Source organism: Trachymyrmex cornetzi, unplaced genomic scaffold (genome assembly GCF_001594075.2).
Source record: "Trachymyrmex cornetzi isolate Tcor2-1 unplaced genomic scaffold, Tcor1.1 scaffold156, whole genome shotgun sequence".
Taxonomy (NCBI): domain Eukaryota; kingdom Metazoa; phylum Arthropoda; class Insecta; order Hymenoptera; family Formicidae; genus Trachymyrmex; species Trachymyrmex cornetzi.
In genome coordinates this window covers 4,213,593-4,285,681 of record NW_017296157.1, presented here as the reverse complement: position 1 = coordinate 4,285,681, position 72,089 = coordinate 4,213,593, and the positions used below count along the sequence as shown (strand labels likewise).

At 35.6% G+C, this 72,089-nt stretch overlaps 3 protein-coding genes across 3 annotated transcripts; 1 reads left to right on the top strand and 2 right to left on the bottom strand.

Annotated features, from left to right (window-relative positions):
• The first annotated feature begins 43,336 nt into the window (after nucleotides 1–43,336).
• Nucleotides 43,337–68,216, top strand: LOC108758301 (Krueppel-like factor 7). The gene is made up of 4 exons (XM_018503179.1): nucleotides 43,337–43,418; nucleotides 46,889–47,213; nucleotides 52,533–52,744; nucleotides 67,313–68,216. The coding sequence occupies exons 1-4, from the start codon at nucleotides 43,337–43,339 to the stop codon at nucleotides 67,483–67,485; spliced, it is 792 nt and encodes a 263-aa protein (XP_018358681.1). The 3' UTR covers nucleotides 67,486–68,216.
• On the bottom strand, nucleotides 64,165–64,687 carry LOC108758316 (uncharacterized). Its single transcript, XM_018503195.1, has 2 exons — nucleotides 64,504–64,687; nucleotides 64,165–64,369 (listed from the first exon to the last, which is right to left on the bottom strand). The coding sequence occupies exons 1-2, from the start codon at nucleotides 64,574–64,576 to the stop codon at nucleotides 64,194–64,196; spliced, it is 249 nt and encodes an 82-aa protein (XP_018358697.1). The 5' UTR covers nucleotides 64,577–64,687; the 3' UTR covers nucleotides 64,165–64,193.
• LOC108758317 (uncharacterized) lies at nucleotides 65,983–66,471 on the bottom strand. Its single transcript, XM_018503196.1, has 2 exons — nucleotides 66,396–66,471; nucleotides 65,983–66,290 (listed from the first exon to the last, which is right to left on the bottom strand). Exons 1-2 carry the CDS (start codon nucleotides 66,469–66,471, stop codon nucleotides 66,142–66,144), a joined length of 225 nt encoding a protein of 74 aa, XP_018358698.1. The 3' UTR covers nucleotides 65,983–66,141.
• Nucleotides 68,217–72,089: the final 3,873 nt, after the last annotated feature.

Sequence of the window (72,089 nt, the reverse complement as noted above, 5' to 3'; positions counted from 1 at the left end):
CCACGTTTCTTCGGTTTTTTTTTTCCTTTGCGTAGACCTAAACGAGAGAATCTACAATATATTTTATGGACTATACCCCCGAAGCCCGACTGAGCATCGGGTATTAATTCTTAATTCGCGATCGCGTTAGATAAATAACTTCTATAGCTCTATAATTTCTATAGCTCTGTAATTTCTACAGGCCAAGTGAGGACAAATGAAAATTTACTGTGCAAAAACCGCTACAGACGTAATTCTTAACCGATCGAAATGGTTTCTTTTAATTAATCATTAATAAATTTCAAAGAACATTATAGAGTTAGATTTTTTAAAAAGATCCCGTGAAATATACAATATTAATAACATATTAATAATTGGACATTATTATTATTAACCAAAAGTTAAATTATTCGAATTAAAGTTGCTTTTGCACTCTTTTAGCTATCTTACGTAAAGGTTCTTGAGGTTGCTAAATATGAACCTAATGTAAAATTAAGATTTAACTATTGCCAGCTGTATCAATCTTGTTGTCAACTTTAAAAGAAATGTATGTTTTGATTGATTTCAAAGGATCTTTTACAAAAATCTGACTTCACAGTTTTCTTTGAAATTTATTAACGATTAATTTTAAAAAATTCGTCTTGATCGATTAAGGAGGTTTTCACTAGTAGTGGTGTTATATGTAAAGAGAATTGAGTAATTCATGAACATTTCGTATTCTTACACGAAAATGATACGATGAAATTTTATTTTTTTTAATTCAAATATGTTCTTTAAACTTTATTCTTTTATACTCATATAACTTTTCAAAATTCTTTTATTTTGTTTATAATCAAAATATACTTAAAACCATTCTTCTTAAAAAATTTAGCTATGTCAAAAAATTATTTAAAGAAAGCTATACGCTCAAAAAATCTAGAAAATTTATTCTCAATATTTTATCAAATTCTTGTATTATATATGAGAAGACTGGAGAGTCTTCTTAAGAATTACGGTCTCTATCGATTTTTTAACAGTAAATTTTCATTTCTCCCCACTGAGCAATGGCACAGTAAAAGTGCGATGAAATTTCCTGCGTTACGTCGGACTGGCGCTTTCATCATTTTCTGTTTTTGCACGGTTTCCTCGTTACTAATCATCCAGCAGATTTCTCGCAAAATCGGTCACGATTTTAAGCTTAAGCGACGTAATCCGTCGGGTGTTCGCGGCTCAGCGGAGATTTGCCGGAGAAAATATTCTCACGGGATCGCCGTTTCCGCGAATATCTCCGAGTTTCGTATCTTGACAGGCTCATAAAACACGGTATGATAAATAGTAGCGAGTTATCAAGCTGTGTACGACGGGAAAATTTGTTATACGTCAACAAGACGGTTTTTTTCTCCGTCGAACTAAATGGTGATAAGCTGCACGAGTTGGGTATATTTAAATCATCTTAAATGCGCGCCGCGATGAATCCTTATGCGGTGATTTCAAGCGTTACCCCTCTCGTTACTCGAAACGAAACAAAAATTGCCATTATTGACGCTGTCGTCGCTTTTATGGCACGTAAATCGCTTCCAGGAGTGCGACGGCGTTCACCTAATGTGCGAAGCGCGGGTTAAATAATACGCAAAATCAATATAAATCACTTACACCTGGGACGAATGCGTGACATTTATGCTGTCGTGTCCGACTTTAATTTACCGCTCGTCGGCCAGCGCGTCGTGTTTCGTCGTGATATATTGCAAGACATTTCTTTGTGGTCAGCTATGCACGGATGTGAATTCAATTGCATCCCATGCAACGTAACAAAGCTGCGTGAAAATCATGCAAACGCAACAAAATCGGCCTCACCTTCGTCGCCTTCATCCGCGGATGATGAAGTTATCAAAAAACTCCGTAACTCAACCGAGAGAGCTGCGTCCCGTCATAAATATCTCCAGTAAAAGGAAACAATGTCACGATGAAACCCCTGTCGATTTACTCACCCTGTCTACGTTCGTCTGTCTCGCGCGCTATCGAATCTCGCCGATATTTCGTCGAGTCCGCGATTTATGCGCGAAGCGCGCGAATCAATTATCATAATTAATTGCCGGATTATAAAGCTGGCGCGCATTCGCGGGGCTCTTATAAGACCCAGGCCGTTCACCATCCTCTGGCTGGCGAGTAACAAATCCCTATTGATCATTCGGACGGCGACTATTGGCCGGCTTAATTAATCGATCCGGTATTAATCGGTACGAGTACATTGCCGTGGCCGCGCCGTAAAGTGCAATTATGCCGGCGCTGCCCTGGCATCGATATAATGAAGAATTCCATAGACGATTTTCGAGGGAGTAATCTTTCTTGCCGGTGGATTGGATTAAATCGTCGCAGATTGTAGAGTAGTCTTCTTAATGAGGCTTAAGTGGTCGTACCGTCACGTTTAAGCCAGTTTTACCGATGAAAAAGAAGATTGAATTATGAATTTACATTATATCCTCTGAGAACGTTTAAAGACGTCGTTTAATTTGAGGATATCGCTTCTTTTAATCCGCGCCAAAAGTCTTTCGGCAGCGTAATATTAAAAGCAAATTGATACTTATAGATAGCCAATACGAGAGACTTTTTTTTGTAAAATACCATATTAAAATAATTGACAAATGACATGTATTAAAGATACACGTTGAAATAAAAATTTTACCTAAATTACAAGGGACATAAGTACCATAAAAAATAAGAGGAAATATGATGGTACCTCAAAGCGGGAATTATCCATGGTGAGGAAATATATTATGCAGTATAAATGTACAAGATGATTGGAGGTATATTTATACGAAAGACCTTATCCGATTTGCGGACATATTTAGTACATACATTCATATTGCAACTTCTGGCATACTTCCCGAATATCTATTGATAATTTATTATATATTGGTATTCAGTGAAGGTTTCTAATATTCTCAGAAAACATGGTATCATTTATGTGACTTTTTTATAGAGCAGAAACGTGAAAAATGAAAATTTTTATGTATGTATGTACGTTACACATACATACCTACATACAAAAAATATTCACTTTTCACGTTTCCGTTCTAGGAAAAAAGTTATATCATTGATCCCCAGGCACGTATTATGGACCTATGTGGAATGAATTCCGATCAGAATTATTCCGTTTTCCTGGAATCTAAAAAACAATAGGAATAAAGGGAATAATTAAATATTTCTAATTGGAATTTATTCCGAATAATTCCATAATACGTATTGTATACGCAATAATATACGTCGTTTGGTATGACTCGTAACTGTAGACTATTCTCGATCGTCATTTGTTTGTAAAAAAACTTTTTAGCTGCATTATGCAATAAAAAGTTGGAAATGTATATGTGTGTTTTTATTTCTCATCGTTTTAAAATATCGGAGATTCATTGTACATCCTGTGCAATTGAGTGGCGCAGAGGGATGAAATATCTAAAACTGTTGCTTGGCTTCTTTTTAAGCAGAACCTGTTCATACGAACATCGATAACGCGACGTCATAATAGCCATTGTAATTCACCAAGCATTAATACAGTGGCATTTGCAAGTCAGGTGGTGGTGTATTAACTTCGATTACCTTGTGCTCTTTTCTTTCGTGAACCAGGTGAATAATTGCCTGTACTTTACTGCACTGTCCGACGCATAATCGCATAACGCACTGTTGTAACGCACACGTGTATGTTCGAAGGGAAAAAAAGGGACACGTTCGTGCGCATACACGTACCAACAATAAATTTACATAGCGATGTAATCGCCAAAGAACAAGTGACCGGACAAGAAGATTCTCTATCTGTGTGGTAGGCAGTAAGGAAACACCTTGCTGGTTAAAACGATATGCTCGGCCTAACGAGCGAGGGAAGCGTGATGCAGAATATGATTGCAATCGTCGATATAGATATAACTACCGGGCAATAATCGCGCGATGAATCCGACAATGCATTTTATAGGGTTTAACAGTCAATTAAGGCTCCGCAATATGAATGAGCCAAAAGCGATTACGATCTCGAAAGTGATTATGATTCACATCGTTAGTCCTCTTAATGAAAGCGGGTATTAATTGTTGAAATCATTATAGTTTATGGAACCTCGGTGAAGCATTGTAATTTCCTTTACCTGGTTTTACTTACTGATGATAATTATAAAGCGATTATGAATTATGTAGATGTTTAAGATTTGTGTATTTAACTGAATTATGAAGAGAATTACAGATTGAGATATGTGTATGTTTTATGTTGCAGGTAAGTACTCGCACAGGCGGAATATATTGCTCACGCAAGGATGCGATACATATCGGTGAGTCACTCTATGATTTAATAAAACATCGATGATCGGAGAATGCATTTTATAGTATCAATATTTGATCATACGTTTATCTCAAGCAATTATCTTATTTAAATTAGTTCTGTGAACGTAATTAATCGAAGTTATAATCGCTAATTGAAAATGATACACATGTTTAAAGCAATTATGACAGATAATGTAGAAATAATAGGATAAAATAACACGTAAATAATAAATGAAAAATGAATAATAACGAAAGATTGTTTTAATCAATTTCTATTTTCAAGACTAAACTCTATAAAATATATCTTAATGGAATATAAAACAGCAGAGAGAGTTTAAATTATGGTTCTTTACATTTAACTCCATTTCCGATGAAATTCATTGCAACGAAACGATTCACCTTCGTGAACTAGCCATTTTACTTAGCGAGCTTTCGTGTGGAGGCGTTATTAGCTGGCACGAGAGTTCCTGTTTTCGCATTGCTGAACCCACTGACACAATTGATCGCAATTACCAGACGTTCGCCATTATACCTGCAGAAGTTCGGTGTTCAAATGTGCGTGACAACTACGGGAAGATACGAGGATATAGATACTGCTTCGTGATATTTTAACACTATTATTTTCAACATAGGAAACGGCGACCGAAACTCGTCGTTATAAATTATAATTCTCGAATGACGCAATCGAATTTCGAAAGTAAATTATACGAAAATGTCCAAAAGTATTTAACAAGATAAACGATCTCGACCATTTATCTAGCCATCGTGTCCTGCATCGTGTCGCGTATTTTTTTCGTGTAGCTCGTACATTTTGTATAAAGTATAGAACAGTACAAAATATCCTCAAAAATTGATGATTCATATCTAACGAAAAATAAATTGAAAAACAGTTTTATTGTGAATAATATCTATTTTTATAACAATTTAAATATTTTGTTGGTTTTCTTTTAACTTTTATTATCTCTAGTACTTTTTTGAGAGAACAAATTGAGAATACTTAAAATAGGCTATAATAATATATAGACATGCATCCTTAACCTATTCCTCCTCAAAAAGTGCTGGAGGTAATAAAAACTGAAAGAGGATTAACAAAATTTTAAATTTTTGTTATAAAATTAAATACTATTTAAAAAAAAAATACTTCTTAATTTATTTTTAACAAAAAATGAATTAAGAAGTAGTTTTAATAAAACTTTTAAATCAATTTTTGACCCAGTAGGAATTAAGTCGTTTTCATTAATCTCTGAAGTATCAGCTTGATAAATTTGATTTCGAAAAACACTTTTACATACTCGAAACGTTTTAATAAGGCTGCAAATATAAATGTATTTATGATGTAAGGTCCTGTGAAACTGGCACGCTTGTCAAAGCGAGCACGTGGAACTCGCGAGGGGAACTTTGCGTTTCGAACTCAGTCGTAGATTCGACCACTCATTAGTGCTAACGCTCGACGAATGACCGTTCCACCTGTCCACTTCACGTGCAATTAGCCTTCCATTTAGGTAGACATGGTCCTCGAAACAACGACCACGTCGCCGCTATTTCAGTCGGCGGCGTATGTCAAGACAGATGAAAAGGCTCTCGATCAAGCGGCACTCAATTTGGAGCTCCAAGCGCTCTCCGGCGAACCTTTCCGCGGTTCTCTATAAATGATCATTGCGACCGCATTTGAATGCGGTCTGCGATCGTTATGCATAGAAAGCGCACGCGATTATCGGCCGTTTAATTGCCGAAGGAGTGGATGACGTTGAATCGCGATCAGAGAATGACGTAACTCAAAGAGAAAAAGGGAATAGACTAATATAGCAATCTCATTTATTTCACATTGACTATAAATATGCTTAACATTTTTATTTATGTATTTTTATTACATATTTCAATTTATTTATAATATTTATGTTATTGTATATTTATTTATTTTTTATGCTGAAAATTATTTCGGGAATTACGATTAATAGTTCGAGTTACATGCACTGCTTCTTTGCACGAATATTTGCTACAAGCTTCGAATATATTATTTAAATTTTTATTTATCATTATTAACGATGAAATTGCCTGCTACAAAGAACAGAATTTGTTGAAGATTCTAGTAAGATCGTATAAACGTAGAATTTTATTTGCCAGAGTTACAGCGTTCTTATAAACAACGTAGTCTTCCTCTCGCATACTTACTTCCAGTCCAATTTTTTTATCAAGAATATCGAATTAAGCATTACTCTTTATTGCATCTAAAGTCACATCGCACACACTTTTATGTAACTTGTGCGATTTTGCGAGACGTATAACATGTGGAAATCGAATTGGTTTCATTAATTGTAAAATAATATTAGCTCAATACATCTCGATTTGATCTCGAGAGATACTTGTAAATACATTTTTATTTCTATGCCAAGTCATAACGAAGGAGAATCGATGTGTTCATTTTCCGAAGGGTAGGCAAAGTTCAACGTTTAAATAGATGTAGCATAAACTTATTAGTCGGTGGTGAACTCGCCTTTCACGTTATTTACGATCTCAATGATGTAGCAATTAAAATTACACGATTCAAAGTATCTCTGATGATCAAGCCTACCATCGTTATCGAGCAGGTGTAACTAAGATCGGCGGCGGTGAGTAGCGCGGCTCTCTAGGTCTTATGAAGCCGTTGTAAGCTCGCCGCGGGGGTCCCATCGGCGAGGCGTGTTACTTGCCAGCGTGAATTACGCGCGGTTTTGCATTTACACTGAAAACCGAAGGAGATCGGGGCCGGGAAACTGATATTTATCGCGTCGCGAGCGCACGCGCAACCGCAACAGATTCGTCGGCGATGCATGCTGCAGCAACGTCGTGCATCCCGAACGACGTCTCAATCGACACACCCAGCGTTGCACGCCTAACGTTTTTTGCTTGCGCCTTACGACGGGATTGTACAATAAATATAACCGCGATGGCGCCATCGCCCCGGCTTATGAAATTCACCGAGCGGGGGACTGTCTTGCTGAGTCTTGAGAAAATCCCACCCGGCAAGATTGCTTCTTTCTTTTTTTTCGCGCTCGGTCGACAAATAAAATTTAAATGGCGAAAGTCGCGAGAGGAGTAATTACATAGAGTTAATGTAAATGACAGATTTACAAGCATCGCGATATCGTGTTGGCGTACACCGGGAAATTGCGTGTCTGTCTCGGCTAAATTGATGGCGAATACGTCCGTAATCCATTTAACCGAATAACAAACATGCGCTTAATTCTCAGTAATTCTATCACTAATTATCGTTCTTATGTGTTTTGTATTAAATTGGAACATGTTGTTGTAATAGGTTTAAAGCGATGCCGTGTTATTGCACAATCTTATATAGCGTGCAATTTTTAATATCTCTCTCTCTCTCTCTCTCTTTATAAAGACTTCATCAAATTAATAATTCTCTCAAGAGAAGAGAATAAATTTAATAATTTAGACTCTTGTACATAAAGAGTAAAATTCAAAACGTTAAAAAATGGGCTATACGAGTATAACGCAATTAGTGATGCGCAAAATCCTAAATGTAAAGTTGTCTTTAATTAAATGTTATAATATTAGGAGATATAATATTATGAAATAAAAAAGACAATTTTATACTGAAGATTTTGCGCACAACTAACTTCATTAGACTCGTATAATTTTTTTTAACCCTGTTTTGAATTTTAATTTCTTTAAGGTTTAGTTACACTGTTAGATATTAACCCAAGAAAAATATCTGAGAAAAATTAACCAAAAACTATGTTGAATTTACTAAACAGCAACCAGCCAAAAATCTTGATTAGGTAAAACCGATTAGTAACAAGCCATTTTCTGAATAATAAATTTTGGAATATTCTAGTCATTATTTTCTGGCCAATAACAAGCCAGAAACTATCGGATCAGGCAGATCAGTAAATAATAATTAATTTTTGGTCAATAAAACTTGGAAAACTTGTCATTATTTTCTATTTAACAATCAAGGAACGATAGTAACTCAATCTCTTGCGTAAGCCCTACATTTTATTATTTTTAACTTTGATGTATGTTAAAATGTAAATCAATCCATTTCTGTGCGGTTGCTCAATTTCAAGCAACCGCATAATTTCAACATTCACATAAACGTATGCACTTAGTAAATGATGAATTAAATTTCAGTTAAATTTAATACATTTCTTGAATTAAATTGTTTAATTCCGTTGTTTTAGTTAAATTAACGTTTCAGTTAAATTAATGTTGAATAGGAGTATAGTAGACCTGTAGAAATGATTAAAAATAAACTTTACATCCCGAGGAAATCATTTTTGCTCCTTCTAATAACTATAGTACTCTGCGCCATATATGTGCTACATATTTCATGTAGTCTGTCCGTACCTTCGAATAGCGCATTTCCTGGTCCGCGTATCGACGCTCGTCCATCAGGCCGCGAGCGCGATTTGATCAACAAATTGGTACAAATCTCCGTCAGGGCCGCGCTACAGCTGACCCCGACTCGATCATCGATCGATGCCAGTTGAGATGCCGAGCCGTAGCCTGTATCGCAGCGTAATTAATGCCCGCACATCAATTCATGCTAAGAGGGTCCATGAATCCATGCGATCCTGGAGGCTCATCAGGCAGCAATCGCTGTGGATTCTGCCGTGCTGCACACGGAAAAAGCTGTCTAAATCATGTAGGGGGGGAGTCTTTTCCAACCCGCGCGGGCTGTTTGCTTGACCGACTCAACGTTTGTCTGAGGTGGTATATGGTTCTCGCACGTGCGTTCACGTGCGCACTAGCGAGCGGCGGTGTTTGTGCGAGGGTGTATATCTGCGTGTATGGGTGAACCACTGCGGCGGGATCGGGATCTCCTGCCGTAAGCGGGGAGAAATTAATAGCCCGATATTAATTCTCACTGATTCTACCACGAAATGACTGGTTGCTTGATTCCATCAATCTGCGCGAGTAATAACAGGCGTGCCTCCACCTCTTTGTGTATCCGTGATGGTAACGCGCGCGCGAGCAGTACCGGTAACGTCCGTCTTATGAGCTACGATAATGCCTAACTCGGTATCCTTGGTAAATATGGACTGGAAATGCACGAGTCGAAGGCTCTAGGTTGCGAAGTCTTGCAAGGTTGTAACTCTGGTGAGGAAAATTTCGCGTCTAGGCGATTTTGCTGGAATTAATCTCCAACAAATTCTATTCTTTGGAGTGCGAAGACTATTACTGCAGGTAATTTCATCGTTTCCCTTAATAATAAAAAGATAAAATATTAAAATAAAAGTAGAAAAGACTTTCGCGTGAAAAATTAAGATTAGTGAAAGGATTGATAAAGTGCGGTACAGTGGTGCGTAAATAATTGATTTGAGATTTTTACATTATATCGATAATTCTTATTTTTCGGCTCAATTTTGAGCCATTTTTGGCGACGTAATTACACCAAGAAAAAACTGAGATGGAGCCATTCTTAGATTGCCAGTACAAAAACCTGTAGTTGTATCATGGTTGAAATGAGGAAACGTTAAAATGGAGACCTATGTAGAAATTGTTTCCAAATAACGAGATAAAAAAATGAAAAATAAATATAAATGTACAATCGTTTGTGATAATTAAACAATCGAGAAAAAAGGAAGTGATTCATCCAATCAAAATATTAAGATACAGTAGATGTAAATATGACAATGCCTGATACAAAAAGGATGAGATGTGGATCCTACATTGAGAAAACTGGTTGAACCTGAAGGTAGAAAGAATTGAAAGATTCTGATTATATTAATCAAAATTCCGGTGTTATCTCAATTAGAATTCTGGAGATTTAACTATTTCAATTTAATTATTAGAGATTTTAGAAAGTTCTGATTCATTCATTTTCAACCAGAATTCCAATCAATCCAACTAGACATTTTTCTCACTGTAACTTTTTACAATGAGAAACAAGTCCCGTCGTTAAAAAATCCAAGCTTTAACGCGATTCTTTTGATCTGAAATCCACGACGCGTGATCGTAGAAGGGACAGTTTTGAACTTTGCATGTCGATCGATCTTAAAGATTTGACTTCTCCACGCTCCCTCTTGTTCTCGGAACGGGGAGAGAATGTCGGGAGTAATGTTCGAGGAAGCGAGCCGCGAAGATCTATGCCTAGGATCCTCGGTAGGGTTTCAGCGAAATCCTTGGCTCGCGATTGTCGTTAGTCGCGACCGCCTCTGTGGCGTCTGTCGGCGGCAACGGGCAACCGGTACGATGCGCCCGTACAGGTAGGCGCGCCGCCAGGCGCACAAAGCAACGTCGTCGCGAGCGGCCGTGTTACTCCTGGAGCATGCTGCTTTTATAATGGAATAGTTCGTGGTGAGAGCGATTTATCGCGACTATTTCCATGTCGTCCGCCTCGGTCCCCGCTCGGTTCACCCGCCGCGGTCAGCGTCACCGGTATTCTTCTTCGCGAGGCCGCCGCCGCCGCGCGTTTCCCTTTACCGCAAAGAGCAACGTGCAACCCTAGACTACTTAAAGTTCACCGCTGACAGACTTGCGGTTGAATTGTTATCGAATGAACTCCTTATTTTCAGATTAAATAGTATCACTGAGAAAAAAAGTCTGGTTATGATAATCAAACCTGGATTACTAAAGCTTTGGTGAAATAATTTCAGTCAAATGTTCGGTTAAACGCCAATTTTATTATTCTAAATATTATTGTTACAAATTGTTATTAATTTTCTCTTATTTAATTATTATACATTATACCGAGAAATAAAAGATATCGATGATTAAAAATGACGTTTTCTTTTTATCAGTGCTTGTTTAATTTCGAATCAAGTGTTTTCAATCGATAGCATTTCAATGTTAAGACGCGACCGTCGCGTGGTGGTGTTTAATTAACGATTCCGACATTCGACGGGCCATCATTCACGAATCCTCGTCGATTCTTCGTATAGCAAAGGTCGAGCTGCATCCTCTCCCTGTCGAGGAGATCGAGAACGCGGCGAGTATATCGGTGAAGGTGTACTTGAGGAGAGTGGGTCGAGGCACGGATGAGGAGTCGTCGAAGGAAAGGTGAGCCTAGGCGAGCTCACCGAGGTCGCGGCCGTGCATATTCCAATCCTAACGACGACGCCTCTTCGCTCCCCGTCCGCGGAGATCTCTCGGGGAGGCTTGCTTATTGCTCGTAAATTGCGCGTGGCTTCCGACCCGCTTTCTCGTTACTCCCGATGTGACCCCGTGCGATGTGTATGTAGATTGCTCGCGGATTTTTCCGACCAGGACCGCGCGCGCGGGCCCGTCGATAGCGCGCGATGTAGATCACCCGTGCCGTTAAATCGATAAGCGAATCGACCGCGCGTGTCGCTCGACCGCGGAAAACGTGTCTCGAGATCCAGACGGACAGGCAGCTCGTCGAGACTCCGTGGCGCCGTGGTATTCCGATAATTATTTGCTCGTTCCACTTTTACGAACTTAACTCGCGATCGTTAACGATGAAAATTCGAATACTTTTGGTATGAGATCGAACGTTGCCGCTAATGAACGTTTTCCCATTTCACTTCTCTCCTTGCGCAATTTTTAAAGGAAAAATAAAACAGATCGATATTGTTTCAGTAAAGCGATCTACACCATTGGAAAATTTGTGTTAAATTTAACAATTTTTCATGTCCAAACGGTCAACAAAATATTTATATGTTAATTTAATATAAGATAAATATGTTGGAAGATTATAATATATAATTTAGTGAAATAAATACAAAAACGTAATATTGCACAGTTCGTAAACAAATCGTGGGGACATATTTTTTCAGTAAAATTAACATTTTGATGTGTTAACACACATTTTATTCATTCAATATTGAATATCAATTTAATACACACAAATTTAATACACACATTGTCAAATTGATTTGAATATGACAAAAATTTAACACAACATTTTGATACGAACTTGAGTGGACCGTTTCCAACACATATGAAATGTTTTTTACTATATAGTTTTTTATTTTTTAATATATTACTAATTATTTCTACAATCATATATAATTTTTGGTATCAAATTACCTTTTAACTTATTACATTGTAACTTATTACTACAATTGCGTAAAAACAAGTAAAGTCCAATAGACACTGACATTTGTCCACACACGTGTAAATACAAAACTTGTATAAATAAGTGTAAAATTTAATAATTTTAGCCTTTTTATATTTTTTGCAGATATAAACAGGTTAATATTATTAAATTTTAGACCCTTATTTATGCGATAAGTTTTGTATTTATATGTGTGTGAAGGTATTAATAATACACGGTTTATTCCGCGGCTGATATAACAAATGCAACTGCGATAATGCGATGACACGAGCATCGGTATTAACGCGCGGTATAAACGGCCCTTAATTAGTCGAAATCGACTGAAGCGATTACCGGCACGCGTTTTAATGTCCGATAAAATCGTTTCGTTTGCGGTCTTTATCCCTAATCGGGCAGTCGAGACGGTTTGCAGATAAACGTTTCTCCGATAAATTGCCATTTACATGCGCCACTGATAAGGTAAATTGACCGGCGGCTACTAACTTCAATAATATACTCCTTGTCGAGACTGCTCGCGTTTTCTCCTTAAAAACAGTTTGATACCATCACCGGTACGATCGTGTTATTTTCAGTTTCGGATAATAATTTGTGAAGAAGTCAGTTGAATTATAATTTTATTTAATATGTATACTTATATATACAGTTTTATTATATAACTAATTTATTATAACAATATATTATTTGAAGATATAAAAATATCATTTTATTATTCAAAATTAAAGGCTATTTAATTATATGAAATAAGTGAAAGGGAAAACAGTAAAAAATCTGATTTTATACTTAAACAGTAAAAAATATTTGTGTTAAAATCAGTCCACTCAGAACTTTGTTACATTAAATTTTCAACATATTTGAATGTTAATTTAACATAATGTAATTATATTATTTGAATATTTTCTGTTAAATTGATATTCAACATTTCTTACTCCGAATAAGAGAATTTATGAGTACATACACAAATAACATAAAAATAATGTATTCTAAAATACGTAAATTCTAAGATGAATAAAGCACATGTTAATTTAACATATCACAAATGTTAATTTTACTGAAAAAATGTTTCCATAGTTTAGTTACAAATTTTGTCAGTGTTACATTTTTGTATTAATTTTTTTACGTAATATTTACGTTACTTTCTAATATGTTTATCTTATTAAATTAATAAAAAAGTATGAGTGGACACGTATAATAAAATGTATTAAATTTATCACAAATTTTCAAACTATGTAATACCACATATTAAAGTATATCGTATACGTTTTTTAATTCTTATAAAAGTATATTATAATATACATTTTTAATATTATTTGAAAAATTTATACTATATGCTCCAAATAAGTACGATTAGCTATGGTTAAAAAATAAGATTTCTTTACTACTTCTCTCTCACTCGTTTCGCACAATTTGTGTCTTGTAGTTTGCAGAGTCGAAAAATCTGGTGATCCTAACTGCCGTGCCGTAATCGTAGTACGTACACACGTACGCGTGTGTGTTTCTCTACGGCGAGCAAGCGGGGGATGTCTGTTTGATTTTAATTAACATTAATTTGCATAATAGCTGAGGTTAGAACTCCGCAGCAAGACCCAGCGAGCGGGCCTTCTCCTTGGCGCGGCATTGCGTCACCGGCTCTCCTCTCTCGCGAGTCCTTTTGCCGCTAATACGACCAGACTGCTGCTCGCAGATCCGTGATCCCAATCGCGACCACGCACTGCCTTGCCTTGCATCGAGACCTACTGACTCGTATTGCTTATAATACTTCTTGCGTGTATCATCTTTGATGATATAAGAATCATCTCCCAAATATCGCGCGAAAACAACTGTTTTAAATCAACTGTCGCGCCAATTTATTAATAGATAACGATATATTATTTGAAGAAAAAAATATCCTGAAATTTTATTTAGAGAAATAACAAAGCATACACAAATAGTGAGGCACTAGCAGAACTGCTGTTACTAAGCCTCCCAGAAAACGAAACGAATTACAAATTACAAATTACAGAGAAATTAGTACAATTTCAGAAAGAGAAGCTTCTTGCTTAGTAAATACCTCGATAGTTTTAAGAAAGTAGAGGACAAGAATGATTTGAGTATAATTGCAAAAAAAAATATAAGTATATATTTGAAATTCGACGAAAGCGAGAAGAATGTAGCGCAATCGAGTAGAAAAATAAAACAAAAACAAGAAATTCAAGTAGTGACGTCGATGCTACAAACAATAAGTTATCGATGTATCGGAATACCTGCCGTTTATTTTCTAATTCTTAACGGGTTACACGCAACGGCCGCACGTGCTTCATCGTGCACCTTGTGTCTGCATCCACCGCTGTTCCTCGATAATCACGCGGGTAATTTGATTTCGTAAGCGCGAAGACTACTTTTACCATCGATCGTTTCGTTACTTTACTTTCAAATCGACCGGCCCTTTCATGAGAATTCGCATAATACATCGTGCGGACACCTCGGGATCGTCGTTCACGTCGATTCGATCGACGTCCATTCGACCAAGCAGACACCCTTCTCCCTGAATATGCATGAGTCGGACGCACGCGGGTCGTGCGCGAGTTCGTGTCGTCGTTTTGCAATTTCTAATTGGTCCGCCGGGAGATACGCATTAACCGCTTGTCTTAAAAGTCGGCACGGAATAACCTCCGCGAGGTGAAGCTTATCGCCTGCCAACAACACGTGCACGTTTCGCATATTCTGCAACAGGGTGAAAACGCTTAACTTTAAAAGATAAACTTTTATATTCTGGAATAAGAGACGTGTAATAGGCAACTATAATTCCAATTTTTACGTCTATTCACTCATAAAAGATGTGGAAAATGATTTATACTGTCACGAATTAAGTTAAACTATTTTTATGATATGTGAATTACGCAATTGCAATCAAAGCTTCCCTATTCTTTATTCCGAAAAAATTTTGAAAAATAATTATTTTAATAATGAGAAAAATGGACCAATAAATAAATAATTCAAATAACAAAAAATCCCTTATTCGATCGAAGTGGAAATTGGTATTTAATAATATTTAATATGTGAATATTGAAATATATTTTTAATTTTATAAACTGTGCGTTGATTCAAATTTTGTTGGACTTGAAACGCAATTGTAAATTAAAAAGGAAATAATATCACAAATTAAATTAGTGATATTTTTCGCAATAAGTTCTTTGCGGTGTTTTAAGGTGCTTATTAGCATCATTATTAAATTAACGCTCAATATAACTTATGATATTATTTTAGCTTCAATTCATGATTTCGTTTTAAATTCAACAAATCAAATCGGCGCGTTTATAAACCTGTAAAATGAAAAATATATTTGAATATTTACAGATAAATATTATTAAACATCAATAGATCCACTTTGGCCACATATAGGATTCTTTCTTTTATCAATTTCACTCATATTTAAATCACATGACATGTACATAGGTATTTATTAAGTCGGAACAAAAACTCGTAGTTCTACTTTATTTGTATATCATGTTTATAAAAAAATGGCAATTATACCATTCGATAAAGCAAAGTTTCAGCTTTAAGAACCTGCTTTTCTGAATTGAGATGATTTTTAAGGGACTTATGAGCAATAAAGTCAAAATAATTCTTTTCTTTAAACAGCGATAACTCAGTAACACAAAATCTTCGAAACATTAAAAAAGAAGTTTTGTAAAGAAAACTTTAAGCTTTCATGTTAGAAAGTCGAAAATGTTTGCAAGTTTTTTTTACACGTGACAGACCTATAAAGTGAGAAGAAAGTTTTCCCATTTTACCCAGTTCACACTTTTCTATACGTAAAAATTACCCAACACGCAAAAACTCAAAAGGCATGGTGATTTTTCGAAAGTAGAGAATTTAAGCTTAAAAATTTTTTCTTTAAATGTAAATTTCGTTTATTTTTAATGAAGTTACAGCTGCTTGAATTTTAAAGTTTGTAGCACTGCGAACTTTTTCTCGACCTACTTATGTGCAGTTCAAACTGATTAAACTCAAAGTCGAACAGTTGAGCTCTCGTATCAAACTCTTCCGTTGCACGATCAATAGATTCCGCTCTGACTTTCGTATGACTTCTAATTGGTGTGTCACGTTGGCGGTCGTGTTGCACTGGAGACATCACGTGCGTCCGACCCTAATCGTCCATATTCACTGGACAACACTCGCCCGTGCACGCGGGCTCGCGCGACTGATTAAAATGCAATTAGTAGCGGCTCTGTGTAAGTCGGCTTCACTTCGCGTTACGCGATGGAGATTTTTCCGCGGCCGTTGCAGTTCGCGCGGCTAATTGCACTTCGCGATTCTCGCTATATGGCGTGACGGGACCTATTATCCGTTTCTCTTATCTGCGATCGTCTAACTCTCTTTATGTATTAGGCCCCCCCCCCCTTATCTGCGCGACTTTATCGCACGCATCATCATCGTGTAGTAATGAGGATAAGTAATCGCTCTCCACGTAGCCAGCAGGATGTAACGTTGTAACGTATTAATAACAGTAATTGCCTGCCCTTAATAACCGTAATTGCATCTCTTATGCTGATGACACCCAGTTGTATGATCCTATCTTAATCCGAGCGATACTGAAAACTTAGTCTTCAAGCATAACATCGTGATACGTTCGTCACTCGTCCTCGTTTATTAAACTAGGCGCGCATTAAACAGAAAGATTGCTTAATTGAAACCAGATTATATCGTAAAAGGGAGATCATGCATTTAAGTGCTTAGATTGTACAAAGGAAACTGAATTGCAATCTGTGTATTTGTCAAAAATAAATGAGAATTGATTAGAATTGTCCCCTAAATATAATTGTAAGTGAGTATTAAAGATCACTGTATTTTTTTCTCAATGTTCATCATAATAAAATTCAACCAGCACACAGAAAGAAGGATTTTACTGAAGTATCTAAAAATTTATTTACATTGAAAAAAGATTCTGTTTTCATTAAGTGGAATTCCGATTTTTAAAAAAATCAAAATTTTCTGGTTGAATCTATTATAATTCTAGTTGAGATAAGAATTCTGATTGATATGATTTTCGAATTCGTTTATTTAAAAAAAAAAATTTTTAATGTAGATACAGACCTGAAAATAATTTTGTTGAACATCAAAATAGCTACGTAGAAATCTCAAGTACGATTAACAATGCTATAAAAAATGTTAATATTCTAGCAACCAGTTCGAGCGTTCCATACATACTTATTTTGATTGTCTAACAAAATTATTTTCAGACTTTTTTATCTAGCTAAATTTTTAAATTCTTTGAAACGACACCGTCTTTTTTTTTCATCGAGAAGTTCTCAATGATTTCGTACTTTATAACGTTTTTTACTTTATCACATTGTTAAAAATAAAATGTTAATTTTAACTTAAAGACGTATAATGGACTGTCTGAGACATGCAAAAATGTTAAAATTAACACAAAAATGTTAATTTTAACGTTTAATTTTAACGAAACATATCTTTCCGAAATGCATTGTAAATTCGGTAAAGATGATTAAGTAAAGATTACTTCCATATATCATTCTACGACAACGGGCGATGCACATTCGCCGTTTTGAAACGGTGCTCAGGGCCGCTCTCGACGGCGACGGCATACGATGGGCTTTCTGCATATCAACGAGCTATTGGCAAATCGCAGCCGAAGGAGCGGGAGAGTGGGAGAGGGAAGTGGACCGATCCGATCCGATCCAGAGCATTTGCCGATCGCTGCTGTTGTTTCGGATAAAAATGTAGCCGGCGGCAGCGAAGCCTCTCGCGTTCCCTTTCTTGCGCGATTACCTTTCACGAGGTGTCTGGTCGGAACTTGCAAATATTGAAAAGAGACGTATCGTGAGGAACTGCACCGCTGCTCGTCGTTATATATCTGCGTTTTACGTAACGCATTAGATATTACGTAAAAATACTGGACGATATTGCATAAGGCATAACGAGATATATGTTATAATCTAGTACATTAAAAGGACTGTGAGTATATCAAGTTTTCCTAAAACATTTCGGATTATCCATTGAGATATATTTTAATCTTTCTGCAATCATATTTTTACTCCCTTCGTCTCCAATCTGCTCTTTTATAGCTGTTCTAGGCTTTCAAGAAATGTGGAAAAATTCGGGATTATTTGTTAACATCTTTGTTACACCCGAATTCACAAGTTGATTTGAAGTCGATTGATTTTTAGGACCGCTTGACTTGATACCTACTAGATTTTCTATTGATCTTTGAAAAAAGATCGACATTTTATCGATGCAGCGTTGATAAAATGTCAATCTTCTTCGAAGATCAATAGAAAATGTAATCGATATCAAATCAAACGGTCCGAAAAATCAATCCCTATCGATTTGATTTCGACTTATGAACCAAGGCATCTCCAAATAATTTTTTAATAAGATATTTTAGGAAAGGGAGTCTACTTTATTTCGCAGAAATTTAAGAATGAAATTTTGCTAATGCCAAAAAAAACCTAAATTGCAGATGAAAAGCGGTGAATCTTTAACCTTTTAGGTATATTATTTGCTTGAGGGCTCCAAATTATCCTCTAGTCTTACAAATTCGCTAAATGTGTTATTTACATATATTATTATATTTACTACAAATTGTTTTATAATTAAGAAAAGTTTTCATTTTTTTTTCTTTGCTAAATGATGTATAGAATATTATCCATCTTTATTTAATTGTAAATCATGAAAGAAAATAATGAAAATTGAGATATAATGTTGAGGTGTTCGAAACAACTTTTACATTAAAATTAATCAATTGGTTTTAGAATCGCGCATGAAAGTGTTTCGATTGAGAATCACTGAGAATGCTCCACTTTCCGTCTCTTTTTAGCTGTTTTCAGATAGACGGGGCTTGCACCAATTCGCCGGTGCAATGTAAAGCTACGCATATGAGTGTAAGGATGAGTGATACAGCTTTTGCATTACGCGATATATATAGCGCCTCAATTTAGTTGCGTAGCACTCGAAATTCTTTTTGCCTTCTACATAGATTTCTCTCAATCCTGTCATACTTCTTCAATATAATCGGATTTATCATGATTGTAAACTGTTTTCCTCAGTTGATGGATTGAAAGCGTACTGAGCTAGAAAATGGAAGCTATTTTATCTACACTCTAAAAGAAAAATGTTTTCCTCTATGAACCAAAATTTTGTTATAACAACAAAAATTTGAGTGAAATGGACCGAATAAAAATTTATTGTTAAAATATACCAAACAAAAATTGTAATGCGAATTGAATTGTTTAGTTAAATAAATAAATATTTTTATCATCTACAAAGCAGAAAAATATGTATTTCCTAGAAGTAACTAAATTTTTTGTTATACAATCTTTGATAACATTAATTTTTTGTTATACAATCTTCTAAATAAAATCTTTAATTGCTATTAAAGAATGCATCAACGAAACGGTTTCGCTGAAAGCATTAAATTTTTTCCTAGTATTAGTACCGTCATATAATATACTGCGAATGAATTATATCTATTAAGTTTTTATAGCGGGTTGCATAAATTCCATGTGCAACGTAGATTAACGATAATTTTTTGTAATATTATTAATGAACGTTAGATTGAACATTAGATTGAACATTAGATTCAATGTTAGTTGTGTAATAAAAAATAAGAATACTATATTTATACTTCGAGACTGCTATATTAAATCTCTACCGTTACGAATTCTCTTATCACGTCGTTCTTATACGATTTCGTTCATCACGATCGCAAATTGTCTTATGCGAAAGATCTAACTGATGTGGGATTGACAAATCCTATCTAAAGAGCCGCTCGTTCTACATGGCGCGCACTCAGCTTGGTCGAGCAGTAATAAAACGCGAATGCGAGAGCAGCTGAGTGAACGCCCATTTCGGCAAAGCGAATTGTAAATTGCATTACCATCAAATCGAGCGATTCTGCTCGTAACGAGAAAAGGAGGCAACGCTGCGGTTTGACGACCACTCTTTCGAGAGATATCTTTATAACTTTTCATTATACTGATAGGACGTCGTGCGCAGTTAAATGCGTGAGCGACTTAATTGCGTGTTACACACTGTAAATAATATCAGCTGCGATTTTCTTCGATCAGTCTTCCTGCTTGGAATGGCTCATCGCTCAAGCGGCGGTGCGCAAATTTATTGCTGTGAAAAAGAAGTCGGTCACGCCGCACCGATTAAATTGCGAGCATAGATTAATTCGCCACTTTGCGGCGCGCAAGCATAAAGTGACGATCGCGATAACGGGGGTAATAAACGGCGCGGTATTATATCCGCGCGGGAGCATCGCGCAGCATCGCGCGTTTGACGCCTGAAACGTGAAATTTAACGAACGGTTCGCGCCTTTTACGCCTGAAGAAATACGCGCGACGTGATTTATGATATTTCGTGGCGGGCCCCTATATATCGTGCCCTGCTCGCGCTCTCCTTAGATACGAGAGTTTTGCTTACAATGAAATATCTGCCAGTAATGACGCCGCGCGATTTTTCCACCGTGATTATTCCCCCTGCGCGACGCGGTGATTTAATAAATTCCCATACGTGGTAGCGCAGGAGCTTTGAAATTACCATTAATTATGATAATTTTATAGCTTCTCACTTTATAGGAAGTACATTATTCTTTCGCTTGTCGAGCAAAATGGAGAAAGTCTTCCTCAAAATTTAAAATGATAGAAATTTCTCATTATAATCATAAAACAGTAGCCAAATATTCATCCACGTTCTCAAATAACTCTATTATTGATAATTTTATTATTTTTTAAATTTTGTATTACATAAATAACCGTGAAGAATTCTTAAAGTTTCTTTTTTTTACAAGCTTTAATATCCTTAGTTTTTTAATGATAGGGGAATATCAATATAAATTTTTTAATAAAAAATCATGTAGTTTATTATCAAAGTAGATAATACATATAATATACACATATAATATACAAGAAAAAGAAGGTTGCATTAATTGGAATTCTGCAGAATTGAATCTATATATTGTAATTCTAATTCAGATAACCAGAATTCTCATTGATATGATCAGAATTTTCTTCGTTCATTTTCAACCAGATTTATTTTTCAGTGTATTGTTATCCAAAATGACAGTAGCCGATTATTGTAAAACATATTTAATATTGCAACATAACAGACTATTAGATAAGTTCCTTCGCAGTAATGTCTTATCATAATTATTAATAAACGAGCACAGTTTTAATAGAATCCTCCGGAGCATAGATCTCAGTGTGCCGTCTAATCTGCAATAATTAATTAATTTAATGAGATCGCAGTCGCAATAGGCAGAAGGATTCAGCTGTTATGAAACATTTAGACGTTTACATATACATACATGTCTCGTGGGAGCTGCGCAATAATGATCGAACGGCACTATATCTATAGAGATAAGATAGATTATAGGATTTAGAGAATAAAAGCTATATGTGCTTCTTCTCTCCCAATACGTTCAGGATTAAGTTTGTTAATGAAGCACGATTTCTCATTTTAATCGGATCTCAAACTTAATCTTAATCCTTGTATGCCTTTTCGATATTGCTTGCCTGATTTTTTCCAATGCTTTTTTATAACTTTTTTATTAATAATGATGCATACATTTTCTTGCAAGTTACATTCCTTAATATCTGGTGTTTCAATTAAAAAAAAGTATATAATATATTCATTTTTATGAAAATTATAATCAATCAAATTGTCTGCTATAAACAGTGAAATCGTCATCCCGTATCGGGCATTTAAGGATTCAATTTGTTCGGTAAAAATCAATTTTTGTTACGTGGAAAGCTCGTTACTTTTCATTCTCGTAATTTCTGCGTACCGAACGCACGATCTCTCAGGCTTTCGGCCGGCGAATGTAAATCAGTGCGAATTACGCAACGCGTGCGTGTATACGTGTATATGTATACCTTAGTATGCACCGCTCTTTCTCGTTCGCCGGATGGAATAAAAGAAACGGGGCTGATTTGTAGATCGTTCGCGTGCGGTGCGTTGTAAAGCGCGCGCAGATTGAAATCAGAGATGCGACCGAGATTACGTGGCATATACATAAGCACTACGTGTAACGTGGAGGATGTAATGAAAGGGATACTGTTGTGGGGCAATGCCGAGAGCCTGGAAAGAATCGCTAGTTTTTCTTTTTTATCTTCTCTCCCTCCCTCCGCCATCGAGTTGGTCGCGGATTTATGCGCGGGCTCCGTGTGCCTCCTCGATTTAAAGCCCTGCTTCATTCGCCATCGCACTCCAGACAGATCGGTTAATTTACGGTATTGTTTTGCGGCATATCGCGCGGACGTCTTACGAGAGATAATTAATGATTGGTGATTATAATTCATGGGAACGAGGAAATGAACAGAGAAACGGTACGCAGCATCAAATGATGTAATAACGCGGGACTTTATCAGAACGAACAAATCTTCTTGTTACATTCTATGAGTTGCTTTCTTTGGAACAAGGAAGAAAAAATAATTTCTTTTTAAATCATAGAGTTAGAAGAAATATTTATCGTTTTTTTTGCATGTTGTATTATATGCATCAAATGTATATTTTCCTAAATGATTATATATTCTTTTAAAATAATTTATATTGTATTTTTTATTTTATTTGAAAAGCAACAATTTTTTAATACTTGTATTTATCTAATTAATTTTCTGTTGTAAATTATATTTTCATTCTTTTTTTATGCAGCCATAATACTAATTACTTCAGTCACAAATTAAAATTGGAAGTTTATTAACAGATATTATTAAGATTTAAATTCGTTTTAGATTATATCTAAATAATTATACCTAAATATTTATTTATATTTACTTAATGATATAAACGCTTTTAATTGTAATTACATAATCAATCACAAAAGCCTTGAAATTTCTTTTTCTATATGGCGTATAATGACTCACGTTTTCGCTCATAAAATGCAAACTCAATTAGTATGCGCGTTTCGTCCATAAAGCGATAAACTCGTTCAGTTTGTTTATATTTTCAATATAACTTTAAATGATCATTGAAATTTCTGTGCATTAACAAGTTTGTTAGAGCAATGCATACCGTGCAAAACAAAGGGACGTATTGAAAACTAGGAGTAAAAGTTTTACTGAAGGCCATTTCTCAAACCATGAGTTTTACATAATTATTAAATTCTATCGGAGATGCGGAAAAAAAGCGTCCCTCGAGCGAAAACTTCGACAATTTATTAATGGAATATTGCGTAACTCACTTCGTGAATTGCACGACGTGAATGACGCCAAGTATCGTGCCTTATGAAACACACGCTCGAGCACAATTGTAATTTAGGGGTTCGCTGAAAGCGATACCCTGCGCGACGCCGTTGACTGGTACATTTTCTCAAAGGCAATGCGAAACGATCGTAATTTGCATTATGAAAGCCAGAGCAACCGCGAAAGTTGCGCGCCAATGCCGTTCGATTTCGCAATTGAGCTGGTCCGTGACAAATTAACACAACATAACGTCATTCGTTTGACCGTTTCTTTCCACCCATGCAAGATAATAAAATGAAAGGAAAAAAAGAAATAGATAAATATATAAGGTAAACGTCCCAGTGACCAGACATGTTCGGATATTTACAAAACTTTATTTGTTCATATTTTTATATCATTATTCATCTCAAATGCTTTTTTAAATATAACATTGTAATTGAATTGTAATCTTTAAATGCAGTTAAATTATAATATTGCGATAAAAAAGCATTTGAGACTAATAATAAATTTTGTGGCCGATCGTATAATTTCTTTTTGAGAGAGAAATAGAGAGGAAGAGGAAGAATAAGGGAAAATTTTCGTCACGATCGTAGGCAAGAAACACCTGTGAATATCTCGCAAGCGGTAACACAAAGTTGCGCGATTGCTATGTTTACGGCCCGGCCGAATAATAATTATTAGCCGCCGATCGCTCGAATCTCGCCGTTGTGCGCGCGCGCAAATTATTGACGGCATTAATCAGATAAGCACGAGCCCCTTAAAGTACCTCTTCACGCGAAACAGTCGCCGCGGTTTCCGCGGGCGGAGGCACGTTTCACGAGCGTGTTCACCGCGCGCAATTATTATGAATAACGTGCCGTAAAGTCGCCGCCAGAGTCCGGGTACTTACAATTATCGTAAAGTGTCTAGGTGTTAAAAGCCACTGAAAACCGACAGGCATACGGTACCCCGCTGATTTTTATTAGCTTCGGTGTCGTAAAATTGCTCAAATTAAGGGGACGTATTCTTTTATATTTGCTTTTTTATACTTTTTTTTTACTATTTATAATAAAGTTCGAGAAAATTACTTATTCAGAGAAGTTTTCAAATTTTATCATAATGAATATCTACACTCGCTTTCCAAGAAAATCATAGGGTAAACTAGGGTATTATGGCCATACGGAAAAGATAGCCATAGGCCATAATTTCTCCAATAAATGATAAATAGGACATTTTTATAGTCATTCTTAAAGATAATCAATATTTACAGTAGTTCATATGAGCACACTGTTCAAAATAACAATATTATAAATATTATCTACTATTTTTTCTTTCGACTATCTGCAAAGTTTTGCACGTGTCTGCTAAAAACTATTATAATGTCTAATAAATTACAGTTAAGCTGCCATAATCAACATACACAATAAAGGTACGTAAATTGCAATGTGACCTATAATTAATACTTTTATTTTCACTATTTATTTATAAATACTATGACTATCTTTCTTAATATCATGGCCATCTTTCTCTTAAAAATCAGACAAGATGGCCAATGCATACTTTGTAATATTTTGATAAAATTAAAGTTCTGTTAAGTATTTTCTCTTTAATTTCGATAGTATTTGTTACTTTAAGCTTCAGTGAAAGTAATATCCCAAATATTGTTAAAAAGTAACAAGAATAAATGTATGTTTTTTGCATTTTAAAAAACTATGGCCATCATACCCTAGTTTACCCTATAGATTCTCTTGGGTAACCAACTAATGATTCTAGAAACATCTGAACAAAGTAATTGTGATTTGTTAACGCGATGTTCTCGCGTCATTTTTTAACAGAAATCGCAGGTGGACCGATTTCATTCTTACGATATCGCGTGTAGAAATAGCGATTTACACAATGCTTGAACACCTTTTTTATGTGCTAACGAAGAAGAATATTGTTCTCGGAAAGCGCCGTCTTTCTCGGATCCTAGTCGTACGTTTCTGCCAAGCGCAACTGTGTTGCGTGTGGGTCTAATTTGTCGTGATTGCTATTAGTTCGGATACGTTTTTACGAACATAATTCCCGGAAACCGTCTGGCTCTCTCGCATTCAGTCGCAGTCTTGATGACTTGTGTAGTGTGCTACTAACTGCACGCTCCACCTGCCTCAACGTGAAACCGGTGCACATACGTCAGGAAATAAAAGCGATGTCTACGACCGTAATACTTCCGATTCACTGCCGCTCCGAATCATCCACCCCCGCTGTCCATGCGGGGCTGAGCAGTCGGTTGTCATGCGTCGCACTAGAGAAACATTAAGAATAATTGCCTATTTGTTTTGTAATATTGTTGAGAATAATTAGTCGAGATTGAGAAGAGTAACCAAGAGCGGCACGCTCACTCGTGCCTGGCGCCCAACTTACGTTCAGAGAGAATTCGCGGAAATTCAGTGAATAGCTACCGACTTAGAATATCAAAGTAGAGTCATTGGCTGTCGAATTGCGATCACAGAAAAGCGACGAAGTTGTGCCGTCGGTTGAGAATACGATCACAAATTTGGTGGCCAACGTGGGACACGAATTCACGATCCACGCTCCACCTGACTCAACGTGAAACCGGTGCACATACGTCAGGGAATAAAAGCGATGTCTACGACCGTCTATGCTCCTCGGGCACCGTCAATCTCCGGCTCGTTATCGATGTCCGTTCGGCCGTGAATTATGCCGATCGCGAGCACGCGACCTCGTCTACAAGATGAGATGGCCTCAAGCCATCGCTTCCTCGATTACTCGCGATTAAATCCATTAACTTCTCGACGCGTCGTGAGCGCGGATTCATGAAGCTCCTCGTTAAAGTGTCGTGACATCCGTGATGGAAGATTGAGCGAGCATCCGTGAACCGTAACGCGGTAGACTCTAAACGCGAGCAAATTATGCCAATTAAGACTTCCAGTTAATTAGGGGTCTTCCGTCAAAAGTTGGCAATTACGGCGAATATTCGTGAAGCATCGTGGAAACATCTTCCATTTTTGCCAACGAAAGAAATCGATGATAGTAACTATGATCAAAAGGGTTGATTAAAATTAAATATTAATTATATATTTTTCTATATGATTTTTTTGGATTCAAATTGACAACGTTTTATAAATACTCTCTTCGTGCTACAATAATATTAGTACAAAGAAAATTACTGTACGGAAAGAATAGTTTTATTGATGCATCTAAAAATTTAGCTATAAGGTATAGATCTGAAAATATTTAAAAAAGAGAAGTTAATGATCGGTAACGAGCAAATAATGGATTATTATTGGCTGTTATCCTCTCTTTTTTTATTGCATTGCATATCCACGAGCGTTACACCTTAATTTATCTGAAAATAATTTTGTTTGGACTATCAAAATAGTTATACAGGACGTTCAAACTAGTTGTTAGAACATTAAAGCTTTTTACAGCTTTGTCTTCAACATTTAAGTGTTCTACATAATTATTTTAATGATCCAACAAAGCTATTTTCAGTGTTCTAGCAAAATTTTTACATACTTCATTATATATATTTTTTTTTTTTCTACATTATTTTCTTGAAATCAATTATAATTTAAGATACCTTTTTACAAAGCTCCTATTCACGTTACGAACATTAATACAAAGAGACTTATCTACACTGAAAATAATCTCTGGTCGAAAATGAATGAACCAGAAGATTCTGGTCATATCAATCAGAATTCTGATTATCTCAATTAGAATTATAATAGATTTGATCCGAAAATTCTGATTTGTCTATTTTCAACGAGAATTCCAAAAGTTGAAATATAACCAGACTCTTTCCAGTGTAGTTGAAACAAGTTTTCAAAGTAAGTCGACGGACGGAAAGTTTCCGCTCTACGGAGACAAAAGGAAGAGCGCGAGAAGTTTGTTAATGCAACCGTTGCGAATATCTTTCCCGTTCGCGCATCTGCAAATCATCTCCGCGTTTAGAAATGCGTCAGATGTTCTCGAAAGAGGATCATCCCGCTTCGGCGATCCGCTTAACATACGGCATTATCGTCGGCCGTCGCGCCAGGAGGATTTACTGGCGGAGCGCACCGGCGAAGAAGCGCTCCGGGCACCGCATGCGGCCGTCAGTAACGGCGCTTTATGATATTTATGAATAGTTGTTTAACTTGCACTCTCTCCAGCAATGTTTGTACCGCGCGTCGCGACGTGTACGTGGGCACGCACAGCGGTCCACTCCCGTCGTACTTGAATAAAGCGAGAGGCACGGGGCTGCTCGTGTCCACGCCGTACCGTGTATGTACCAGCGTGGTGAGCGGAAGATGCTCGGCGATGCACCTGTACGCGTAAATCCAACATCGTACTCCCACGCTAACGTTCAGCGAGGATGATGTCGTACTAACTGTACAGCTGTCACGTGAGACGGGGACGAGGAGAGAACGCAACGGTAGAATGATTGTCGAAGCATGGGCGATTTCATCCCGTTTGTCGCTCTCTTCGTTAGCCTCCAAGTGTTTCGAATCGTACACTGATTAATTCGTAATGTTAAATTATAGCCAACTTGAGTTATTTTTAATTATTGTTATAGGTTGCCACTGTTCATTTTCAATATGTCGTTAATTTCAATATGTCCTCAGTTTAAAAACTTAAGAAATGTATTAAATTTGATTCAATGATAATAATAACAAAATGTCTAACTGGGCGTTAGGAGTCAGCGCCGAATATAATATTGCGCAAAACTAACTAATACCTATTCATAAATAAAAAATTCAATTTTGTACGTTTCGGCTTACTATTCGAGCCATCCTCAGCAATAAAAAAATACCGCTTATCGCACTATAAAATCTGTCGAACTGCGTCTCGCACAATCGTAGTTCCGACCTCCAGATATGTAATCGCAGTGTTCCTGTGGTGAAAGACAACCGTCTTCAACATAGTCTAATATTGTGCCAACCAGTTGCTTAGCTGAGTGGAGTAGATAGTGGAACTCAAGCTGATAATAGCAACGAGATATTTTTGAAACAAATGGATATTAATTAGCTTAATTAATGTATGTTAGTTCTGAAACTCACTGAATCAAATTTGATTCAAATTTAGTTTATTTTTTACGGTAAGTGCATACGTTAATACATTCTAGTATGTGAGTGCATACATTAATAGTTATTAAGTGCATATATTTCTTGAATTAAATAACATTTTCTTATTTTTAACTTTTATATATCAAAACGTAAGTCAATCTATTTTTCTGTATATTGAATTGTTTAATTTTAACTTCTATATTTTAAATGTAAATCCATTCATTCTACGGTTGAATTGTTTTGTTTCAAAAAGTGAACAACATCCTAATTTAACACATATATATAGAAATTGAAAATGTTATTTAATTCAAAGAATTGGGTTGCTTCTTTAATTTTTAACAATGTATAACTTGGAAATACTTGGATAATTTGGAGTAATGGGGAATGAATTTGGATTTGAAATTAATTCGGGGTACTGTATGAATAGTTACTTTAAGAAATTACTGAAATTAGTCTAACTATGTTTGGAGGATTAAATATATGCCGCAAAACTTAATCTTTTTGTTAACAATTGTCATACTATAAGAACTTTTTGAAAACGCTCAGGTTGAAAAAGATTTGAACACGATTAGAAAGTTATATTGGGGGTGAATATTTTCCATTTGATATTAATTCGAAGAGTTGCATGCAGAAAAATCGCCTCGATTCAATTTGAAATTAATTTAAATTCGTCCAAAATAAGTTAATTGCGCATGCATCTTTAAGTATTTTGTTTGACTGTAATTATCGCATAACGTTGTGTCAAACGGAGTTTCAAAGGAGTGACCTGAAGGTGAATTACTAGATTCTATGGTGTACATACTTTACGAGAATTAGAAGCACAAATCTGACGCCTACTCGCGCGTACGTCACGTTTTTAATGGGCGGATAGGCGCACTCGTGCCGCGCTCACATGGACCTCCGCTCGCGCTCGTTGTAACATACCTTTTCTCGTATCGTTCGCACACTAATCTTCGGGATAATGTATTCCGCGACTGGAAGATACAGAGGGCTTACCACACAGCTGCTCGCGCCTCAACAACGATCCGCAGGTTGCGGACGAAGGTCGGGTCGGATTATCGGTTAGCGTGATTTGTTGAAGCATCATGTGTAATGAGATCTCTTATTCGTAAATAGGATCTACAAGACCAATGAATACGTTTTCGTAAATCAAACGGAACCATGCAATTCTTTTAGTGCTAGCATCAAGGAAAGAAGTAATGCTGAATACTGAGATAAATGTCTGAAAAGGGATAAACCAAAAGATTATATCAATCAGAATTCCGGTTATTTCAACTAGAATTTAGTAGATTTAATTAGAAAATTCTAATTCGTTAATTTTCAACCAGAATTCCAATTAATTCAATCAAATTTTATTCAGTGAAGATATACTTTCTCCAATTTATATCAGACTTGAAACAGTTTCTTAATTTTGCATGTTTCATTCTCATAATTTTATTTGCTCACTCGATGTTTAATTGCGACGATATGTCGGCCAGACTTTTACTCAAAACTAAACTTCCACAAGTGCGTTCAGAGAAAGGCGTATTACGATGGTTTCTTATTAAGAAAGTCCTGTCGGACTGCGTTTGAACGTGGTCGACAGTATTGCCGGTACTCCACGTCAAGCCTCGTCGAACATTAATTAATTATCCCTCACCCATATCGCACGCCTCGTTAGCTTGCGACGTGACAGAATATCTCACAGATACACCGTTGTTGTGCAATCTCACTTCTCCTCTAAAGCCATAAACGACAACGGGCGGACGGAAAAGCATCACGAGATGTATGTTGACATTGCGTTTAATATCACCGTGGCTGCGATTATGGACAGAAAGGTCGAGGCACTTCGGATCGGTCACGAGCACGTTAGAGCCTTAGATAGGCAGCATAAGATGAGTCGCGAAAGTTTCCGATCCCCTTTGTTCTTAACTTGACTATTACTATTACTATTGACGACCGATAATAAGCAAGATTGGATAGATGATAGAAAACTGTGCCACATATCGCAAAACGTTTCTATAGAAATTGATAAGTGACATGGATTATTCTAATTATGGAAAAGATGGTTTTGCTGAAGTATTTAATAATTTAGCTACACAGATCTGAAAATAATATTGTTGGATTATTAAAATAATTATGTAGGACGTTCAAATTAAAATATATCAAAACTTTTTGTTGCAACGCTAATCATGCTTGAGATTTCTACATAATTATTTTGATAGTTCAATAAAGTTATTTTCAGATCTGTATTTATACTCTCTAAATCTGAATTAGTGGATAATCATTGATATCAGTGCCAAGTATGCCACTGGTAATCAGTGAATAAAATGCGAGATTCTTAACCTATCTAATCTTTATTATGTGATTTAACAAATCTTATTTTAGTGCATAAATTCAATCAATATGATATTGGAAGGTCGAAATTAATTTGCAAATATTAAGTAAATATTTTAATTATATAGTACTCTAATATTCTTCTTCACTGATTATCTAGTGCTAAGTATGCCATTGGGTAATTAATGACTATCCACTGATTCAAATTTAGAGAGTATCTAAATTTTTCTAGATACTTCAGCAAAATATTTCCGTATGTTTTATTTTTTCTCTACTAAATTCAAAATCAACTGACAAAGAAATATTGTATAAACAATTAATATAGGAAATTCCATTTATTCGAATTTATCATACTCAGTTATCGATTTTCTAATAAATAAATTAGCAAACTTCCAAAAAAAGATTGTAGATGTATCTATTTGTAAATAATTTCCTGGTATAAGTATTCAGAATAAGGTTTATTTCTAGAAAATTTGTATGCTTTCAGAGATTTCGGAATAACGTTACCGAATGCTAACTTCGACATTGATGGATATTTCAAAACGTCTGTCTAATGAAACGCGGAATGAGATAGAGCGTGATTGCGCTATGTGTGGCTATTTCTGTTTTTGGACATTATGACCGCGATAAAATCCATTGCAGGACTTATTTCCCAGTCGAATTGCTATTCACGTACATCGATAACGCTCGTTTTCTGCTACACGACTGCAGCGAATTACGTTTATTTTGTTACATCAACCGCGGTCTAATTTCTCTCGTAAAAGATTGGCTTGATAATATCGCTGAGTGAAAAATAAACGATATGATCCGGATTTAAATCTTTAGCAAAATGTACATTTTAGCTATATAAGTGTATGTATTTTGAATATGATAACTTTTAACAATTATCATGAAGTTATTTTAGTCTATATTTTCTTTATTTTATCGCTTTGTCAATTAGAATTTAGAGATCGAAATTGATTCTCTAAGAGAGAAGTGTTTGGTATTTATAACTATAATTGCATGTAAAATAATTATGGTTAGGAGCTACATTTTTAGTTATTACTGCTATAATGTTAATAATTATAATTATGTTTATAGTTTTATATCAAAGAATAGTTGGCATCCAAAATGACTATAATTTATAATAATTTTCGATGCTAATATATTTTCTACAACTATAACTATAATTGTTTTACCAAGCAATTATAGTCACACATACCAAACACTTTTTTCTCTTTATACATATATTCGCTGATTTATTTACAATCATTCATGTAATACGATGATATTTTTAACAAAATCTTTTTTACTATTTTGTGCAATCATTAATCCTTAACTATCGACATATCAATCATATGTGGCACCGATTATGTCTTTTTGTCTTTCATTTCTATTGTTATTCGACATTATTTATAAGCATCCATTTAGTTTGAAGTTAAGACGTCGTCTCTTGATTGATAGTATGACGAGTATCTTCGCACTCCTCGTGCGTGGCATATGGAAATATAATAGATTAATAGAAGAAAGCGGTATTAACGTCGCAAGTCAGGGGTTAATATCATTACAGCGTATTCTTTGTGAAAAGTCATTACCTCTGACAGAAGAGTATTCGAAGTAGACCGGGAAATACATCGTTCCTCTAACGATGCGCGCGTCTTCGGAGCCTAACGAGCGTTTACCTTGTCCCAGCTCAGCCTCCTTCCGTGCTCCGAACTTTCACATCGCCCGCCGTGCCGTACGTATTACAGGTGTAAGGGGTCGGGTGCCATTAGAGTTTTACGCGGTTAATGTGCAAAACCGCCATATCGGGGCTCGGCGGCGGGCGCAGCGCGGCAAATACGCGCGCGTTGCGGAGTCAGGTCGCGCGCGCACGTAACCCTCGTGATGAATTATACGCCTCGATAAGGTCGTGCGCGTTAATTTATTATCCGTGTAATCGCGGCCCGCCGTCCCTTTTCCCGGGTCGCGCGGCAGTCTCTCGCAACTCGCGCCATGTATATGCATCGTCTAAAAGAGAGAGAAAGAAAAAAAACCGGGAAGAAAGTCCCGCGGGATGGTTGCGGGCGCGGGCGTAGGGTGATGGAAAGAGTCGACCGCGCGCGCGGAAAAAATTGCAAATTTATTGACCGCACGCCCGCTGTACCGAGGAGAAATCCATACGTACGTGCCGTACGCGTGCTCTTCTCCGCGCACCTTCCTCCGCGTATTCTTCCTCTTCCTCTTCTTCTGGGTTCAGCACGCAGGTGAAACACGCCTGCGCTAGTTCTCGCGAAGATTAAACACCTGCGACAACGCCGCGCGGTCTGAAGACTTCACAATTTTTCTGGCGGTAGATTAAACGGCCGTTTCTCATTTTCATTGCGTAATTGAAAGCCAGATGAGTTAAATGAGACGTTTGCGAAAGAGACGCGCTACAGCCATGGACGTAATAAGAATGGACTGCACATTCCTATGAAGTTGTCGGTTTAGAAAGAGTGAAGTAGCTTTAATCATAATCACTCTCTCTTTCTTCTCTCTCTCTCTCTCTCTCTCTCTCTCTCTCTCTCTCTTTCTCTCGCTCGCTCGCTCGCTCGCTCGCTTTCTCTCAAGTATTGAATTTAAGATGTTGGTAGAGTTGAAAAGAGACGCTGATGATAGAATTCTAGGGTGATGCTGATATTCTTTCTAACGGAGTACAGGTGCTAAGATCAGGGACTGCGCAGTCTATACCTATTACGTTTATGGCTACGGTTAGATAAAATTAGAAGATATCGCACATATGCTTGAAAATTGAAAGAAGGCTTCGTTATTATACTAAATATATGGTTAAATCTATCCAGATGAGATCGCTAGTCGATTATTCAGTGACATTTTGAATTTATTGAATGATGTAATTGTGAGATTAAACTAGATATCCGCAAATCCTGTTTTTTTTTCTTGTACAAAAAAGAATATTCGAAAGGTTAATCAGCGTTGAAATCAGTTCGTTACTGTGGATGATATTTATAATAACCAATGATACTTTGTATGTAGATTTCCGTGACATAACAATTGAATCTTCAGCGTACGTTATTCCAATACGTTGTCTGTGCAACCTTTTGCATGAATGGTACACCATCTGGATATCGACGATGAAGCGAGCGCGATCATGATTTGAATACACATGCAATGAGAGCTTTCTTTAGCTAAAGATTAACTTCTCGAAGGAATGCTTACTTAAAAAATCGCTTGTGCAATCGTTACATCTTGAGGCTGAAGTGTACAAACTGCCTTCAAATAATCGAACAATTTTTAGATGTCTTATGCGATTTGATAACGATTTCTTTTTTCTGAATGACAGAAAGAACAATTTTGCTAAAATATCTGAAAATTATTTTTGTCGAACCAAAATAATTATGTAGAACGCTTAAACATTGATAACAATACTACAAAACTTTTTAACATTCCAGCAGTTTAAGCGTCCTATATAATTATTTTGGTGGCCCAAACATAATTATTTTCAGATCTGTATCTATACTTAACTAAATCTTAAATAAGATACTTCAGTAAAACCGTTTTTTGTGATATGGTCAAAAAGAGAGAAGGGAGTTTGATAGACTAAGAATAAATAATAAATATAAACATATTTTGCATGATTTTCTCCTTTCAGATTTTCAATTGTAAAGTTTATTTATGATATATATATATATGTGTGTGTGTGTGTGTGTGTGTATATTTAATATGCCTATATTTTAAAAAATTATGAAAAAGCTATGATTCAGAATTATAGTCCTTTGAATAAAACTAAATTCCATTATAATTATATAGAAGGAAAGTTCTGAAATATAGGTGTAATAATTATCCTTCTTATTATTACGTTAATTGATTATATCTTCGAGCCAAAGCCGCACGAAGAATTCTCCCAGATCAACATTCTTCCATTTCCCTTGTAATCAGCTGTCACCTGTCCCACCGCGACTTCCTAGTTCGACGGGTGACGGCAGGCAAGAGGTTATCGCGATGCAGTGAACTACGACCGAGACAGACTGAGCTAGCTGAGCTATGAATAAACCGCGCCTAATAGTCATCGATACGCGTAATCGAGCCTCGGAATTGACCTATGGGGTTCCCGCAATCACCAGTGCCGCAGGACAGGGATAGTCAACGTGCGCGGAAGAAGGAGCGAATCAAGGGACTTTGCTGTCGTTCAGCGTGTCTCACCTGAAGACGACGGTGAAGGTGCGGCATGCAGGGACGTTACAGCATGCGCTGCTGCAACCTATTGCTAGGATGCGCACGGCTTGGTACACGGCCGACCTGCGCCGCCTCGACTCGTCTATCACCTGCCGATAGATTTATCAAGTATCGGCACCTCCGCGTCCATAATTTATACGTCTTCCCCTTGGCTCAAGTGAACGTTACGACAGGTCTACGACGTATGTCCGTAATCGCTAACGTCGGCAGTATTCGCAACGGAGCATTGAGTTTCGTCCCAATGCGGATTTAAAGGCTTTCCAATCGCTTTTAGTCCTGGAAATTCGACAAAGCTCAAAGTTTCTTTGTTCTATCCGGATTAAGAATTGAAGATCAACTATATTTCTTTTTTACTATAATTTAATCTTTCGTTGGCAATGTGAAATTTCCATCTTTTATTCACAACCCGGAATTTTTCAACTGCAGTGCAAATTTTTATATTGTTTCAGACTGTAAAAATCTGAAAAAAATTTTACATATTTGTGGAAGCTTCAACACAACGAATTTTTACTAATGAAAGTTAGATTATACCTTACTTGTTTTTTTTTTTTTTTTTACGAATTTAAATATATCTATTCACATGCAAAATTCACATTTAGAACATCGATGCTTTTAAAGTTTAACATTGCCGACAGAAGGGTTATAAGACTGACAATAAATAAATTATCTCTCTTGATTGGCTTTTACAAAATAAGATATAAGCAGGGAAAGTGAAAATAGCCTGTTATCTTAGATTTTATTTGATTTTATATGTTAGAAAGTATACATTTCTACATTCACATTACAGTAGGAAGTGTGTATGAATTTTTTAAATAGTTTGAATTTTATCAATGCGAGATTGTCACTGCAGTGCTATTTGAGATTCATGTTAGGTAGTCAAACTTGCTATTCAAGCTGAATTATTAGTGAACTTCGATCGAGTTCAACACAGTTAGCCTGCATGGAAACATTCGTTACATTGAAAATTAAAGTACCTGTCTGCCAAACATTCTGCGATCTCTGTGTGATTATTTCGAGAACTTTGTAAATGTACACATAAAGGATAGCTGAAATATCTAAACATTTAGCTACACTGAAAAAAGAGTCTGGTTATAGCTGTTAAATGTTAAGTGAAATAATTTCAACCAAATGTTTTTAGTTAAGTATGAAGGGCAATGCTACAAAAAGTTTTGACATTCCAGCAATCAGTTTGAGCGTTCTAAATAATTAATTTGATAATTCAACAAAATTATTTTTAGATCTGTATCTATAACTAAATTTTTTAGATACTTTAATAAAACTGTTCCCTCCGTCTATGTACGATACTATGATCGGTATTTATAGTCGATTCTTATACTAAATCTGTTTTAAATACAGTCTTAAGATGTCATAAGTCAATCAAAGGGCTCTGTATTAATATCTTAAGACATTACTTAAGATAGTCTCAAAATAAGAATGGACTATACAAGTCCCTACAACATAAAATTAGCTAATTATAACTGAATTAACGAATTAATTTGTGACAGTTCAGGAGAGAGAAAATGATTACTAATAAATATAATGCTTAATTCATTAAACATACATAGCAATCGCCAAACGAGTTTCACTTCCGATACTCGCCGAGCCTGATCACAAGGTAGAGAATCTGCAGTGTATATTTGCTTCAAGTGAGATGTTACCATAACTTTCGAGCTGCGCCATCACTTGCATAATTCATTTTCAGCCCGGAAGGTATCAGAGCGGTGAGCTCGCCCTCGTAAAGCACGAGCTTCAATTGCGAGCGATCCGGTTCCCGAAATTCGCAGACCTTAATTACAGGATTCGCTGCTACAGATCATAGAGGATTATTAAAATTACAGAGAATCACGTTTTTTCATTTTTTACTCTCTTTCTACATTGTGCAACTGTTTTCCCGTTACATTATATATTGTCTGCTATATTTGAGATAATACTTTTATATAAGTAAACAGTGATCTCAGATATTTATTATATGTATAGCAATATAAACTTTATATTAGAAATTTTATATATAAAGCATTATTTCTCGTTTGAAATTCTAAATATGTAATAATCTGACAATCAAAAGAAATGTTCAAATAGACAACTGATAATAGTCGATTCGTAAACTATAAAGTGCTGACTAAGTAACTGTTCTACTAATAATGATAATGACCTGCGGATTTATAATGAGCATAAGTTATAGCATCTGAAGTTCACGAAGTTCGACGTTCGGGATTTCGACCTTTCGTGACCATCCGTTTTGATACCATTATTCGTGACTGGTTCTGGCGAGTCAAGACCGCGACCACGTGGCCGGTAACATTTTATGTCGGCAGTGCATTCCGACGCGGCGATTTTCTCGGGCTCGATTAATCATGGGCGTCGCGACGGCCCAGGCTGTATTTGTTAATGCCCATAATGTACTTTGATCGCCATTCACCTAATCTTTCTGTCTCGCTAGTTCATGCATCAACTGCGCGATACTCTCGTATTAGACAGTACTGCATGCCAGATAATAAGATATCCATCCATCTTAGCGGATTCCCAATTAACCGGTGTTTGTCTTGTCCCGTTTCTTCGATCTTACGAGTCTTATGAATCGAACCGGCTTATCCATCTGCTACATCATTGCTTTACGCGACTGGAGGCTTCTCTCGCTCATTTCTACGGATGTTTTATGCGCGACTGGCGTGGGTGGAACAATTCGAACGTTGCCTGCAAGAGACTTATCTTCAAAACGGTTAACTCCCGCGCTTTCACCTAGACCATATATTTCTTGGTCATTCATTCAGTTGTCTTTTATTGTTCTGACGCATGAATAACAACGTTGTCTCATGAGTTATCTTAGGCTCTAATTACACGAATCTTTCCGTATATGGAAATAACGATTTTATTGAAGTATCTAAAAATTTAGCTAGATATAGTTCTTATGAAAATAATTGTTTGATTATAATAATTATGTAAAAAATTCAAGCATGATGAGCAATGTCGCAAAAAGTTTTGCTATTCAAACAACTATCTTGGGCATCCCCTATTTTGTCCAATATTTTCGAATCTTTAGCTAAATTTTTAAACTTCAGCGAAATTGTTTCTTAATTCCGTATTCCACACCGCCATGCGTTTAATGCAATAATGAGAGAAAAATATTTGGTATTTGTGATTATAATTACATGGTGAAATAATTATGGTTAGGTGCTTTATTTTTACGATTATTACTGCTACAACGATAATTTTATATATATAGTGTTCTCTCAAAAACATGAAAAAATTGTACTAAAATAAACATTTTTATTTAATAAGTACACAAACGAAATTAAAATAAATATAATTATTTTCTTAAATTTACTTACTATTTATGTGGTAATAATAACTAAAAAAATGTTAAGAAAAACTAAAGATGTCAAACAGTATGTGTGATTATTATTAATAACACAATTATTGACTATATATGGATGATTAAAACAACTATATAATTATCCCAAAAATGACTAAATAATAGTTAAATTATGATAATTGTAATCATTTTCTCTCTCATTGTCAGTATAAGCACGCATCTGCCTTGTAAATGTGATCTATCTTATATAAAGATACGTGCGATAAAAATATGTGAGTTATGTAAACATAAAAATATTTATTGAAAACAAGGTTTTTATTTTTAGAGGCGCAAGATATATATGACAAAATTTAATATTTATCGTTCTTCGTAAATAAACAGTAAAGCTACACAAAGTTGTATCCGCGCGATGATAATATATCGCGTGTGTCGTGATTTTTATTAACGTTACGCGATACTTTTACATTCAGCAAGAACCGCATACAAATAAAAAGTATTACATTAACGACTGCAAAAACTCATTCGCATGCATATGCACGCGCATTAATTTTGATAGCGTAATATTTACGACACGTATAAAAAAAAGGAACGATACTCAAGAGACATGATAACGAAGTTGCAATTTATTGTGAAGCAATAGTGGGCGCTGTCGTAAAAGTTTGCAGATTAATGCAACGCGCATATAAATCGATATACCTTCTGCATATCTTAATCTGGATGTCATCGTACTTTTGTGTTTTATGAGCGGTCGATTCTCACTGCTCTTTCGATATCTTCTGGATTATTAAAGAGATGCCGGCGCGACTTGATCGATGTCGATAGTACAGATTTGTCAATTCCAAATTAAAAATACCGATAATGGCGAAATCTTTAATTCAGTTTCTTACCTTATCGTTCAAGCTCACTCAATGCGTACATTTGTCCTTATTTAACATATTCTAGCGCCATCTTTTGTTAGATCGAGCATCTACTACCAAATACAATTACCGTTCTGCTTATCATTCTACACATATTTTATGTGTACATGTGCATGAAAGCATTTCAACCTAAATTCCTTTTTTATAGGCTTTTAATCTTATTTTTATCAATACTGTGTTATTCTTCGTATACACTGTTAAATCTGTAGTGTCAGATTTAATCTAATTTGAGTCGCAACTGCTTCTACTCAATATATCGTTATTTTATAATAATGAAATAGAGTTAAGCACTTCATATTTTGGATTAAATTTAACATTATATAATTAATTTAATTGTCTAGTATAAAATAACGATATATTGAATAGGAGTAGTGGCGACTTAAATTAGATTAAATTTGACACTATAAATTTAATAGTAAAATTTAGTGGCATTGGATGTTTCGCACATATGATTTACAGAATTTTTATACTAATCGAACATTGTCGTGAGTTGACATAAGATAAGTGCAAATATAAGTATAATATTAAATATAATTTTTTATATTTTTTAATCCTTAGCATAAAGTTGATAGTTCTCACTATTCCTTAACTTTAATTGTATACAAGATTTTTACGATTCTGTAAAATCAATTCGAAGATAGCTGAGCGAAATGTAAATATCGATAATTCGCTTTCCAGTATTCCCTTAATGAATGATGTACTTCTCGTACTCTCGCATGTACATCGTTTGCCCTGAATTAATTGAAATCGATAATGGTGGTTGGTAAGATCGGAAGTTTTTATAAAGAATCTTATTTGACTTTTTAGATTCTAATAAAATATTATTGTGACTGAACAATGAATTGCAATATGTCGTCTATCTCTCATGCGTAATGTACCTGTATATACTTCAACGAAAATTATGAGAAGCATGAAACGGCTATTTCGCGATTTCGAGCAAGAAATTGACGTAGGTATATAACTGCATTTCAAGTTTACTTTGTCACTATTGCAATTACGTCTTTGTCAATTAGCGTACACGAGACTGCACTTAATTATGATAAAGACGCGTCAACATGTGGCTTAACAAAGAAATAATCGTTTATTTCGCGTTTGCGTCATCTCAAGTCGCGTGACACGGTCTGAAGCCATAAATACGACGAAAGATGAACTTTAATTATTTCCAGAATGATTTCTATCGTGCAAACTGAGCGCATTTCGTGGCGCGTGAAATCATACTAACAATAAGAGAAAGATCTTTGATATTTGCGACTGCACTTGCATATTATAGTAAAATAATTATGGCTAGCGGCTCCATTTTTATAATTATTACTCTATAATATTAATAATAATTATATTTATAGTTTTATCAAAAAATACAAAATTGACATCGAAAATGGTGATTAATTATAGTTAAGTTATGGTAATTGCAATTAAAAAAAATTTTTTTGGAAAAGTATTACATTGTACATATTTTATAACATAATCATTCTTGTCTATATAATTTTTTAATTTAATACACCGACGTTTTCATTATAAATATATTTTTTACAATGTACAAATAGAACGATTTTGCTGAAGTATCTAAAAATTTAGTTAGTTACAGATCTGAAAATAATGTATATTTCTACACATGTCGCAGCCATAATCGGTCATCTTAAAGCAATAAGCATACGTCAATATATATATGTATGTATATATCTTTTATTCTGTTCTTATCATAATTAAATAATCTAAATAAAATTTACACTTCGACTACACCCACCGACGACGGTATCTCCGATTGTCTCGGCCCACGCGGAATTCTTTCCTTTTTCCTATAAAACACAGATATCGACGTGAAAGTTCAGCGATCCCATCCGTGGGTTCCTTTCCGAGCTGCGAACATTCTGTGGATAGACTTACGGCACTTCGCGTGGAATAACGTTTAGGCGTTATCGCGCGCGTTATCTTCGCACCTGATGGATAACCGGTGCTTTGTACAATGAACCGCCATCGATAAATTTTCTAAACATCGTAGTGGCCCCCGCGGCACGAGGGGCGAGAGATAATACTCGACGATTAATCGACCCAAGCGCGCGGCCGCCCGCGCTAATCTACGCGCCGTGTGTACGCGGGCCCGGAAACTTAATTGAAAACACATAAAGCTTAACGAGTTCCGCAACGCGGGTGGCATGTCCACCCACCTTCCATCCTGTGCACGCGCACGCGAGCACTCGCGCATATTTCCGTGCGGCTAATGCGCCCACCCGCTGGATTATACGACGCGTAATAATGGATGTTGCCGGGCGCGAAGCATGGAGTAAACGGGAACCGCCAATCGTTCACTCGTGAATGACACAAATGTGTTTGAAATCGTCTTTCTATTTCGTTAAAAAAAAAACCGACGCCTTTTAGTAATCGCTTGAATCGAATGCGATGTTGACTTCAATGGATGCTTTCCATTTGGTGACATAAATGTTGTGCTGTCTTTGTTATTCTCTGAATGTCAAGAAAGATAGAATGAGGTTGGTGACGACTTGTGTCAATAAATGAGAAGCACCCATTGTTAACTAACGCCAAAATCATTTATTGAGGCTGGCTCTATCAAATCCATTTAATTTATATTAATAAAAAGCATTAATTTAAGAAATCAAAATGATGTATTAGGTGTTAAACTTAGTTCCTGTCGTTTTTCATCTCCAAAATTGATTTGTTTCGAAGGGAAATACCTTAATCAAAGTATTATTAATAAAGTATTATTAATTAGTAATAAAGTAGAAAATGGAGGAAATTACTTTGATTAAGGTATTCATTCATCTTCCCGAAACAAATCAATTTTGGAGACAAAAAACGGCTGGAGTTAAGTTCAACACCTAATAATTCGAAGAAAAAAAGAATGAATTCTAAGGATATTTTAATAAGAATAATAAAAATTTGCAAATGTAATTTAAAGAAATTGAACTTGCCACTTTTTACAAAGGAATTTATAATTGTGAGTGGAACCAATAAATCACCATCAACTCTAAACGATTAAATCTCGCTCGATCATTCAATCACATGCAATATTCATTAATTTTTATATATAATTATTTTTATTGCTACTATGCCAATTCATGGAAAGAACGATTTTGTTGAAAGATCCAAATTTTTGCTGGATTCAAAACTGAAAATAATTTTATTGGAGCATCAAAATAATTTTGTTAGAACCTCAAACTAATTGTTTTAGAATATTAAATTTACTTTTGCTCATTATTTTTTAGTTTTCATTATTTGAATGGTCCAACAAAATTATTTTCAGATCTACATCCAGCAAAATTTTAGGTCTTTCAAAAGCTCTTTTCATGTATTAACACTTTCATCCTTATTATATTCTTACGTTATATTCATTACGTTAATATTTATCTAAACACGCATAAGCTCCTAGGCACAAGTCACCGTCATGGATTAGTACGACGTGATTCAAAAGTCGCGAAACTTAAATAGCATCGTTGCAAACGCAGGATCCTACAACGAGTGACTACCTTTACCTCCGGGTCACGAGGCAAGCGCTTTATCTTCAACGCCCGCGCACCGCGTCTAACGCGAGATCGATTCTCTCAGCCGATTCAGACACCCCTTCTTTTTCTTGGCGGATTAGCGGGGTTCTTTTATTCACCACTGGACACGCGAAGCGCTATAAACCTCCACGAACTCCTACTTACCTCTCTCAATCAAACCCCCGACTTTGCGCGGCGATCTTTAGCAGCGAGGCATTAACGTCAGACGATTATCCCTCAATTTGGCGGATTTTAAAAAATCTACGGTGCAAACTCTGCTCATAAATCGATGGATTAACCCCGGCGTTTAACATTATCAATTACCCCCCTTGACGTTCCCTTACGCGCACGAGAAGAAGAGAGAGAGAGAAAGAGAGAGAGAACGAATACCTATGCGCGAAGAAAAAAGGAAAAAGAAGCGAAAAAATTAAGAGTAAAGACCTCGCGAGAGTAGGAGCGAGCTCCTAGAGGGAAGATGAAGGTGAAACGGACAGAAAGGCAAAACATGCTAAGACCACGTATTACTGTTAATGCTTAGGATTAACCCTGTCGCTGGCGTGGGCGAGGCGATGATATAGCGAACGCGAGAGGGATGGTCTCACCGTTGGTATGGTAATCGAGCAACAGAAGAAGATGTTTACTACAAATGCGCTGAGATTTAAAGTAATTAACAATTTTGGAGACAGTGAAGGTACCGCGGAAGGAGGATTTTTCTTCTCGAAGAATAAAATCCTTGAGAGGATTTTTCTCCTCGAACAATAAAATCTTTTAGGGGATTTTTTTTCGAAGAATAAAATTCCTTAGAGGATTTTTTTGTCGAAAAATAAAATCAAAATCCTATGATTTGATATAATTTTACATAATTTTATAAATTAAGGAAGGACGGTTTCTAAATGTACACTTAGTTATGAATGGTTGGTATCTACATATTTTAACATTGTAATATCATTATACAGAATTCAAGCTAGCTGAGTTCGAATTTATAACCACGTATTCGATTAAAATTAATTAGATATTTTAATTAAATCTTTCCTTCCTTGCATATATGTATTATAAATAGTATAATGTGGAAAGAGATGGTATATATATTATTAATCTAGAGTTACTTGAACTAGATTCTCTGCGCGAATTCTATCTCTTAATCGTTAATTTAACTTCTTACCGGAAGCTAACCTCTTTTTATAGAGCCATAATTATAAACGCGTCATCTCATACGCCAATTACAAGCATTATTATAGTTTAACATCAAAGATCACGTTAATAGCTAGACGGGAAAAAGAAAACGAGAAAAAAAGATTTGGGTGAAACGCAAGACATCGACAGGTCTGTCACATCACATCGTTCCCAGTGACGACTGCGTTCTCCATTAGATAACGAAGATCATGGGTCTATAGAACTATGCGAAGAGTTAATGGCCATAACGAGATGTCCTGAACAAGATTTCAGAGGAAGAAAGGGAAAAAGTGTCCGAAGCAGCAGCTAATTAAGCGAAGCCGTCCCGTTCGGCGCACGGAAATTGCGGCTAATAATACTGCTGTTACTATGCTGTTACGTCATGATTCGATCGACTGAATTTATAATGATTCTTCGATACGATTCGAAGACACTTTACCGCCTCCAGATCACTCACGAAATTTCTGGCATGACAAAACGGATGATTGATGATCGGTTAGATGCGTATCGAGAACAAATCATCGTCATATTATTTATCATTAATGGCAAACAGAACGAATAATTTTTATCATTAATGACAAACGAAATGAACGATTTTATTGCAGTAAAAATTTAGTTGGATACAGAACTGGAAATAATTTTGTTAGACCATCTAAATAATACTGAGAAAAAATGTATTGAATTTTGATAAATATTTGTTGGAATAATACTCGCGCTTAACATTTATTTACGACAAATAAAAAGAATAATAGTTAAATCGAATTAATCGGTTCTTGTATAAATACGTATATGATCTTCGTATGTTTAATAAACATTTATTAAAATTTAATATATATTTTCTTAGTATGACATTTAAGATGATTGCTAGAATATCACAACTTTTTGCTAACTAATTTTTTAAATACTTCAGCAAAAGATACGTTCCACTTGACGATTGCTTTTGAGCATCATTTTATTCTTGTTTAACATTTGATAAATAATAAGGATGAAATGATGCTCACGAACGTTACGAACGCCAAATAAAACGTATCCAAAACTGTTCTTTCTCTATATCTTTGATAATTTTTATTTATCTTTTGAAGCGAACAATGAATGAGTACTCTCTAAAACTTTTAGAGTGAATTTCACTCTAAAGAGTAAAATCTCACTCTTAAAAATTGAAAATTGAGCCGCTCTTTTTCAAGACTGACCCAATTTTTATTTTTTAAAGTGAGCTTCCACTCCAAAAAAGAGTAGTTTTGAGTTAAATTGTCATCAAGCACACATTGTACGTGCCAAAATTATTTATTAAAGCAAAATTATTTAAAACGAACCCTTGTAATATTTTGAACCTTTTTATCACTCATCCTGATATACTATAAACGAATCAAAGGAACTTTTGGATTATCAAAACAACTCGGCAGTTTTATGCAATTGAAATTGATGATAATCGCACATGCAGGTAAATCATCGGAACGAAATGAGCTTGCAAATTTACCTCAATTAGAAGAGATGGTGAAGGAGACGACTTCTATGATGAATGAAAGACGTGTAGTCAAAATATTATCGGCAATACGATCGACAGCAGTCTCGCAAAGCCGCCGCATCTCCCGCTCGATCTCGCGAATGTATTACCTTGCTAACGCGACTACTAATTAGTAACAGTAATGTCACGGGCATTTAACATGCTTGTCAGTCGGCTTACAAATCGCAAAACGTGCTGCAAGATACATGCAGCGGCCAGATTCAACGTTGGCCGGTCGCGGTGTCAACGGGTCAAAGATCGTCAAAACTCTCTCGATAGCGAAGTAAATTGCAATGCTATGCTATGTAACACGGTAATAAACTACTAATTTTTTAAGAATATAGAAATTTACGTGGAAACGATTCATGATAGTCGCGAAATTTCGCAGAAAATCTCGCGATCGTAATGATAAGCGAAGCTTAAGTCTCGAGTCAAGTCCGATTACTCGTGTAATTCTGTAAAAAGAGATTATAAAGCGATTTGTAACACACCGTCGCGTGGGATTGGGAGATCTCGAGGTGGATTGAACCTTGCTTGCGCTTTATTCGTTCCGTTGATTTATTCGCGAGAAGTTGCATGAGCTGCATCGTACTCACCTGACATCGACCTTCGATCCTCGATCGCTGATGGATCGAGGGCACGGTACCGTGACGTGCCACGGCACGTTCGCACAAAATGGCAAACGCGTAGATATCATATATAATAAAAAAAAATGCACGTTGCTCCTATTATCTCGCTTGCATTCGATATCTTCTCGGAACATCGCTATTCGCTATTTTACTTTTGAGCATCTTGCGATAGTAGCTATTACTCGAAACACGGCACGCTCCTTACAAGGTGCGAGAGATACCGCGTAATTATGTAAAATACCGTAATCAGTTGGACGGCAGGTGATACCGGTTCTCAGAAATAGGTTTCCAATCTACGAGAACGGCTTCTCCCTCTTTATACAGAAATATCCCTCGGTGTAATCCGGCCCCTTAGATTAGAAAAAACGAATATTAACATCGCCATCGCGTATGCAGTGAATCATGCTTTCCGTTAAATCGGGAGGTCTCTCTTATAGAATCCCGTTTGGATTAATCATAAATTTCCGTAGCTGTGAGTTCTTATAAATGGATAATTTATATATATTTATATATAAATTTATTTATAAATTATCCATTTATTGATAAATGTTAAGATTCGTTCTGCAATTTGAATTCAAATAATTCATGTTAAAACAAAGTACAATTATTTACTTTCTACGTGTTTCACGTTTTATCCATCTTGCGCTCTGATCATCGTGTTTTTATTACAGATAGGCATCATAGATGGTGCCCCTCACCTTTTGCGTGCAGTATATCTTTTTCAGCTCTTTGTAATTATCCGATTTATCATAAAGCAATCTTGTATGTGCGCAATCAAGTTATTATTGTTATTATTGCTGACATTTTTCTAGCAAGCAAGCAGGGATAAATGGAGGAAATGTATTTCTTTTGCAGCGTCCCCGTCTTTGCCACCGTTGGGCGAAACAGCGTGGGACAGAGATCACGATCGTGATCGAAGCCGGGAGAGGAACCGGGATCGCGAGAGGGTGCGGGAAAGGAGCGGCGAGAACGAGAGGGAACGTCAACAGGAAAGAGAACCCGCGATCAGGGAGAGGGAGATGCGGGATCGGGAAAGGGAACGCGATCGCGACAGGCAAAGGGACAGGGAAAGAGAACGGGAAAGGGATGTATCGGTCTGCATGATGGAACCACCCGACTCTGTCTTCATCTCCCCTACTGCGGCCCTTCTCGCGTTGCAGAGGATAAAGGACGCTTCTCTGTAAGTATTATTATTCACCTGTTGCGTCTCCCACTTAGACAGGCGTGTCCGCGTTGCGTAAAGACGACGAGAGAACAGCGTTGAGAGGAGAATAGCGTTGAAGTTAAAGGCTGGGTACAGCGTGATTGAGACGAGCACGTGATAAAAGTTGATGATTAATTGATAATTGATATTGCCGCCAGCGTAACACGTAACGATGTATGCTAAACAAGTTCGCATTGTGGATGGATAATGCGGGAATAATTTAATGTCCCGCTGTCTCTGGTAATTCTAATTAAAGAAATTTTCTCTCGCGAGAATCATTGATCATCTAAGGGAGAATTCGCATGTGTAAAACTTAGAACATATATATTGAAAGTGCCATAGCCAATTTGAATAACGTAGCACAAGTATCTCTATACTGAGCAAAATGTTGTTTATTTGATTAAATTAATTTAACCCTTACCGTACTAATATGGGTGACCGAGTGATTCCTGTTCGTGCAAGTTTCTTGGAGTCTTTCGGTAATTATAAATTATACTACATTTTATTATTTTCCAAAATAAAGAGTCAATATTTATTCTAGAAAGTTGAAAGTATGTTGGTGAATTTTTAGAGATTTTTTTTATTTGAAGAGGTGAAAAAACGAAGAGATTTGAAGTGACTCTCGATGGTATGGATGAGGCACCAAATTGTAGATGGTATGGTAAGGGTTAATTGTCTTTATTTTTTTGTTTCAATAATATATGTATTTATACGTGTATAACATTTAAATTTACTGTTCGGAATGAAGACGTGCAGAGTAAACACGAGAATGCAGAAACATACGTGTGTTTAAACTTATTAACTGTATTGCCATGCGGAGTACAAAGACTGACTTTATTATCGCTTTACAATCGGTCGAAAGCAGCAGGGTATCGCGAGTACTCATTCACGATAGTGATTCTTACGTATAGCCGTATTTCATCGAATGCATAAGTACGTCCAGGGTTAATAGGACGAGATCGTGCGCTCGCTGTAAATCTCGTTTAATTTGCTCTCGCCGCGCACCCGCGCGATTGTCGTTTCCATTGTGCCCGGGCTTCTCCCGCGATCCATCTAACATTATAGAAACCGTGTTCTGACACACACTAAGAAACATAGTAATCTCGTGACACCCGGCGCACGCTAACAAACCTCATTTTACACGTCCCGTCACGATTTCTTTCAAGCACGCGCCTAAGTAATTTCGACTCGCTCCTTTCGCCCAATTAGCGTGACGCCGATCCATTATACGCTCTTTGCAAATCAGCGTATCTATACGGCGCGTTGCGCACGAGCTTTGTTTGGCCCTTATCCTTGAAACGGATCTTTCAGTTGGCGGTTTTAGTTCGTTGGAAAAATTGATCGTTATCTAAAAATATAAAAAGACGCGTGAGAATCATTTTAAGGTTAAATTTATTCAAGAATTTAGTAAATATCTGGTAAACAATTATATACGGTTCTTGAATTTTATATGGTCATTTTTATCTTAATCCACGTATGATGAAGAAATAATTAAAAATCACATTCGATGTAAATTGCAGCTTGTTTTTTGTGTACATTTTTTATTTCTTTATATGTACGTTGAACACATTTCAAGTGAAGTATTTTACATACACACGCAACACGACTCCTGATATCCATGTGTCGTGGACATTCTTTGTGAAAAATCTGCGGTGAATTCGCCGCATAGAAAAACATATATTAAGATAAAGTTCGCATTTAATTGGTTTATATTAGTTGAGTTTTGGCATGATTATATTTTGCACTGAATTAAATTAATTTTTATTCTCCAAAATCTTTTAAAAAGTACAACATTATTTGCAAACAATCCAATACATTTTATAACAATTTATAATAATTTGTTTATATTAGAAGTGTTTTGGCATAATTACATTTTGCATTGCATTAAATTAATTTTTATTCTCCAAAATCTTTTAAAAAGTATAACATTATAGCTTGCACAAACGATCCAGTATATTTTATAACAAATATATACATATTTCTCAGTTGCTTTTTGCCTGTTACTAAATTGTCGCACGGAAAGAACAGTTTTGCTGAAATATTTAAAAATTTTGCTGGATATACAGATGTGAAAGTTTTATTGGAAAAATAATTATATAAAAATCTTAAGCATGATGATAATACTGCAAAAAATTTTGATATTCTAGCTTAAATCTATTATAATTATTTTGATAATCTAACAAAATTAATTTTAAATCCAGTATCTAGTTACATTTTTAGATTCTTCAGCAAAACGTTCTCTTTCCGTACTTTATTACGTCTAGCTGATTAGTGGTTACAATTTTTCTATCATGCCACATTAACTTTTCTAAGTTTTACTTAGTTATACAGTTTAATTTCCAGTGAGTGACATTACATAAATGTTCCTGTTACATTTTGAAATCAGATTTTAACTTCTGTCTACAGTAGGAAGCCGTCTATAGACTGTGCAATATGCATGGTTTTACTTGTTAGCTTCGTAGTTTTTCGTTTAAAATACATTGCGATGCGTTTCTGTCACGTGGCAGAAACGCAAACGTGTGTGCGGTCTTCTCGCTGCTATAACGCGAGGGTTAACGGACTGTAACGTGTACAGCAAGATCGTTAGAAAAGTATGTTAGGAGGCAATATGCAGTTGTTAGTTCATATTGAAGTACAGCGAATAATTAATTTTCCATGGCGTTTATGTGTCGACAGAGAGAGAAACATGAATGAACAAAGACACATAGTTGGTACTTTCTGAGGGGCGGATTGAGGTAGACGCGAGCCGGATTATCGCGACTGGAAACGGATTTATGTCAGTTCGCGCAACACGCCGTTCTAGTTTATAGCGCGAATGGTACGAGGAGGGCCCTCACATAGCTTCGATGAAATACGGCGCGGGTAAGAACGCGTCAGTAGTACCGACGTCGTTTTATCTAGCCAGTTTAAAACTCCTCCAATTCTCGATCGCGGCCCGGATCGCACGTTGCAGATCAGTATCGTTCCGTAATTTATTGTTCCGATGTGAATTTATATAAAATATCGCTTTCAAGTAGAATAACTTCATGTCGACGAGTCATTAAGTTATAATAGTTAAAATTATAATGATAACAAAATGAACATACTGTTAGATATCAAAAAAGCAGTAATAACCTAATCCTTTGAGTTAAATATTTTGTCATTTTAAACTTCTGTGTGTGTTAAAATTAAATTGCTCAGCTTTAAAATAAACAATATATTATATCAACATATGTACTTAATAAATAACAAACTAAATTTGAGTCACATTTAATACATTAATTTGTTTGTGTTTTAGTTTTAATACACTGAGAAAAAAATGCTGTAATATATACTTTAATTATATAATTTAATTGCAGCCTGTAAATATGCTTTAATTAAATTAACAGCATTTTTTTCAGTGTATACATTTCTTGAGTAAAATCGTCCATTATTTTAGTTAAATTAACGATGTATTGAGTAGAAGCAGTGGCGCGCGCGGTCTAGAAATAATTCAAATTGTGAGTATAAATATGAATTTAACAGTACGGGGTGTATAAGAGGTATATTGAAAATTCAGGAAAAATTATGATTAAAAACGTGCTAAAATAATCAGAGTCTAATTTATTGCGATCGTTTAAAGGCATCAAAATTTTCGATACTTATGTAATTCTTTCAGATTACCTCTCGATGTTTATCTCGTTTCTTTCTTCATAAATGATTCGAGGGTAATATTTTGCACTGCGCCAAATTGACTGGTACAAATATGGCACGCCCTAAAAAACGCGAGTCTATCTATATTGTTGCCACGTACAAGTTTCGTGGAAAAACAAGTCCTACCAGAATTCAGTGCGTCAAGTTGAGATTGATCGAGCCGGCCCGATATACCTTTCTTGTTTCCATCGATCGGTCCGGTGCCATTCGGCCGATTGCGCGCTTTCGACGAATCGCTCGGTTTTTCGAGTATTTATCGAGAAAGGTACTCCGGCTCAAAACGAAAACTTCGCATTACAAGTAATATCGGAAATTGGTACACTTATCTAGATGAAAAAGCAATACATTATCTGGGAAAATAAGTTACACCGATTTTACAATAAAGAAAAACTCAAATTATATTAATTTAAACTTCAACTGTTAGAGTAAATAATTTTACACTCTGTGATAAGAATTATCAAATTTAAACTTAAATTTTTATCTTAATAAATTTTTATTTTTACTCACTCAACGTGAATATCTACGTCCTTGATATTACTTTTTAAATTGTTTTTACTTTTAGAATGTTAGACAAATTTTTTTAATATAAAAATGACAACATAATATTAATCCTTAAATAGGCGCACAAAATCACACTGCGATCGTTACAAAGTGACTTTGGATTGCTCTGGCTTCTCTCTCTTGTGGAGATTAAATATTGGATTGTTTGATTCGCCTTTACTTGTGATATTATGACTACTTTTATTGGATTGGGATCCATCCAAGAAAAAGAAAAAGAAAAAGTAGCTCTGACCCCATATGTCTACATACGGGTTAAATTAGGATGAATTTTCAAATAAAAATGAACTATTATTAAATAGTTTATATTATTTTAATAATTCATATTATATTGTAAAGTACACAGCTGCTTGCTGTGGCTTTGAGGAATAACTGATAGTTATTCCTTAGAAAAAGAAGGAGTGAGAGATCATCTGTCGCACAATCAAGTCTACATGTTACAGTGCAAAACGATTGATGAAGACGTCTCTTGTCCATATAGGAATTGATATTGGTAACAACTGGAACGGCGAATGTTTTGTCGCTTGTTTCTTCATCGTAATCAATGTCATCTCGGATGTATAGTATATAGTTACGAGGATCGGGCGTAAAAAGACATGCGCGATTCCAAGACTGATCCTTTCATAATTCGCGACATGTTGCGTTACGCCGTTTTATGAATCGTATTTGATTTCTTCTTGATGATATTAACTCGTATCTCCTCGGTCGTTTCATTTTGAACGACTTTACCTGCCTTTAATACAATCAAAAACTGGTCACTGAGTGAGTTCTTCGCTTATATCAAGAGAAAGGCTAACATAAGTCGGACATTATTGTTGCTAAACATTAATAAATTCTCAGAAGGTATAAAAATAAATTATAATTAAAATAAGCCATGAAGAATTTTATTCAATTTGTTGAAGTTTATGACTTGATCTGTCTCGGCTAAAATGAATTTAAAAAAAAAGAAGAATATTATGTTAAATGTTATAATTTTATTAATGTAACTTTTCAAAGGCATGCTATTTTTATTTGTATTCACGAACGTTAGGATTAACTTTTGTGGATTTAACTATCTGATTATAGCGTGTTCCACAAACGTCCGGCGCTAGCAGCGGGTATCGGTTTGGGTGGCAGAGGAAACGCCGGTGTTGGCGGAAACGGCGGCAATTTAGGTGTCGATGGCGAATGCGGCGACGCGCTGAAGAGACGCAAAGTTCACAGATGCGACGTTGCTGGCTGCGACAAAGTTTACACGAAGAGCTCGCACCTAAAAGCGCACAAGAGGACTCATACCGGTAAGTTAATTGCGAGAATACATGGCGCTTTATCAATTTTGCGGAATAAGTATTAAATAATTTCGTGCAATTTTTCCTCTAAATAAATTATACATCTACTAGTATATTTTCATGTTAAGTTTAATTTCTTTCAAAAATAATATAATATATTTTTTTATCGCGTACTGTTTCACAAAAAGAACTAAAGTATGTGAAAAATTTTGGTGGACTATGAAAATAATTATGTAGGACACTTATTAAACTGATTGCTAGAATGCCTTTTTGCAAGCATTATAATATCACTATATTTGAGCGTCCTATTCATTATTTTAATAGTGTAACAAAATTATTTTCAGATCTGTATCTAGTTAAATATTCAGATACTTCAACAAAACGCTCTTTCCGTGTTTGCATTCATTTTCCTATCAGTTATTCTATTCAAGTGTTAATTCTAGAATGCTATTGATATGTAAATTGTACATACAAATGAGCGAGGTCATCGAGCCCTAAGTTATGCTTTCAGTGATCATTAGAAAGTCTAATCTGCTAAAAGCTACGATAAGCGGAGTCAAGCTTTTAAAAATTTTGACTGTTATCAGTTCTAATTTTTTTGACCTGGTGTAGTTATTATTATAACAAAAAACGTGATAAATGATTTCAATTTTTAAGCAGTTTTGTGTTATTAGTTATTACACGTTTTATTTAAGTGTTGTGCGGGAATATACATAATTGGACTGCATATTTTATACTATTTTAAAATTAAATTTTATGACTTATTCTTTCTTTTCTTTTGACTTAATAATTAGGTTATTTGTTTATAAAAGTTTAGATTAAGAATATTTCATCATTAAAAGTGTAAAATGTATAAAAAACTTGTGTTAATTAAAGTGGCCTATTTTTTGTACGTAAACTTTTCGTATTGATAGCAATATTATATTATTCAATAGCGATCGCATTCTTAATTACAGCACAATAAGATAAGAACTCTCTTTGGTCAGGTATTCACGAACGAAAGATACCGCTATGTCGAATACACCATTGGAATTGCAAATAGAAAAAGTTAAATTACGTAGCGTCATCGTATCATAAATCTCTCCATTCCACGGTTAAAAAGCTATAGATAACTATTGGAACTTCAGTTGGGAAAGCTAATCAAGATGAAATAAATCAATCGATTCAAAGAAACAAACGCATTACGTTCCTGATGATCACTATGTGCGATCGTGACTCACTGCGTACGTCAGCGATCGTTGGATCGCGCGTTTCGTCATTTTAACGTCAATACCTTCTCTCCCATACGCGGTTTTCTTGGTTTATCCTATTGTTTTCAATATTGAATGTCTACATTAGATGTCCAAAGGTGCGGTCCATTTGACACTATAAATGCTTCGAAGTATTTTATTGGCCACTCGAAAGAAATTATTTTACTAATTGACCAATGAAAAAATTACTTCGAACCATTTCTAGCATCAAATGAATCGTAACCCTAGATTTGTAATTGTAAGCATTGACTTGACGTGTATCACGTACACATTTTGCCTTTCTTTTTCTTAATGAAATTAGGAAAAGGCTCAAAATTACAAATTTTAAGATGACCTTACATGGTCAATAACACTGTCAGTATTAATAAATACTGATAATGTTACTAATTGTTAATATTGATGGATTGACGTAGAATATTGACTAATTGTTAATATTGATGGATTGACGTAGAATATTGACGATGACCTGGACTTTTATTTTCAAGCATCAGTATTATTTATAGCTTTATTAGGATTCATGTCATAGTATAGATAATGTATGTAAAATTAAAATGAAATATATTGTCAATAATATTAATCGTGTAAGGTTAAAATATTAATACACACTTTCAGTATTACTGATGCAATATTACTGATCATTATTGACCGTGTAGGATCATCTTTAAACAACACTACATAAAGATAATCATCTATGCAGGACACTCGAAATCAACGAACTCACAGCATTTGAGAAAAAAGTTAACGAGAAAGAATTTAATTGCGAGGACAGCGCTTCATCGTTATTGCATGCAACTACGTACAAATTATATAGAATCTCATTCAGCAAAGCAGTATGATGTGAGCTTTTGAATTGAGCGAACGTGGAAATCTCTTCTTTTGCTCACATTTATAGAAGAAATTTCGCTACGTAGAAATTGGGAATCGTTATCTTCGCACATTAAATCAGTGCAAAACTCGCACCTTATTACCATATATCATCATGAGTGCGTCGTTGATCGTATAAAATAATGCTTAAGTTGATCGTACGGTAGCTGACAACTTGTCGCCCAGCTGTGTCTAGTCTACGGCAAATCGTTAGTCATCGAACATTCCTTTAGTATCTACGAGACGCTCGAATTGGACGTGGTAACCGTTCACGGTAGCTGCTCGCCGTGAGATTTACGAGTTACGAGCTCAAGAAATTGTCATCCAATTACTATAAAAAGGCAATTTTTAAAATCAGTTCTTCGCACGAATTATTTAATTGTAAACGAAAATTCCTGATTTTGTTATCAAATCGGTTAATGACAGTCGTCGATTTAGTCACGCGTTAGTTTACCGCGTTTCGCGAATTTATATCAGGAACGCTGTGACTCTTCTGCATGCTGTAGGATGCAACAGATAAGAGGCACACACGGCGTGGTGCCGTGCTATCCTCCGCCAGGATTTTTCGCGCGCGTGATCCGCGGTCCGTCGAGGTCAGAGATCGCCGGCATTCGCACGCTAGGATTCACGACCGTGGAGCCTCGCGGAAATTCGATACCGTTCCGCGACATCGCCGAGGAGGTGCCTCTGTCCAGCAGCGGGAGTGAAGGAGTGAGAAGGGGAGGGAGAAGAAAAGATTCGCACTTTTATCCGCTCTCGTATACGGGCGCCCCGCGTATACATATAACCCCGGCCATTTATTACCGCGTCACGAGAGAACTTGGAGGAGGTCGCGCCGTTCCACGTGTTCTGTTCCATTCCGTTCCGTTCCTGACCGTGTGGATATGCACGACGTGGCGCGGCGGCGGCGGCGGCGGCGGCGGCGGCAATGGTGGTTGCTTTAGGAATTTCCGGTGGATAGGTACCTTCGTGAAGGCATCGCCGCTGTCTGGCGAGGGGCACAGGCGGCGAGGAGAGAGGGCGTGGTCGTGAGAACCAGGATCTTTTGTCTGGTCCATGATTCAAGCGAGACGCGGCGCGATCGCGGTGCTCAACCCGGAGACGCTTGCTTATACTTACAGAAATCCCTGAGGCTTTCGTTTTCTCTTATTAGGTTGGTCGCCGTAACTTTGTACATATCTTTGAGAAATTAGGAAGAGCAAACGCGAATGTTTATTTTTTTTTTAATCGAAGACACATCGTGCATTTTATACTCGAACAAAATTATGATAATTTACGATCTCTTTACTAAAAATATCTAATAGCTTATCACAAAAATCGCAATTCTACTATTTTTTATTACTGTAGAAAAAACGGTTGTTGAAGTATCTAAAAATTCAACTGTATACAAATTTGAAAATATTTTTATTTTAAATTGTCAAAATAATTACATAAAACACTTAAGCTGATTGCTAAATTGTTGCAACTTTTTGCTACATTACTCATCATGCTCGAATCTCATCCATACTTTATTTTGATAGTCTAACAGAATTATTTTTAGATCTATATGTACCTAAATTTTTTAGATATTTCAACAAAATCGTCCTTTCCATTCAAGTTTCAACATTCTATAGCAAATAGCTTAAGCATTCTACGTAATTATTTTGACAATTTAACAACAATATTTTTAGATCTGTATTCAAATTTTTAGATACTTCAGTAAAACCGTTCTTCTTGTATACTAATTAAAAATAATAAAATTAAAAAACTGTGATTTTTGTGATAAGCTTGCTGTTCAACATTTTTAATAAAAAGGTCGCATATTGTAATAGTAATTTATCATAATTTTGTTAGAATAGAGAATTTATGATATTTTGTATTATCTCCGTTTTGTTTTGTTTCTCGATATGAAGTGGAATTGAAATCGAGTTAGTCACGTTCTGCGCTAATTATATAAGTGTGCTGTAGAATACATATCAAAGATCGGAGTTATCATTTTTTATCCTATCTCACGAAAATTCTACGTACCATCTTCCTGCTTTAGTTTCTCTCCACTACTCCGGTTCTGTGGAGAGAAACTCGCTTCGCAGACACCGGACATGCTTCGCGCATTAGGATACTATTATGGTAGACGGTTTTACGAAATCCCTGGTGCGCAGTGATCGGCTGGTAAACAAAAGGCCATTACTTGACATACCCAGACCTCGTTGTGTATGTCGTATTCACCTCGCTTGGAATAATAATTGTTTCGACGACTGGCGTGCAACGCCCGTTTCTAGCGAATCGTGCCGTCTATCTGTCATTCTAACACCATTGAGTTATCCTTACTGAGGTGGATACCGCCTGGATGTGGGAAATGCCAATTCATTGATTACTGTCATTTCTACCATTCCGCATAACTCGTTCGTAAATCGCGCGATCATGATTATCGTTGCGAAGCCGGCGGGAGTGATCATAAAATTACCTCGCTTTGAGGAATAATGGGCCCAGTTCTCAAAGACTTGTGATTTCAACAGATTTTGCGCACTAAATATTGCGATTCGCTCATTTCGCGATATTTTACGAGTGTTATATTCTATCGTAATATTTTGCAACTTAACAATTATTGACTAATTAAATAATATTAGCAAAAATAATATACTCTTACAAACATGATCGAATGTCATTTTTATTTCGCAATTCTTAAAAAAAATCATCCTTTTTATTGATCATTTATGATGGTTTTAATATTCTACAAAGTTATCAATAACAAATCCGGAATAATTCGTCAAAAGTGATCCATACGACCAACAATTTATATTTATCTTGATTAGATGAAATGACTAAATTCAAAGTAAAAAAATGTCTTCTTTAAGCTTTGATATTAATATTCTCTATAGAAGACTTTCTTTGTTATTTACAAAAATGACACAAGACACAACTCAAAATATGCCATTCTTGTAGAAGGTATCACGATTTCTTTGAAAACCTTAAAAACAAATGCTATTTGGCGAACGGATTGTGAAGTTAAGTTAGTTTATTTTTAATGATTGATAGAGTAATCTTTACCTAACTTTCATTCATAGTAATAACTCGAAAATTACATTTTTTAAGTTGCGTAGGAATGTGGTACAATATATCGTTTTCTTTCGAAATAAAAGAACGATATATTCTGTTAAATTAATGATTATGGATTTTTAATTATGACATATAGGACTCTTTTCGATAATAGCGGGTTAAAGGGCAAATTATATTATCAGCAATATTAATTGCTTCAGCGATAGTCGTAACTGAATGTTGTTCGTATTACGCGCCTCATTGACGACGTAACGGAATAATAAGAACGTAATATTACTTTTAATACCGACGAATATAGCAACGTACCCGACGCACGCTGTTGCGTGTAACGAGAGCTGCATTACAGGTAGAGAATCATAGCTCATTATGAGCGCACGGTAAATCGCCCTTGCACGATTATATGGTGAGAGATGTTTCCTACGCCCATTAGCGTACACATAAAATTCGTTATCTACTTGTGAGAAATCGCATAGCAACATGTGTATCTACAGGTATCTCTAATTATCGCATTTCCCTCGGCTGAGGATGATTCCGCGTGAGTTAAGAAATGCTTGCCACGCTTCTTTTAAATACATCGTTATTTTCTGTGCCAGAGTTTTCGGGGAGCCATGATTTTGATTGACTCGGAAGAATTTTTAACGAGATATAGTTAAATGAGAGCGATATAAATTTAAGTTTATTTATAATTAACTTTATATATATATATATATATATAAGCTGTTACCGCGCAAGCGTGGGAAACGCTTGAACAACAAATTCTGCATTCAGGAAGTTACCAATAGCACATTCTGTTTACTATTGTTTAAATCTCGACGTAAATAATAAATTATAATACAAGTAAATTTTATTAGGCTTCTTACGATTATTATATAATACTTTATTTATCAATTACATATTGACTGCTTATCACAATTGTATTATACACTCTAAAAAATAGCGGTGTGAACACCATGCGGTGTCTATATCATTCTAACTGTGTTGGTATTAAATTAATCAATATGGTGTGGATTTAACACCATGGGTTTTAAATTCACGCACTCATTGTGTTAAATTCACATCATGATGATGTTGATATAAACACTTTAGGGGTTTAAAATCCACATTATGTTGATCTTAATTTTAAAAAATCAACATGCTGAGAATTATACAGACATCGCATGGGTGTTAAATTCACACTTATAGGAACATTTATTCGACATTTTTTTAATGCATTTAAGGCACATTATTATCGAGTGCTTTCCATTTGTAAAATCACTACTCACTTTTATGCACATAGCGACACAAGTTGTGTTTCAATTGTCGTTGTAAGTTTGTATTTTCCAGTGATAATTACATATTACTATAATTGCGGTGGCTATAAATGAGATTGGAGAACGTTAGATGGCCGGCATTTTTACTTTTGCTAATGCTATTAATCGTTATAGCATCATTTTTTCCGTGTATTAGTTTCGTTCTATTTAGGAACTAGTCTATTTATAATTACTGTAATACCACAATCAAATTATACAAGTTTTTTCATAACGTATTAGAACAAAAATATTTAATTGATCGAAAAGAATAAAGGATCGCCGCTGAGAATCACTGTGCGTAACTATCGGAATATAGGCTCGGTGTCAGCCGACTGGCGTGACCCTTGATAGACAGGAGGAGGTTTGGTGAGATCTCGTGTATTAATTAAGGCGAATTAGCCTTGGCGTAAGCCGGACAACGTCGGCTGATCGGTTCCGTGTATCGAAGGATACGCCGATGATCGCAGGCAGTCCTCTCTGTGGATTTCTCTACGGAGTGGTAGTGCTTCGAGTACCCTGTTATTAACAATGCACGTATGCACTAATGCCGAAGGCTGCGATTACCTCTGGTGGGTTAACGATTTCCTGACGAGCATGCTCCTCCGCATTGTTCTCGTTGGTCGTTGCAAATCTCTCGTTGCTCTCTTTTCTGCAAATAATTTCCCATAATCTTAACGTCGCGTCGGTATGTTCAGCCAGCATCACTTTCATGCTCGGTACTTTGCTTCATGCTTTATTCGCGATCGAACTTAGAAAGAATGATTTCACAAATTACGTTAATTGTCGTATCAATTAAAGTGGTTAATTTCACATTATAATTTAATATATTTGAAAAGTTTGGGATATGCACGAAGTAAATCCACAACTTTACAACCATAAATTCCGGTTTCAGAGAGAAAAAAAAGAGAGAAAATAAGATTTTATTTAAAATAAATCTAATAAATTAAAAAATCTAGTAAATATATGAACTTATATATATAATATGCAATTGTAACTTCTTTTTTTTGTATTTTTAATATTTCATTACTTTGAAAAAATATTTATACCTATTTTTATGACATTAAAGAAAAGGATTCGCGTTACTTTCCGATGAGAGAAGCAAATTCAATTGTGCCAAAAGCGAAATGAATTATTCGAGGCGTGTATAATTTCAAGGTGCGTAGGAGACCCTCAGCATCTCATTACAGCCTCGAACTGACATCACATGAACATTGCATCCGCGAACGACACGCTATACTCTTTTTTTTTTTAACGTTCTAGTCGAGAGAGCTGTTAGTTCGCTCCTCATTACCAGCACGCATCATGTCGCTCAACCGTGCGTCCTAGCAACTTTCTCACATGCTGTGATGTGATAATTATATGCCTCGTGCTGCAAATGTCTCGAAGCGTACAGCTTCGTTAACCGATGGTTAACGGCGGATCTGAAAAACGTATTGTATGTATGTATAAACTGCTCCTAATTTATGTGTTCAACGATGTTGTAACACGGTACGATAAATATTATGCAATACGACATAAATAGTATTTCTTCACGAAGAAAATTAACGCGTTTCATATAAAACACTGGCATATGTCCGCATTATTGTGTAGCTTAATAAGCTGGGTAACATCTTGTTTGTACATCACTCGTAGTGATATGATACAGTATAAAGAAGAGTAACGGAATTATTACAAACATGAAGTAAACGCTAACGATAACTTGTTGCAGTATATTAGAGTAGTGATAACCTCTCACTTTTCGCATCCATCGGTAGTCCAACACACGCTTGTTATAGTACCGCGTTATAATAAGTGACTGCACACGGTGTGTAAGATAAATACTATTACATGTTTTTGATGCTTTTGATGTAGGGGAGAATGGGAGAATTACGAATGGGAGAATTACGAAGGAAAAAGTTAAATAAAACTGATGATTATTTATCAATTATAAAAATCTTCAAAAGATATTGGCTTTAAACTACAATATATATATAATTATAGTTTATGTTATTAATATAAAACTGTAATTTTGAATAAAAAACAAGACTGATTCGGCATTGCCTCACATGGCTGCTGATAATTCCGAACCGCAAAGATCTACTCTTACAATACTGATTTAAAAGTTACACTTTGCGTGACTGCAATAGATTTGTCTCAAGATGAATGAACTCGTTTCTATATCCAGTACCACAAAAGACGCGGTATGCTATTATGCGACAATTAAATAACGTCTTTGCTTATTTTCCAGCACGCGTGACAAATGAATCGTAATACATTTGCATTGTAAAAAAATATATTGCTACGAAATTAATGGATCTATCACTTCGTTAGATACGCTGTAAGAATAAAAGTTGCAAAAAGGACCTGATATATATAAAGTAAAATGGGAGTAAAGTATAAAGCATATTGCGCGCAGGTGTGTGTAATTTTCAGGTATGAGAAATAATTGTGTAAGAGACGCTCAAACTGGTTACTAGAATATTAAAATTTTTTTTGCAGCACTATCAACGTTTAAGCGTTCTGTAATTATTTTGATGATTCAACAAGATTATTTTCAGATTTGTATCTATTCTCTAAATTCTTTGGAGTGGAATTCAATTCTAGAGAGTGAAAATTGATCCAATCTTGAAAAAGAGTGACTCAATTTTCAATTTTTAAGAGTGAGATTTTACTCTTTAAAGTGAGATTCAGTCTAAAAAATCTTTTAGGAAGTAGCTAAATTTTTAAATATTTTAACATAATCGTACTCTTTCCTGTATGTTCCTTATTCCTTAAATTATCTTTCTTTTGTTTTTTTTTATTCATTCTTCCTTCGCGGTGCATATTCGCTGTGAGAGCAGTGCTACGATCGGCTAATCTCGTGATTAAGTAACGTATCAAGAAGAAAGGGAGGTCGGACGCGAGGGTAGGTACCGCGTTATAATCTACAGCGCAATAAACGCGCGGAGCCGTGCGGAAAAATGCGATCGAAATGCATTAATAATGGGAGAACTAATGCGACCCTCGTCCGTTGCCCATCGACCGATATTACGTGCACACGGCTCGTAAATGGACTAATTACTCAAAGATTACGTAACAACCGTGAGCGCGCGGGCACCTTCGTTCACAACGTCATTAGTCGTTTCGCGTATCCTCGGCACGTTGCGGAATAATATTCGCCCGATGGGCGTCGAGACGTTTAAGACGGCCGATTTAGATCTATCGTGGAGAGATAGAAAGAGAGAGACCACCATCCACGCGCCTCGCTAAAACTCGATCCTTTCCAATCGACGCAAATCGAGAGATCAGGGAAATGGCTTGCCATTCCCTTGGGTCGCGCGTCTCTAATTACCCTGACTTTCAGGCTTGCCTCGTTAATTACCATTCGGTAATTAGACTCGCAATGTCAGAAAGGTGACGTTAATATTCCAGGATAACTGGTTTTCTTTCTGCGTCTAACCGCGGCACTACGGTTGTTACAAACAATTGCGAACGCCAGCTGTAAACGACGACGATCCATTTTCCGCGAGATACGCGATGTGCGTGTTACTCTATTATTTTAGTACAATGAAATAAATCGCGTTGAAAGATAAAACGCGCTTTTTTTGTAGACAAAAAACGACTCTTTGCTGCATATCGGGCTGCTCCATCTACGAAGTCATCGTGAAGATACCGAAAGCGCAATTTCTCGTTAAAACAATCTCACGGGCGATCATTTCCCCCTTCGTGTACTGCAATAATTAAAATGTCCGATTTATAAAGATTAATCGTCTCTAATGCGTAATAATAAATGTGCGTTAACCTCTGCCTCGTTTCGCAGTTGGGGAATCGCGACTTGGCTCACGCCCTACGACGCGATAATTGTTCCGACCGAGCCTTAACACCGGCCATTTACAAGGGCAAATACCAAATTAAGGGTTAAGCACCGATCCCGCTTCCCTCCTCGCCCGACCGATCCTCGCGATAATAACACTCCTTGTCTTGACCCGCTGTGACTTACGACCCTGCAGCTAGCTGAGACTACCCGCTCGAGATTCGCGGACAGACGCGCAGATATATCGATCAAATCGCGACGTTTTCCACGAGATCAGACCTGAAGAAAGACGAGCACGTCGTCGCCTTCGTCGCTGAACCGACTGAGCTATTATCCGAGTTCAACCGGCTGCAGATTTAATGAGATCGCGAACCAGCCGCCTGATCGTAACATTCGATTCGCCAGTCCATCTTCGTCTCGTGTTGCACGAAGCGAATGAACTTGATGGCGATTACGTCATCGCCTTACGACCGAGCCGTATCCGTAATACATCTGGAGCAATTCCTCACTCCGTCTTTCGATTTTGTTTCTTCCTATTTCTTCCGTGGGTCACACGATGTCTAATCGTTTTTCACAGCATAGCGGAGCGAATATAGAATCGAAATGATTTTAATATAAGTAACTCTGATCGGTATTCGTGGATCCAATAAACATTTTCTTCAACTACGTTATGAAAAATTGTTTATTAATTATTTTCACAATCTTACATGATTTTAAGTTATATAATCTTATTCCTCAGATTTTGACCTTTAAAATGACAAAAATTTAAACAAAGTTATATTAATTTAAAGTACACTGAACCCGCAAATATTAGTTAAGGTTTCAGAGCAAATATCGATTAGGATTAAACATTAAATTAATTTTTAATCCATAAACACCACTGCAGTAATACTTGGTATTCCCAAATAATTTGATTGCTTATAACTTTTATATTTCGTAATTAAAATTAACATACTTAGAGTATACATTGCATTTTATTCATAGCTGAACGACGAATTATATTATGTATAAAAATAACACAAATATGATATAATATACATACTTATATTTTGCCAAGTTTATTTTATGAATTTTTCAAAGTACATTTTTTAGGATACTAATTAGAGCTTTTATTTTTTTATATCGTTTTTACATCGTTTATTAATGAATATCTCTTAATTTAATCAAAAAATCATTTAATAATTTTCAACTTCTTTAAATTGCATGTTAAACAAATTCAAAATACAAAGCTTATAAAGTTACAAAAATTATTGCCAGAAATCAGAAGGTGGAGGAAGCAGTTGTGCCATTCTGGTCATATTATATAAGTTGCTAAATTCCCAGCAAAGTTTTTTGGTGCAGACAATAGTGCTTTTGGAGGTGCAGAAGCAAGTGTTGCAGCCATCAAAGTACTGTTTTTCTGGTATGCATTTTCGTTCCGGCACTATATAAATTAAATGATGAAAATAATGTGAAAATAAAATTATTAATTCCCATAACTATATATCTCGCTTGAGCAACTTAAATAATTGATTAATAATATTTATCATATTTGTAAGCATAAGAAACGTTAGTTACCTTGCGTAGCTGAAATCAAACCGACGATGCTAATGATTATAAGTATCACAAATATCTGATGTTTGGATGTCATGGTTTTAGTACTTCATATGATTCAAACACTTCGAGCGTCGACTTCTTTTTGACAGAGCCTGGTACGACGAGATCTTTATATAGGATCCCTCGTTTACATATTTCGTGCGTGACTATGGGTACGGGTCCACTTGGCCCTATAAATGCTTCGAAGCGTTTGAGTGACCAATTGGAAGGAAGAATTTTACTAATTGACCAATGCTTCAAAGCATTTGTAACATCAAGTGGCCTTTGACATTGGGACTGCGTTTTCTTTCTATCTTTTTTTCTCACGAGTAGACTGGGCTGCGCCGAGTAGTTAGAAGACACGCTTGAAAAGTCAAATGCTCGTTCAAACAGAGTTTAAAAACAAGGTATACGTAAGCGATGACGCATCAGATTATCGCACGTATATGTAAATGCTTCATTAACATCTAACGTTCAAATGTAAACTGATATAGTTTTTGTGGAATCTCGAAGATATCCGAATTTGTCATGTATGCACGTGGTTAAAATAAAATGAATCAGTATATGTCATTCGTAATGTTTTCGAATATTTAATTCTTATTTTCTTATTTATATACAGACTATAGATAGAAGATAGAATCACTACACTAAAAAAAAACTTGTTTATTGTAATTTGTTTCTTTAATAGTTTCAAGTAAAACAAATTGATTAGAGTTAGAAAAATTTTTTTTATTAACGTCAAAAGAGTGAATTTGTATGATATTTTAATAAATACAAAATTGATAACAATAACTTTCGAGAATGTCATAAATAAAAAATAAATAGAGGGCTAATGAGAGTTTGTAATCACGGTAATTCGTGCGATAAAGAAATTTATTTCGTATTACGATAAATCAGACGTTTCGGCTTCCCTTCAAGTCATCTTCAGTATATCTAAACCATACAATATAGAGTAACTTCTGATGTCTAAACGAGAGAGTGACCAATTCCATCTCCACCAATTCGTGTTTAACCATTAGAAGTTACTCTATATTGTATGGTTCAGATATTTTAATAATTATTTTTGTACTTTCTATGCAAAGCAATTCTATTAATGTAAGTTTCTTGACTGACAAACGGACAATAGTTTTATAAATATGTATTGCATAGTATGACTTGCCCATTGTGATCATTAACGATATGACAATATCTAATATTATATTTTATAACAAGTTGTTTTATTGATAAAAAATGTCGAAGTCATTAGGCCGATCGAATAAAGATTACTATTTTCGATGCAAACAATTTTATTTATCGATCCAAAATTAGTGTAATAGATAAAAATATATGATATCTCAGAGCGAGAAATGACTAATTTCTGGACAATATAATACGTATAAAAATCGAAATAACATCGCACATACGCACACACGCACACATATATATATAACATTTTTATGGTGAATGAAAAACAAATTTATATGTATCTTTTTATTATTTGAAAATTTATGTTACATTGAGGCTTATCGATGGAGGGGTTGAAACGCTAGACTTTAGCATAGCCATTAGTGTAAAAATTACATCTTTACATTGAAGCAAAGTATTCTTATTTACAAGTCCTGGAATCTCTGGATATTTAGTTTATTCACATGAACACGGAGGCTTAATGAGACGGACGCCACCACACCATCTAGTAGTGCAAAACCACTTAGATTCAACTAAATCACAAAGACAGCTATTGCATCCGTTATAATAGGAAAAACCGGCTTCACAATTGGGCAATGGTGCATCTGTGAAAGACAGATATTTTGACATTATTTTCACATGCTGTGTTAGTTGTCATTAAAGAGTTATAATTTATAAAAATAATTTATAAAAAAGAAATAAAGATTTACCTGCTTCTCCTTGAATTGAAACGACCAATGTGATCATCACGATCATCAATGTTAAGATGGTGTATTTACGTGACATTTTTATTCTGTTTGCCTAATACACTTCGTTATATTACGAAAAATTTGATTCGAGTATAATTTTTACACTGAGGCAAAGCCGAATGCGGTGAGAGATTTTATACTGTTCGTTGATCGGGATATATGATTATCAATACGATAAATACGATTCAAGTTGTTATTGTTTTATTGATAAAAGGAATCATTATCAGGTATCAAAATTTCCATTTTCCTTGAATTGAAGTGAATTATAAATTGTTATCTTATCTTGATTTAAAACATGTATAATAAATGAATATAGAACGTTTCAAGGTGAATAAATACTATGTATTATAATTAATGTACATTGTCGCATGATTGATTATACATCGATACGTAACATTTCGATGATTATTTAATACATTTTATAGTTTAATACAAATCTATTTTTATACAATAGAAACGTATATCTAACCTCTACCTTTAATGTCTAACTTTCTTCACGCGATATAAATACAGATTAGGATATAAGTCTTGTAATATTATCTATGTTGTTAACAGTATGCAGCACATGCAAAAATTCATATAAATGTATATAAAATTTATGATATACGTATTTCTAAAATAGAAGATGTAAATATGAAAACATTAAATTTATGTTGTAAAATGTTTAAAGATATGGATTTTGGTTATGCTATAAGTATACACGGATAACAAATGTCTACGTTGATATTCCGGTGTGATTGACAAATTTTTTAACCAATTCAGCTTCGAGGAACGCAATTTTTGTCTTTAAATAGTAAGGATATTAACATGTCTGTTAATATCGACATTAGTCTATGTTATCGTCAAGATATTTTCATAGTATTATTTATTTGTTACAGGCGAGAAGCCATATCAGTGCACGTGGGAAGGCTGCACGTGGAAATTCGCACGATCGGACGAGCTGACGCGGCACTATCGCAAACACACGGGCCAAAAGCCGTTCAAGTGCCATCTCTGTCAGCGATCGTTTTCGCGGAGCGACCACTTGTCGCTCCACATGAAGAGGCACTGATGGTGAGGACCGTCTAGAGCCGCGCCGATGTGAGAGAAAGCGCACGCCGATCTGCGGGAGGAAATAGAGGAAAGAGCTGGAGAACGATCCTCGGTAATCGGCTAGTGATCCTGAGCAATCCTAGACGAGAAACGACGATATTTCTTACATTTGGGACCTGAAGAGCCATGCCGTGTGTCGGCCCGTTTCGAACTTTAGGTCGGACCGGCCGGCCGGGCAGGCAGCAACTAGGAAAAAGAGAAAATAAATCGACGAAGCAAACAAATCGCGTTTATTAGATTTAGCGCATAACTGCGAGCTAAGTAATCGCGGCGCCGATCAATTTTGGTCGGCTGATTCTCTCGGTGCTGTCTCTCGCAAGCCTTTCCGACGGGATCTCTGCGGAAAAGAATGGCCACAGCTGCGACAATTGAGCCAATGTCGAAGTTACGAGGGTCGAATAATCGCGAGGGAAGATAATCGTTTTATCAGTTATCGGGCTTTAACGAAGGCATATTTCACGATTATGAGGGAGGAATGATCCGCTTATGCGATCGAGATCGCCTACAGATTCGGCACGATGAGACGTATCGTTACATATATCCGTTCTCTTCTGTGTTTCTAGCCAATTTTTACTCGTTCGATTTTCCAGTTTGTTTTCTTTTTTTTTATATATATATAGATATATATACATTTAATTAAGGCCAGCTCAACTAGTCTAGAGCACCATATATTGTATGTATCGCGAAGAAGAGAGCCAGTATAATAATTAATTAATTAATTAATTAAGGTAAATAAATGGTTAGCATGTAAGTTAAAGAATATATCGAACTCCGGTGACGGAGCTTGGGACTTAGCATGCTCAGTTAAATAAACTACAATCGTGATCGTAGACACTACGTAAAGCATTGATAGAGCAATTTTTCGATTATGCACAAAGAATTTCGCGTTTAGAGACGGACAATCATTAACGTTTTATTACGTAGTAATGAAGCGTGATATATAAACGTCGGCATACCAGAAGCCAGTATTACGTAACAAGCAATATCACCGATGGCTTTATATGTATGATGCTTTCCAAAATCTTTTTTTAATCGCAGAAAGGAGGAGCCTTCTTCGATCGTAATTCGCAAGTCGTTAAATTTGAATTCCGCGCGTAAAGGTGCCAAAGTAGAAGGTGCAATCACGAGATATCGTAAATAGTGCTTTACGAAGAAGAACAAGTGTAATCGAGTAAATTATTCTTTTCTATGGCGCCTTGAGATTTTCAATCCTGAATGCATTGTAGGTTTCACGCAAACACTAATTAGTGACAATGTTATTCCGCATTTTACGTAGGCATCCTGAAGACTCAGCAGCTCAATAAATATCCATTTGGGCGTCGAAATATATGCTCAAACATCTTGTGTTGATTATCGAAAGAACGATTCACTGTTCATATATATTTATATCGTTCTTTACGATTTTCTATTTACAAATGATGATTATATCAGGATGCCTTGACACTTTGAATTGGCGATTTCAGGATTACTAAGTCAAAAGAGCAATTTAGGCTTTAAATTTTAAAGATTATTTAATTAGTTACTATTGGATTAATTAGTAGATTTCTATAGAAATTAGTTTGTGTAGGGAGACAGCAATGTTTAGCCACAAAGTTTTGTATTTACTAAATTAGTAATGTATATTTATAAAATCAAACTATGAAGTGTTAGTCATATCTTAAATGCCAAAAATAACAATGAACATTTAAAATGACCATCTTACCTTTGATACTAGTGTTAAAGCGTTTTGGAAACATATCATATAAGCCGCGTTTCTTTTCACGGATAAATTCTTCTAGACAGCCAATAAAGCATTTAGTTCATCAATCGGTGAAAATCGTTTATTGTAGAATCTTTTTGGTATTCTAACTATATGTTAGAACTAACTATATGTTTAACTAACCTTTTAGAGTTTGTTTTTTTTTTTTAAATATACGTTATTACCCAAGTTGACGTTATTTATCATCATTTTGATGTCAAAATAATGTCTTTAATGTCGTTTCAACATTCAAATGGTGACAAATAGCGTTTGCTACCTGAGTAATGGTTTGATAAACATCCAATTTTGTGACTAAACTTGCTGTCACCTTCTACAGATTTTGTAGTTTTGATTTAATATTAAGAGTACAAAAACGTTAATAGAATTAATTGCATAATGTGATGTAAACAGTGTATGTTTATTTAGTTTCAGTCGAAAGAAAAGATGGATGGATTGGCTGTTGAAAATTATACCGAAGATATCGAAATCGCTAATTCCGCGTGTCAAACAATTGGACATTAATGGACACGAAAATCTCAATGCGCTTGCTTGATATCGTAATACATTGTGTACATAATCTCTAGAAACTTTGTGGAACGCGACATACACTGCGTAGGTGGCAGATGTAGCATTAGCCTGTTTCTTTTAACCGCGTTTACGCCGCTGCATGAGCGCGGCTGAAGTTAGTTGGGACACCTATCATGAAGCCAGTTGAGACAACGGAACAAGATGCCAGTATATCCTAGAGCCAGTTTATATCATTAGAGAGAAAATCTCCGCGTGTAAGATTAATGCGAGGGTCGATAAATTAACATTTGTTACATGTTGTACTCTGATAGGGGATAGTGCCTTCTAATGTTAAGAAAGGGGGACGCTGCGTTAGGCCTTAAGTATTACTGTTAGTGCCTTAAGTCACGCGAATCTTCGTGCTTGTACACCTTTCATAATCCGATCCTACGAATCCTCGCCCGGAGGACCAGTTCGGCGCGCTTTATGGTATCTTCCCTGCAGAAGTTACTAATCGGATGTCACCTCGACTCACATGAAGCTCTGTTAAATATGCACGAAGTTTTCGGGATACCAGATATTAAATCCGGGAATGAAAACTATATCAAGCGAATGAGGAATGAGATATCATACTCGTAACGATATGGAATTTTTAACGAAATTTTTAGTTATCTATTGAATATCGAATTGAGCAGCACTATAAGATTCGGCATATTGGCACATATTGACATATCTGATATTCCTAGCGGAAAGACTAACAAACTTTTTCTCTTGTTTTAGTTTCAATCGAAGTGTTGATCGTTCATATGTTCTATATTGTTATATGATCATTGATATAATCGAATGTATTATTTCTTCTTTCATATAATTTTTACAATTTAGAATATAATTACTTATGCATCCTCACACATTTCTGTGTAGATCTCATTGCATGCTAAAATTTTGGAATATCCAGTATTTCACACACTCCTTAACATATCGCATGAATTGATAGGATGGATAAAATAATAGTCTAATATTCTATTGCTTTTTTGCATGATTTACTATGCTGGGCTGCAGTAGAATCTTTATAGGCGAACTGACAATAGTCACGTTTTCATAATACATATGTATACAAATTATTTTCGTACATTGTTATCACGAAATTCAACAATGAAGAAAATATCCAAGATACTATTTTGATCGTACTAATTCTTTATCTTTGAGGAAAATATCTCTAAAACGGTCGTCAAAAACAGCGCTGAACTTCACATGAACAGCAAAAATGTTATTGATGTAAATATTGATGGCATAACGACACCGTCTTTCACTTTCGCTCATATATTTGTGCTGATGCATGTCGTCAACTTGTCCTTTGTATGCCTTTCATTCAAATTTAGATTTCAGATTGCTATCTGAATACTCGTATTAACGGAATATCCAAATCCCTTTTGCGATATTGAGGAAAATTAACTACAGATTGGGCCTTTTAATTTAAACTATCCCGAACTTGAATAATTATTTTCGTAACCTTTCGTTAAGATTATCATCTTTTAAGTTATCTTTGTTGAAGTTATCTCGTTTGATTATCAGTTTTATAATATTCTTGTTTATGTTTACATAATATTATATCCAATTTAATCTCTTAGATAAGAGCTAATTAAATAACTTTATTCAATTGTTTTTTTTATTTTGAGCATTAAATTTTTCTTTTTTAGATTCTTTGTGCATAATAATAAATGTCTTTCAAGATTCAGAAAACGTGATTTTGTTAATAAATGGTTAGAGATATATATAGTTATAAATATATATATATAAAATTCCTTATACATTCAACGTTTTAAAAAAAGTTTATTCAATAAGTGTGTACGTTTTCATAAAATATTTGCTCACTTGCTCACATTCGGCTAGAAAAGTGTTTTTATATTTGCATGCGGCACGTGGCCGATCGTTATTGCTATAGGCTTAAGAAATGCTCGAAATGCATGAAATAGGTAGCTGTTACGTGCGTTAAATGCCGTCCTTTTAAGAAAATATAGAAACGAATCATTGAACATTCCTGCAATTAGCCCGAGAATTCACTCAAGTTTTTTGCGCGGAATTTTCTATGTCTTTAGGGATTTCGATATTCCGAAAAAAATGAAAAGGACTAGAGGATTTACATTCCCCGAGCACACACGTTCCTATATCGAAAAGTGCGTGTAGCTTCAAGAAATTCAATGCTTTACGCGTATTCGAGTGTCCCTCCTTTTCTATTTCTCTCTCTATATATATATATATCAGCGCTTATTTCTCATGTTAATGCACGACTATTCAATTCTCCGTAGAAGGCGAACCGT

What these genes read in the sequence shown, in the direction of transcription:
- LOC108758301 (XM_018503179.1), top strand. Translation starts at nt 43,337, where the DNA reads ATGGTAATCGAGCAACAGAAGAAGATGTTTACTACAAATGCGCTGAGA. An exon ending in CAATTTTGGAGACAGTGAAG is followed by an intron (nt 43,419 to 46,888) that starts GTACCGCGGAAG and finishes TTTCTTTTGCAG; the next exon opens with CGTCCCCGTCTTTGCCACCG. An exon ending in AGGATAAAGGACGCTTCTCT is followed by an intron (nt 47,214 to 52,532) that starts GTAAGTATTATT and finishes ATCTGATTATAG; the next exon opens with CGTGTTCCACAAACGTCCGG.
- LOC108758316 (XM_018503195.1), bottom strand. Translation starts at nt 64,576, where the DNA reads ATGACATCCAAACATCAGATATTTGTGATACTTATAATCATTAGCATC. An exon ending in TTTGATTTCAGCTACGCAAG is followed by an intron (nt 64,370 to 64,503) that starts GTAACTAACGTT and finishes TAATTTATATAG; the next exon opens with TGCCGGAACGAAAATGCATA.
- LOC108758317 (XM_018503196.1), bottom strand. Translation starts at nt 66,471, where the DNA reads ATGTCACGTAAATACACCATCTTAACATTGATGATCGTGATGATCACA. An exon ending in TTCAATTCAAGGAGAAGCAG is followed by an intron (nt 66,291 to 66,395) that starts GTAAATCTTTAT and finishes TGTCTTTCACAG; the next exon opens with ATGCACCATTGCCCAATTGT.